The sequence below is a fragment of the Schistocerca nitens genome, chromosome 8 (assembly GCF_023898315.1).
Source record: "Schistocerca nitens isolate TAMUIC-IGC-003100 chromosome 8, iqSchNite1.1, whole genome shotgun sequence".
Lineage (NCBI taxonomy): Eukaryota > Metazoa > Arthropoda > Insecta > Orthoptera > Acrididae > Schistocerca > Schistocerca nitens.
Window position 1 is genome coordinate 544,130,583 of NC_064621.1, and position 72,089 is coordinate 544,202,671.

Genomic DNA, 72,089 nt, shown 5'->3' on the forward strand with positions numbered 1-72,089 from the left:
ATATCTTACCACAAATTTCTAATTTCCAAGAATCCTCAGAAAATCAACAAGAGTTATTTATGTGCTTAGTAGGCTACAGCAAAGCGCTTGACTGTGTTACTCAAAAATGTAGGAAGTACTAGCCTTTATGGGTTTAGCAGAGCACCTTATACGATTGACCAGAAATCTGTACAAAAACTTTGAAGCGACAGTAAAAAATCAGCGAGAATCTACAGAAACCGTTGAGGTAAGGAAAAGACTAAGACAGGAATGTATTCTGTCACCGCTTCCTTCAATTTTTTATGATTCAAACGTTATGGGAAATGTAGGTTTAACAAATATGGAAACTGTAAATATAATTGGGACGGGAGGGAAGGGGGGGGGGGGGCGGGCTATTCAAGCAACAAGTTGTATCTACGGATGACACGTTTCCAACAGGCAGTGAAGAGGATGTTAAAGCTATGCTAAAAGATACGAAAAGAATGAAAAAGTTGGCCTAAGGCTAGATTTAAAGAAAACAAAAATTGTAACACGAATGAAGGTGATGTAGAAATCACTGATGAAGTATATACGAATTAATTTTTAGGTTGTAAGATAGCAGCAAACAGCTCTTGCCTTCTGGATATAAAAATAAACGATTTACTGACAAACTGCCAACATGGATTCAGAAAATACCATTCTTCTGAAACACAACTAACTCTTTGACACACGAAGTAATGAGAGATATCGATACTGGATCTCAAGTCGATTCCATATTTCTAGATTTCCAGAAAGCTTTTGACACCGTTCCTCACAAGCGACTTCTAATCAAATTGCGTGCATATGGAGTACCGTCTCAATTGGGCGACTAGATTTGTGATTTGCTGCTAGAAAGTAGTATTTGACGGAAAGTCATCCAGTAAAACAGAAGTGCTGCCTGGCATTTATCAAGGAAGTATTATAGGCCAACCGCTGCTACTGATCTATATTGATGATGTAGCAGACAATTTGAGCAACACTCTTAGAGTGTTTGCAGATGCTGCTGCAATTTACCGTCGTGTAAAATCATCAGATGATCAAAACCAATTGCAAAATGATTGACATGGTATCTGTGCGGTGCGAAAAGTGGCAATTGACCCCGAATAAAAAAAATTGTAAAGTCACTCCCGCGACGCTGTAAAATTTCGGTTACACGATAAAACACGTAAATCTAAAGACTGTAAGTTCCACTAAATACTTAGGGATTACAATTACGAATGACTTAAACAAGAACTATCACATAGGTAATGTGGTGGGGAGTGCGAACCACAGATTTGTTTTATTGTCAGGGCACTTACACGATGCCACAGGTCTACTAAAGAGACTGCCTACACAATGTCTGTCCGTTATCTTCTGGAGTACTTCTGCGTGGTACGAAATTCTCATCAGATAAGATTGACGGAGGACATCGAAAAAGTTCAAAGAAGGGCTTCTGGTTATGTATTACTTCTAAATAGGGGAGAGAGTGTCGTGGATATGACAGGTGAGTTGGGGTGGTTATTATTAAAATAATGGCGATTTTCGATGTGGCAGTACCTTTTCACGTCGATTCAGTTACCACTCCCACTTCAAATGGAAAGTATTTTATTTCCGCTCACCTACATAGCGAGAAATTATCATCTTAATATAAAAGAAGAGGCATCAGAGCTCACACGGAAAGACCTATGAGCCCTTTTTTCCTCGCGTTTTTCGAGAGATCAACAGTAGAGAAATAGCTTGAAGGTGGTTCGATGAACCCTATGCCAGACACTTTATAGTGAACTGCAGAAGTGTCAGGTAAATAGTGATGCAGAAGTGCGCAACTTGGAAAAGCCTCTACAGTTAAATGAATTAATTTCCCTTTCTTTATGGATGTGAATCGTCGACAAAGAAAAAAAAATGGATCAGGCTGTTAAAGAAGCACCTGACCGATTCCAGTTTAACACTACAGAGGCTATGCCGACATTCAAGCAACTGTTGATAACAGGTCGTTGCACCTGGACACTGTTTTCTGTTATTCTCGTTTCCGGCAGATTGCTTTACCGATGGAACAAATGCTTCACAACCATGGCGACTAAGTGAAAAAGTAATATGTACCACTGCCACAGTAATATTGAGTAACTCTTTCGTTTCCTCAAGAAACCATATTCCCAGAGGACACGCTGCCTTACTTTTTTAATCGTAATCATATTAAAGCAACACGAATGGACATAACATAGATCCCTGAGGTATGCTTTGTCTAAATGCTACGTTCTCTTATGAAGAATAGGGAACATATGCATCGTTTTCCATCTTCCATATGAAAAGCACAAACCTGCTGTGTCGACTATTCTGTAACATTTAACTTTGGCACTGGATGTTATCGTTCAGACAGTCAAAGGCAAGGCACAAAATAATCTCAGTGTTTATTCGTTAATGCTAATACATTATCTGTCGAGGTGGGTACAGCCTCTACCGTTGATACTTATTTTGGAAATCGTCGTACTTTTTATGTAGACAGCAGTGCGTGTTAACTTCAAATGCGAATTGGACCGTACTAAACTATTAGTGCTAAAAATTGCAGGAGGCACTTTAAAATGATAGTATTTAAGGAAAAAACTGCAAATGAACAGATTTATAACAGAACTTCCTTGCGTTGTGGTTAGACCATTTAACCACCATTTCTTTTCTATAGTGAAATGCATTTCGATATTTCTAAGAGAACTGCTGAAATGTTTGAAAAACAGAAGTGAGATACTCGTAGACTAAAATCAGGATTTTGGCTATGACATGGCTTGATAGCTTTCTATTAAGTTAATTACTATAAAAATAATTTTTTTTACTAACTTAACCCCCTTATATCTAAACAGACATGCTCAGTGAGATAATATCCTAATATGTGAAGTACATGAGCTAGAAAGTATTACTAATGTTGGTAACAGATAATAACAGATACAGCAATATACATGGTGATTATAATTAAACTTTCAAAACGCTGTAGAAATAACAGCACTGGTCAGAATGACGTCGGTTTGCTACGGGATATTATCGGAGAAGGGGGAAATATATGGCAGAAGAAAAACAATAGTGTGAATATTGATCAATGGATGGCGCTGTATGCGCAGAATAGGTAAATGAAAATACCTGTCATGCGCACGACTCATTGAATTTGGCACAAAACCGCCGGGTACACGGCTTTTCCTCTTTTCGTGTCGCCATAACAGTCTCAACGCACGATCGCGTTCTGCTTGTAAAGCTATATTACAAGAATTGTGACTGTACACACGTCGCTCTGCAGAAGTTCCGGACACTGACAGGTTTGAAACAAGGTTTTGGCCCGATGACTGTCGTGGATCTGGAGAAAATCATTCAGAAATTCAAAAAGACGGGTTCTTTTTGTGTGTAACCTGGTAGAGGGAGGAAACGAATTGATTCGACGTCAGTGGAAGCAGTGGCCACTGCAACGCAGGAGGAGACGAGTGGTGGTGTGCAAACGTGTAGTGCACGGAGAATTGCCCGAACACTGGAGAGACCCGTGAACACGGTGCGTAAAATCCTACGATACCTCCTCCTTTGATATCCGTTCAAAATTACCCATGTGCACGAGTTGCCTCCTGTTGACCTACCAGCAAGAGAGATCTTTGCTTTAGAATTTGTTGCTCGAATGGAAGTGGACAATGATTGGCGGTGGAATCTGACATGATATGTCAATATACAGAACTGTTCAATATGGGCAACGGAAGATCCACACGCAAATCAACCAGTACGACTTCATCCTGAAATGGTCACTATATGGTGCGGGTTTAAGGCATCATTTATCATAGGGCAGTATTTTTTCGAAAAGACAGGTGCTTCCGGTCCTGTTACCTGTACCGTCACTGGTAAGCGCTATGAGTTTCTTTTGCGCAACCACATCACTGCAGCTCTCCAAAAGCGTGGATTTGTGGATGCGATCATTTTTATACAAGGTGGCGCACCTCCGCACTTTGCAAATCCAGTTAAGCAGCTGCGTCATTTCGGAAATGCTATAATTATCAGCCGCCATTTCCCTACAGCCTGGCCATCCCGATCACCTTACCTTAAGCCGTGTAACTTCTGGCTGTGGGGCTACCTGAAAGAGGTTGTGTTCAGTGTTCCGATTGCAAACCTAGCGGCAGTGAAGGCACGCATTGCACAACACACTCTGTCGTGACCCCGGAAACACGTCGATCAGTTGTGGAACATGCTTTTTCACGATTTCAGCCTGTAGCAGAAAACGGTGAACAGCATATTGAACATGTTTTACACCAGTCACACGTAAATGAATAATCCGATTTGAATTTGATTGATGCTTTGTATGCGATTTTTGGCTTCCGAACAATTAAACAACGAATTTTTCCCGTCCGATGTGACATGACGTTGCCTTGCTGGATGGGCTTACGTAACTAACAGTATCACACCTGTACACCCATGCACACTGAGTATGTAACACCATAGATCGATTGCTCTACTGATTTATTTTGCTTTTGTTTTATTTAATGTTACATCGTTGAGCTTCTGTAAATGTTGTTTGATTGAATCGATAACACAAAATTGTATACTCCTTTCTTTGTAAAAAAAAAACTTTGATGTCATGCTTTGATTCTATCTATGTAGTGTATCTATCATTTAAATTCTGTGTCCCATTTGGAGGGAACAAAACTTACTGTATATAATTGTAATTTCTGTGTGAATAATTTTTTGTAGAAATGTCAATATGTGCAAATGTTCTGTTTTATTTTATGTCTTTGGTTGCTGTTATGTAAACTGATGATCCTCACTGAGGGTTCTTAGTTCTTTAGTATATAAAAGGTGTAGTGGTTCCCCTCGGGAACGGAACTGTGTAGCTCGCGCAAATTGTGGTTGGCCTAGGTAGAAAAGGTGGAACAAGAGTCAGTCGGGGACTACCTACCAAACTGTGCACTGCCATGTAAAAGTTGTATTATCTACTGGTTCCGAGAGAGGCTTTTCCTACCACTTTCCAATGCCTCGGATGGATGGATAAATAGCTGGAACGATTCTGGAATCATCGCCACCAAGAAGGGACCGAGTCCAGCAATTCTGCCTGCAAGTCCACAAACCAACATGCAGTTGCCACTATATTGCGCAATCACTGTAACGGAATACTATAATAATGTACAGTGAAGGGTCAGCTTATTGGATGTTTTAGTGTGCACAAATGTAAGGTAACTTATAACTGAATTTATGTACCTACCTTGATTTTTTCCCTATTGCAAAACCTCTCAGGTTCCTCTCCATTTGAACTATGATTACCGAGTGTCCTAGTTTGTGGAAAAAATGAAAACCTCAAAACATTAAATAATGTTGTTTGATCTTTGGTAAGAAGGGAATATTCGGATTTATTGTGGATTTAGTGAAATTGTGGGAGGTAGTAAATGTAGTTTTGTGAAGTTTCAAAGTCATCTATTTAATCATTTACTTGAAAGTAGAAGACTGTGGTAATAAAGACAATTTGCAGTTTCTTTTAAAGATTAAAAGCTCTTAAAACTGAGGCTTATAAAGTGTTGTTTAATTAATGATCGTAGTGCTGCCTGTAGTAAACTTAAAGAAGGTGAGTCAGTTACTTGCAAATTTGACAACATTGTGTTTCACTGTAGTAAAAGTGGAAAACTGCAATAGTGGAAAGTTAAATATTCATGTTTGCTAAGTATTTGTCTCTCTTGTGTATTGGAAGTGCATATTAATAGCATAACAGGATCCACAGTTTGTCTATTGTGCTAATGCTAGGCAACAAGTAACGGGAAGACCACTATTTATGAAAACAATAATTTCTTTATTCAAAAACAGTGAGAAACAACATGTTAGTGAATTCCAATTAACTTTCATTTTAAATAGTAAAGTATTTAACTGAGAGAGATTTAACCTGTTACCAGCTCATAATTTTGCAGTGAACAACATTTATTATTCTATGTCAATTAGGGAAGTGTTTGAAATATAACACTTAACCTATGTCCAATTTATGATTCTGCAGTGAATTTTAATAGTAATGTTATAAAAACCATTCAGTCTGAATAAGCCCTGGAATTGATAGTGTGTTTAGTTATGTTATATTTTTGCAAATAGTTTGTGCTGTTCTAGCTGTTAGTTCCAACCTTAAAGTTAACATATGCAGGTACCAGAGTTCATTGCACTCGCGTGTGGTACAGTATAGGTTGTGTTTATCCGTTAAAGTTGCGCATACCTACTTTCTTAAACAAGAACGTTAATCTTTTTCTTGCCTAATTAGGTTGGCGACCGTTTTCATTATTCTTTAAACAGTGTAGCTAGGTAAAACATTATTTGTTACTGTTTGAATAATTACGTAATTCCGACTTTCACTCCCGATAAGCCACCTCCGTTAGGTACAACACGGTCAACATAACAAAATTCCTCTCTGAGGGTAACACTGCTCTGTTGCTTTATGCCATAATTGCTTTAAAAAGGTAGTTTTATTTCACAACCTGCCTCCAACTTTAAGGTTATGGTACAGCAGTAGCGGACAGGAGTGTTATAAGTAGTACAGTTTCTTTAGTGTCAAACGTACCCCTTAGCCATTGATGTAAGAGTCATTCGTCATTTCTAGTCGACACTATTAAATTATGATGCTTACAGCGTTTCCCCCCTTCTCCGATAATATTCCAAAGCAATTTGACGTCAATCTGATAATTGGCGTTATTTCTACAGGTCTGAAAGTTTAACTTTAATTCTAATCACTCTGTATATGTGGTACAATAGTTAAGTGATCTCAGTCTAATTATCAAGCTGTTAAGTAATTCTTCGAACAAGCGAGAGGACCAGTTTTCTTGTTCCACTAAGGGACACAATCTTTTCCAGACAGTTTTAAGAGAAAACTCACAGTGTGCTGAAGAATAAGATAATTATTCGGAATGTAACTTTTAACTTCACAAATATCATATATAGATGTTTGTCTAAGTGCTATATAGTTGCAACTTATAATTCGTTACAATGAACTTGACCCAAGTATGTGCGGCTGGTCCCGACGGAGGTTCGAGTCCTCCCTCGGGCATGGGTGTGCGTGTTTGTCCTTAGGATAATTTAGGTTAAGTAGAGTGCAAGCTTAGGGACTGATGACCTTAGCAGTTAAGTCCCATAAGACTTCACCCAAATTTGAACATTTGACCCAAATATTTAGTAAACTACTCTTTATGATTAATTTAACTTGTCCTCAAGTGTTAAATTATTTTACCATTGATTTCATTTTGCTGTTTGTTAAGAATGGTGAAATTTGTATATCAGTTTTCTTGCTCCTATGAAATATTTAATATGGCACTGACGATAATGCATTATCGAGCTTCTGCTCGCAACTTTATCTTTAAACATATCACTCTTGAAGTCTACAGAAATTGTATTCTCGTCACATGTTAAGTGATACATCGACCAAACTAAGCACCAAAATTGTTCCTTCACATCATTGGCTCTATTTAACCTTCGGCTATTGACTAACATCTTTACAGGATATTTAGTTTATGAAATCAACATCATGGTAACTTTTCTTAATTAGTGTTTAAATAATTATGTTGTCCACAGTTTCTGGCATGTGAATGCAATGATTTTCGGTTACAATTTCTTATGGAGCAGTGGATCTTTTCCAGAGGATATTTGTGACCAGTGAAGGATAGTTCAAGGAAAAACGTTTCTTGAATGCAACAGTATCAGTCGCGAGAATGACACCCCTGTTCTTGCATCTTTACGTTTTGAGATACGATAGTAAGCTCAGAAATGCTATTGGTAAGAGCAGTAAGTGACAGGAAGACAAAATGAAAGTAATTAGAGCATGTGGCTGCTTTCTCCTGCGAAAAAGGTAAAATTTCTGAACGTTTTTAACGGCCACCCTAAATGCAGTTCTAAGTCTCCGGAAGTTAGGGAAGGAATGAATCACAGCTTTCTTAATCAATTAGTTGGGATCCTCGATTCAAAGAAATCTTTGTCATTTGGAAGCTAATTGGTAATTACATTCCTGTCGTAGCAGACTGCGCAAACAAAGAGAGAGGAAAAGCTTGGCCGTAATTAATGCAGGGAAACTTTCTTTGGTCCGGACGCTTGGAGCAGTTCCTCTCATAGCAGCGCATCCTTTCTGCACTCCAGTGAATGAGCTTTGAAACTCCCTAATGTTTTCCGCTGTCTACTGATGAGCTACTGTTCTCTGTGAATATCATCTGCACGCTGATTCTGCAGGGCAGTCAATAATGGACCCAAAACAATAGGATGGGTATCTGCAGTGTAAAACGATATATAGAACTCACTCTGTAGTACATAGGAGTAAATACAATGTCTTCCACATATGGCACAAGAGCTCTGTCAGGCATTGCCCCAGGAGTCAACACGGGGAAGACAGGCTGAGATCGTTGCATAGGTCACGGGCCGATGGCCGGAGCATGCCAGGTGGAGTAGGTGTTTCAGCCAAACTAGATGAGTTAGGAGCGACGGTCTTGGAAAGAAGGCAGACAAAAATCATTTAGCTATTTAGCATTTCAGACTTGTTTATCTGTAGCCTATTCTTAAAGAGATTTTCACAGATCTAGAGTAAAACCTTCCAAAATAAATAGGACACTGTCTGATCGATTCACTAACGGTAATTCCTGTCATCAAAAACACCTACTAATATTGTGACAGAGGCACTGGCGGTGAGTGCACTTTTATTGTTCTGAATGCAATGGTTGTGGTCTTTTCTTCTTCTTCTTCTTCTTCTTTTTCTTCTTCTTCTTCTTCTTCTTCTTCTTCTTCTTGCGTGGATTGTGGCTAATTGTGAAAAATGTGAAGCAATTAGTATTTTTATATAAGGTTCTCCTTTCCGTAACGACGCTGGCCAGTGAAAGTGATCGTTGCTGTAATCACAATGTTAGCAGTGGTCAACTGCCCCAGCATATCACCATCATGTCCGCCCTTGGTGCATCGGTACAGCCACAATTTTTTCAAAAATAACTTATTTGTTTTAATTGTGCCAGTTAGCAACATAATACAGACACAGTCAAACCAGGTATCACACAAAAAATATCTTCTGTAGTTGGCACATTAAAAATCTTCCGGTATTTTCTTACACTATCATCACAACCAGCAGTTGATCATCACCTTATTCATCTTGCCCTTCTTCTTGTTGTATTTATCGAGTGCTTATAATTTTTAGCGATTTTCGAACACTTTGCTCATATATGGCAACGTTGTGATGTTCCCGTGTTTCCTTTCAACATACGATAAACAACCGTAGCACATTGCTGCTCGGTGATGTATTGTATATGTTGTAGTACGCGCAAGTCTCCAGATTAAGGTGTTGTTATTTATTTTCGGATACCTGACTCTTTTTGTTCCCTTTGAAAGTAATCACCTTAAAACTTGCTATCGCAAAGCTTGTAGTTCAAAACTGTCACTTTTTAATTCCGATTACCGTGCCGCCTATATATTCTCGTTTAGAGTAGCCTTTACTACCCCACTTTTGAACACGAAACAGTAACTATACAAGTTATTTTCAATGCGTGTGACGCCATTTAGCCCATACATGTGAACAATAGTATCCGGACACCCCCAAAAACATACGTCTTTCATATTAGGTGCATTGTGCTGCCACCTCTTACCAGGTACTCCATATCAGCGACCTCAGTAGCAATTAGACACCGTGAGAGAGCAGAATGGGTTGCTTCGTGGAACTCATTTACATCAAAAGTGGTCAGGTGATTGGGTGTCCCTTGTGTCATACATCTGTACGCTAGATTTCCACACTCCTATACATCCACATGTCCACTGTTTCCGATGTGATAGTGAAGTGGAAACGTGATAGGACACGTACAGCACAAAAGCATACAGGCCGACCTCGTCTGTTGACTGACAGAGACCACCGACAGTTGAAGAGGGTCGTAATGTGTAATATGCAGACAATTATCCAGACGATCACACAGGAATTCCAAACTGCATCAGGATACACTGCAAGTGCTGTGACAGTTAGGCGGGAGGTGAGAAAACATGGATTTTATGGTCGAGCGGCTCTTCATAAGCCACACATCACACCAGTAAATGCCAAACGACGCCTCGCTTGGTGGAAGGAGCGTAAACATTGGACGATTGACCACTGGAAAAACGTTGTGTGGAGTGACGAATCACGATACACAATGTGGTGATCCGATAGTAGGATGTGGGTATGGCGAATGCCGGTGGACGTCATCTGCCAGCGTGTATAGTGCCAACAGTAAAATTCGGAGGCGGCGGTGTTATGGTGTGCTAGTGTTTTTCATGGAAGGGGCTTGCACCTCTTGCTGTTTTGCGTGCCACTATCACAGCACAGTCCTACATTGATGTTTTAAGCACCTTCTTGGTCCCCCTGTTGAAGGGAAATTCGGGGATGGCGATTGCATCTTTCAGCGCGATCGAGCACCTGTTCATAATGCACGCCCTGTGGCGGAGTGGTTACAAGCCAATAACCTCCCTAAAATGGACTAGCCTGCACAGAGTCCTGACCTGAATTCTACAGAACACCTTTGTGATGTTTTGGAATGCTGACTTCCTGGCAGGCCTCACCGACCGATATCGACACCTATGCCTGCGAGAGTGGAAGCTGTCATCTAGGGTAAGTGTAGGCCAACACCATAATGAATTCCAGCGGTACCAATGGAGGGTGCCACGAACTTGTAAGTCATTTTCAGCCCGATGTCCGGATATTTTTGATCGCATAGTGTATCTGTTTATGAAATTGAGTATAAGGAATGTCTATCAACAGTACACGGATTGGTTTCGTCATCAAAGAATCACAACACATAGCTAATTGTCGCATATTCAAAACTATGCCCTTTTAGAGAAATGAACCTACTGCAATATGTGAAATCTTACAAAAGAATGCACTTTCTTAATTCCATCTCACAAGGTTTCTTTAATCCCCACAATTGTTCCATATTTGCAACAGGTAACTCACCTCTGTTCTGTCTTGTTCAATCGTAAGAATATGAAGTGCTCCACGACATAATCCTGACAGAAATTGCTGTGTGGCTAATTGCCTTATCACTTGTATTAGGCTGCTTTGCCTGATGATAATTTTATTATCTTTCCAAAAAGGCAGCTAAGTGTCAACGCAATAGTGGAACGCCTGACGGTGCAGTAATATTAGTCTTTACATTCAAACTGTCGGGATAAGCTTAGTGAAATGTCGGCAAACAAATCAAAATATTGTTTTAACTTGAAATAATATTATGATCCTTAATGATGTTGAAGTAAACCGTGCTGACATGAAATTATGATCTTACTTTGCATAATGGAAAACAATGGACACTGATTCCAACAAAGAGTACTTGAGTTACGAAATTTACTTTTTCTTTCTTCTTAGAAACTGCTTTTAACTAAAAGTGGAGAGTGACGAATAGTAATTAAGAATCTGAACTCAAGACCAATAATTCGCCACGGATACGAAAACGTAGATACTGTTGAACAAAAATTGAATCTTTACACTACAATAATTATATGAGTAGCTTTTGCAGCAAATAAGAACTCTGTCAGTGTAGTCTTTTTTCAAATGTCACATCTTTCTATGAAATGATCTGAAAGTCATCCTCTATTCTTAGTCATACCAGGGATCACCTCAAATAAAATCCATTCTCTGTTCAGCAGGTCCGCCATCTAAGCTCCTCACTGAATCACGATTCAACACAGTCTCTCCGCAGCCGACTCACTCGGTCTTCCGTCCACTCTTACTACAACCCCTGGCACCCAAAGAGTAACACGCCACTCGTGTGTTCGTGCATCTAAAGACCCTCATAATAACAAACAATTGAAACAAAATTGCCATCTGTCATGATTTATAATCCATTTATTATCAGATAAGTTGTATCTACACTCCTGGAAATGGAAAAAAGAACACATTGACACCGGTGTGTCGGACCCACCATACTTGCTCCGGACACTGCGAGAGGGCTATACAAGCAATGATCACACGCACGGCACCGCGGACACACCAGGAACCGCGGTGTTGGCCGTCGAATGGCGCTAGCTGCGCAGCATTTGTGCACCGCCGCCGTCAGTGTCAGCCAGTTTGCCGTGGCATACGGAGCTCCATCGCAGTCTTTAACACTGGTAGCATGCCGCGACAGCGTGGACGTAAACCGTATGTGCAGTTGGCGGACTTTGAGAGAGGGCGTATAGTGGGCATGCGGGAGGCCGGGTGGTCGTACCGCCGAATTGCTCAACACGTGGGGCGTGAGGTCTCCACAGTACATCGATGTTGTCGCCAGTGGTCGGCGGAAGGTGCACGTGCCCGTCGACCTGGGACCGGACCGCAGCGACGCACGGATGCACGCCAAGACCGTAGGATCCTACGCAGTGCCGTAGGGGACCGCACCGCCACTTCCCAGCAAATTAGGGACACTGTTGCTCCTGGGGTATCGGCGAGGACCATTCGCAACCGTCTCCATGAAGCTGGGCTACGGTCCCGCACACCGTTAGGCCGTCTTCCGCTCACGCCCCAACATCGTGCAGCCCGCCTCCAGTGGTGTCGCGACAGGCGTGAATGGAGGGACGAATGGAGACGTGTCGTCTTCAGCGATGAGAGTCGCTTCTGCCTTGGTGCCAATGATGGTCGTATGCGTGTTTGGCGCCGTGCAGGTGAGCGCCACAATCAGGACTGCATACGACCGAGGCACACAGGGCCAACACCCGGTATCATGGTGTGGGGAGCGACCTCCTACACTGGCCGTACACCACTGGTGATCGTCGAGGGGACAATGAATAGTGCACGGTACATCCAAACCGTCATCGAACCCATAGTTCTACCATTCCCAGACCGGCAAGGGAACTTGCTGTTCCAACAGGACAATGCACGTCCGCATGTATCCCGTGCCACCCAACGTGCTCTAGAAGGTGTAAGTCAATTACCCTGGCCAGCAAGATCTCCGGATCTGTCCCCCATTGAGCATGTTTGGGACTGGATGAAGCGTCGTCTCACGCGGTCTGCACGTCCAGCACGAACGCTGGTCCAACTGAGGCGCCAGGTGGAAATGGCATGGCAAGCCGTTCCACAGGACTACATCCAGCATCTCTACGATCGTCTCCATGGGAGAATAGCAGCCTGCATTGCTGCGAAAGGTGGATATACACTGTACTAGTGCCGACATTGTGCATGCTCTGTTGCCTGTGTCTATGTGCCTGTGGTTCTGTCAGTGTGATCATGTGATGTATCTGACCCCAGGAATGTGTCAATAAAGTTTCCACTTCCTGGGACAATGAATTCACGGTGTTCTTATTTCAATTTCCAGGAGTGTAGATTTGCAAGGGCTGCCTTGTCGATAAATGCTAATTTCTGTTGGAGGAAATTCCGCTTTCACCTGCGTGTCCACAAGTAAATCTGTGGATCAATGCATCAACATCCTCAACATAGAATGCACCGATCGAGGTGACGCAGTGGCTTCCACATTGAACTCGCATTCGGGATAACGACAATTCAGTCCCGCGTCAGGCCATCCTGATTTAGGTTTTCCGTGATTTCCCTAAATCGCTTCAGGCAAATGCCGAGATGGTTCCCTTGACAGGGCACGGCCGACTTCCTTCTCCAAACTTCCCTAATCGGATGAGACCAATGACCTCGCTGTTTGCTCTCTTCCCCCAAATCAGTCCATATAATGCCATCGTTGATCTTTCTAAGATACAAGTTGTGGAGATTTCATTGGTCAGTAATTTGTTATTTACGGTTGTGTACCGTTTACGAGGGGGTGCTGAAAGGTCATGCCTCCGAATTTTTTATGTGAAAACTGTTAATGCTATTTAAATAAAGTAAAATTTTGTTAACATTCTGCATCTTTATTTTTCGTGTCTTCATAATTATTCCTCAACCCTGGTGGCCAACAGATTCCTTCTAACGAGAGATCCGTTTGTTGATACCGTCATTGTAGAATGTCTGACTTCGTTGACGGAGCCACAACCTCACCTCTGCTTGCAACGTCTAATCACTATCAAAATGAAGTTTGGAAACAGATGAAAATGGAATGAGGCCAAGTCGGGAGTGTATGGCGGATGTTGGAGGACAGCGAACCAAAGGCGTCGGATTGTTGCAGCTGTCGTAAAGCTTGTGTGTGATCTGGCATTGTCATGCTAAAGGAGATTACAGCAATCAGTTTCTCACGCACCGACATCGATACGTTACACACCGCCATCTTACACGCTATAACGTGTAGCCCCATAGTGGCAGAGGGCTGTAAATTTGTCGATATGAAGATTAAAGTTGTAGAATGTTAATTATGTTTGCTTTGTTGAAAAACTTTCCAGTTTACACATAAAGAAATTACTTTTCAGCACGCCCTCGTACAATATTCTGTGAGGTAATCTATTGTCGTCCACTATTTTTGTATATCCAAAGAAGCTGACTCGCTTCCTCAGGATTCTGTAGGAGAGTTTGGGATTTTTTCGGTAGACTTCTTTGTTACTTGTTAATGCGTAAATGCCATTTTTTGATAATTGGTGTGTCCCTGGATTTTGCGAAGGACTGTTCACTCCATTATTCTCAATTTGTTTTTCTATGCCTCCTACCTTAAATGTGGCAGTCACTCTGCTGCGAAGGTCGCTTGCAGTTTCATAATTGTTCCATAGTTATGATTCTCTCATTAATAGGGACTGACTTCTCATTATAGGTGTCCTTGGAGATTCCATAGACTACGTCCATTTCCCGCCGGCTGGCGTTGCTTGCTTCTTCGGTGCGTTCATTGGTTTTCAGCACTGTGTTTCTAAGCACTGTACTCTGCCGCCAGACCTGTCAGAGATCGCCCTCTGCCCTGCTTTACAGAGAACACAAGCCTCCGATCTCCGCGTTGTGTGATCAGCGTGGGCGCCCAACACCTAGCCACCTACTCTGGGCTTCACCGTCCTCCACGTACTTTCCATGCTCGCGATATGTGAAAGGCACAAGAATATCCGACTACCTTCGTGGTTTCCATGATGCCCGTTCACAGGTGCTGGACCACAACAGTCTGTCCTTTTGTAAAAGTCGCTTATGTCAGTGAATTTCACCATTTACGGTGCGTATCTTCGCTATAATGATTCCCCATTTCTGCCTGCTATGCTTATACAGGGTGAACACTAATAAACCTGATAAACCGCAGAGTTATTTCCTGACTGGAAATGGAGGAAAAAAGGGTCAAATGAGCATGTGTCCGGAAATGCATCGTTGCCACTGTAGATGGGGCTGACAGTTCGCCTAACGACGTTTCGCCTGTGTTCCTTGTGTGTTGCAGGCTGTGTGACTGACACAGATTACTGTAAGCATCAGATTGTCCCGATATTCATGTCAGGAACAAGCCGAGATGGTGTTTGTGTATGGCCAAGGAAATGGAAACAGTCGGAATGCAGCACGGCTATACCAAAACAAGTCCCAACCACATCACACAACATTCCAAGCCCTTTTTGGGAGTTTATGTGATCATGGGTCCTTTCAGGCAGACAAACGTAGTGTAGGGAAACCATGCATAGTGAGTACACCAGATTTGGAAGACTAGGTTCTATACGTTATTGAGACGAACGCCAGTACGAGCTCTAGGCAAGTGGTTCGCCAGCATAGTGTGACCCAAACTATGATGATGTGTATCCTGCACGACAACCGCCACCATCCCTATCACCTGCAACGAGTGCAAGGAAGGATTTTGTCGATGGTTTTCGCACCAGTTCACCACAATTATGGGACTTCTATCATCAGTCTTCTTTACCTACGAAGCAACCTTTACCAGAATTGGCACAACCAATCTGCATAACAGTCATCTTTCAGCTAAAGACAATCCTCGGCGGGATGGTCGAGGCGTCTCGATCAGCGTCGATTCACCATCAACGTTTGGGCAGGGATTCTTGGCTACCACGTAGCTGGACCAGTTATTATTCCACAACGCTTCGAGGGAGGAACGAGCATGCACTCCCTGCGGAAAACTCTGCGTGGACTGCTTGAGAATGTGCCTTTGGCAATGCGAAAGGTTATGTAGTTTTGGCATGATGGAGCACCATCCCATTTCCGCACTGCAGTTCGCCGACAACTTAACAACATTTTTCCTGGACGTTGGATAGGGCGCAGAGGCCCTGTAGCATGGCCTGCTAGATCACCGGATGTAGAACCTACTACATTTTGACGTCTGGGGGCATCTGAAAAGCACTGTGTATGCTGAACCGGTTCCTGATGTGGAGACCATTTCAACAGCTCGTTCACGACGTCTGTGAGGCTATTCGGATAGAAATTACAATGAAATCCAGACTATTAGCCTGTAAGCAGCTAATGGTCTGGATTTCATTGTAATGTCAGTCTTCGAGAGCTGCACGATCACCAGTGGCATCTTTCTTACGGTCGTGTCCGAAGATACCATCTTCATTCGGATATATATCGGGACGTGCGAAAAAGTGTGGCAGTCCATGACGCGACGTGTGAACGCGTGCATTGCATCCCATGGAGGCCACTTTGAACTTCTGTAGTGACGTCGACGCGATGCAGGTCTGTAGTGACGGCTTGGGAAGCAGTCCCGTTCTTACAATGTCTTGGATAGGAACTGTGGTGTTACTCCTGCCGTTACTCTTTGAGCAGCCGTTAGGTATGACTGCAGGTCACGGCTAGTACTGATGGAGGGAACTCTGACGGCACGATGGTACGTCAAGCGTAACCTGCGTCCTCATGTGTTGTCCCTCAACACTACCGTGCTGACATTTTTCAACAGGACTAGGCCAGGCCACTCAAGGTACATATCTCTATGAAATGTCTGCGAGTTGTTGAGGTTCTGCTGTGGGCAACAAGATCCCTAGATTTATTCTGAATAGAACATATGTGGGACGTACCCTGATGTCAACTCTGCTCCAGTGTCTGTATCTACAATATCAAGAACCAGTTACAACAGTTGTGAGCCAATTTTCCACAGGAAAGGATACGACGGCTTCACGAGACCCTTCCCAACCGAATCAATGGATGCAATCAGACCAGATGGGGTGCAGTTTTGTAAAGATGAATACACTCCTACTGCCAAGTTAAATGTAAAATTAACTCAATATGTAAGCACGGAAATAAAGTAACGTACCCTCTCAACCCATGAAGTTTCAAAAATAACTCTAAACACTAAGGGACTTAACATCTGAGGTCATCAGTCCCCTAGACTTAGAACTACTTAAACCTAACCAACGTAAGGACATCACACACATCCATGCCCGAGACAGGATTCGAACCTGCGACCGTAGCAGTCACGCTGTTCCAGACTGAAGCGCCTAGAACCACTCGGTCACAACAGGCGCCGCGTGATGTTTCATTTTGTTTCCTAGTCCTGAGTGCTTCACGTTTGTAACAGGCAGTGTATTTAGGGGCACCCATTTGTGGGATCTCTTATGCTCATAGTGGGACAGTGATCTTTGGCACTTATCTTCTTATTGCTCGAGTTTGTAAGCTGCTTCCTTATTCTTTCTCCGTATAAGATTCTGATTCTCCGCCAAAGGTGCAGGCTACATAGGGAGCAAGCTCAAACACTTTAATTGATGATGGAATTCGACTCTGCTATGTGAATTTTTCACATTGTAGCAGAGTGCAGGACGTTCCATGTCAGCACACACTCCTCTACACAGCGAAGCATTAATTCTAGAAACATACCACAGGGTGGGGCTAAACCATGTCTCTGTAGTATCCTTTCTTCCAGAAGTGCTAGTCCTGCAAGTTTCACATGATAAATTCTGTCAAGTTGGGAGGGCAGGAGATGAGGTACTGACAGAAGTAAAACTGTGAGTATGGGTTGTGAACCGTGCTTGGGCAGCTCATTTGCCTGCGAAAGGCAAATGCCCCGAATTGGAGTCTCAGTCGCGCACATAGTTTCAATCTGCCAGAGAAGTTTCATATCAGCACACAATCTGCTGCAGGGTCAAAAATTCATTCTGTTTTGAGTTGGACTTCGTGAACAATTAATCGTTAGTAAACCTGTGTGTTTTACACTGATGTTCCTCACATGAGCAATAATTGTATTTTCTGTACTTTAACAAATGCTGTGACCAAATAAGATTTTCTCTCTCTGTAGTTATGTAGCTACTGTGGCAAACTGAGACATTATTTTTTGTATGCAGTACAGTTCGTGGTGATGACAGCCACAGCAAGTTAAAATAGAATACTGACATAAGAAAAGGTACCACTGCCTGTTCTCCATTTTTACGAGCTGTGTTATACAATAGGAAGGAGTTTGCACGATCAAGTCATAGCGGGCCAGAATTCGGTGGAGTTGACACCGCACATCCCCAGTTCAAAGATTTAACGGCACATTGTTACAGGACGCAGGTACCTTTGTGCGTTTCCTGGTAACGGCTCCTAAGCAGAGCTTCTGGGAAGGTGTCTGCCGCGCCCTTTGTCAGGCGCTACGCGCGGCGCAGTGATTGGCTGCGCGCCGACCTCGGCCGAGCGCCGGCTCGGCAAACAGCCTGCGGTAAACAGTCCCAGGGGTCGGCTGTCCCGCAGCTAATAGCGTCGGCAGGGCCCGGCCGGAGCACTCAAGGTCCCGGGCGCCTCGCTGGCGACGGGACGGCTTCTGGTCGATGACCCAGCCTCGATGCCTGCGTCTCGCTTCACATTGGCGGCTAATAGCCTCCTAAATGGGCCTTCACACGGTCAGTTTTTATTGACGAAACTACAAGGGGCGTTCAACAAGTAATACAATACTTTCTCTTACTGCCAGTTTCGGTTGAGAAAATACGGAATTTGCGAGGCATCGAGGAATATTCCTGCTTCCGCCCCTGTAGTTTCATAAAGTTCCGATAGGTGACAGCGCTATGCGTATCCGTCCAAACATTTTGAACACAGTAACGTACATCTGTGAGTTGCAGATTATCACGACTCTTTCTCAAATGACGTGAGTGAATTCGGCCACTCTGAGAGTGAACTTCGCAAATGAAATGTGTCACTTGCGCGGCACGCCTTTCAGATCGTGAATCCCAGGCATAGGAACGCGTGATGAATTGAGTTCAAATCACAATCTACATGAAGACTGATGTGCACTTCAATACTGTCTGTCATCATGATTAATTTTATAAAACAAAATGTTATATAATACTGGGGTTTTCTGAATTAAAAATTAACGTGTGATTTTAATTGACCTCCCACTTTAAATAAGAACTGGTGAGACTTTACCAGACTAATTTCCTCCATTTTGAGCTCACGTAATTAATGGACCTCTTCTAAGTCAGTAATCGAACATACCGGTACTAGTTATTTGGTAGTAGGATCTAGGCCAGTAACATTTAATGGCATTTGATTTCAGTTGTTCGTATCACTCTTCTGTAGGATGACCCATGGCTACTTCACACGGGGCCAATATTCACGATGAAGTTTGGATGCATGCAAATGCGAAAACGATGTTTGATATGAAAAGCAGGTTGCTGGAGACTTCGAACTGATGCAAGAAAAAGCAAATAATAGCGGAATAATCACAAGAGAGAGGTACTGTTCTTTTATAGAGAACTTGAAACGAGCCAAAGTAAAGCAGAGAGAAGAGAGACTGAGGAAATATGACCTTATTTAAGTTGACCGAAAAGATAAACTTATTGTACAAGTAATAGGAGAGAACAGCGCTATTTTGTACTAAGTCCATAAGGAAGAACAGTTCGACATACTGCGCGATACTCACTTGAAAACAGGACACGGAAGTCGTACACATATGGAAAAGGAACTGAAGTTTAAGTACAAAAATGGCATAAGAGCGGCTATTACTTTGCGTCTTCGCTTATCCAAATCTTGTGAGACTAAATTGTCTAATCCAAAGATAGATTTAGTTTCCAAATTTGAGATATTTAAAGAATTTAATTTAAGATGCCAGGTACATCTGATAGACATGCAAAGTAGCGCTGACGTGATGTACAAGTTCATACTTAGTTACCAGGATCACTTAACCTAGTTTATATTATTGCGACCTCTGAAAAGCAAAAGGGCAGAAGTTGCTAACCATTCGCTTGACATCTTTACCACTATACATGCTCCAAGTGTGTTGCAGTCAAATAACTGTGTAGAGTTATCAACCTATGTTTTAATTGAGCTAAATAACATGTTGCCTGAACTGAAATTGGTACATGGAAAACCCAGACATAGCCAAAGACCGGGTCCCATCGAACGGCCCACCCAGGATGTACAGAATATGATAGTGACATGGAGGCAGACAAATAACTCAGCACATTGGGCTGAGAGTCTTCGATTCATCCGGTTCATTAAAAAACCATTCTTTTCGTCAAGGAATTCAGCAGTCGCCGTACGAGGCAGTGTTTGGCTGTAAAGCAAAAGTGGGGCTGAGTACTTCAAATCGGCCTAACGAAATTACTGATAACAAAGTGTCACAGGAAGACCTTCAGAACGTCGAGCAAGAAATGGAGGGTGATAAAAATGATAAAAATGTAGAGACTACTCCCAAACAAAAAAACTGCCGCCGTGGAGGTCGTATCAACGGAAAGTCGAGGCCAGTTACCTGACAATAACAAATTGGAAATATCGAGTGTGGTTTGTGGAGAAGAGTGTAGCGCAGCTCACTGTTGTATATCATGCGGCAAAGAGCTTCATGGACTTTGTGGAAGAAGCAATGAAGCACAGGAAACATATGGAGGAAAAATTATTTGCGAACCACGAGATAATGAACAAAAAATCAGGAAGGAGAGGGCAGCAACTCGCTACAATTTGCAAGCACAAGGTACAAAGATGCTTAAAAATTTCGATGCAAAATTCCCACCAGCAAAAGTTGGAGACCATGTTCGCATCCGTATACCAGGTGTTGACAGAGGTCACGCACCCCCCTGCGGGTCCGGGGATTATAATAGGCCCGAGGTATTCCTGCCTGTCGTAAGAGGCGACTAAAAGGAGTCCCTCCCACTCAAGGGGGTAGTTAGCGCCTGCGTCCGGAGACGGACGGTTCCACGACCTCTATTTGCGGTCATTTTGGTTTTTCACTTCTTCTCGTTTCTTCCTTCCTTTGGTTGGTTCCTTTCTTTGCTCTTCTCCATCTCACTGTCTTCCTTACTCTTTCCCTTGCCTTCTTCTCATTGCCGTCTTCTCCTTGCCTTCTCTGGTCTCTGCCTCGGCGTTTGAGACAGTCTGTCCTCTCTCTCCCTCTCTCTCTCCTTTTTCCTCGTTTTCCTTCCTCCCTGAGCGCGCCTGAAGGCCGACCCACGCGTTCGCACGCATAGCCGGTGACGGGATAACGCGTAATTCCCCGCCCTGGGTAGACAAGTAAGGCACGCACGTACCCCCTGGTAAAGGCCAGGCCCAGGGAGGGGTGATTGCCTGAGCTGATACCTTCTGACCGTGCGGATTGGTCCCTCCGTCTGTTTCTCGGGAGGTGTGACCTGAGGTGTAAACATTCACCTAAGGCGGGAGTGCCCTCTGAGAGGGTCCCCACAAGGAAGGAGCGCGCCATCGGAGACGCAGGCAATCATGGGGGATTCCTTCGCAATGTATTTCTCTTCTTCTTCTCTCTCGACTTCTGCCCATAAACGGAAACTTGACCAGCCACCAGTGACAAAAGTACTACCGCCTGCCCCACAGTTCCTCGTAGTTTCTCGATCTGAGGACGGCAAGGATTTTTCCTCTGTCAACCCTTTCGTTATCCAGAAGGGCGTAGATGCCATAGCCGGATCTGTCAAGTCGTGTACCAGGTTGCGTAATGGTACCTTGTTACTAGAAACTGAGAGCGCCTTTCAGGCACAAAAACTGCTTCGGGCCACACTCCTGTACACGTTCCCTGTCCGGGTGGAGGCTCACCGCACTTTGAATTCGTCTCGTGGTGTGGTATATACTCGATCACTCGACGGATTGACTGATGAGGAGATTCAGTCTTTCCTCGCTGAGCAGGGCGTGACGGCTGTCCATAGGGTCATGAAAAAGGTCAACAATGACCTTGTACCGACCCGGACACTTTTTTTGACCTTTGATAGTGTTCAGCTGCCGTCGCGTATCAAAGCGGGCTACGAGGTTATTTCTGTTCGCCCCTATGTCCCGACACCTACGCGCTGCTACCAGTGTCAGCCTTTTAATCACACTCGCCAGTCTTGTTCCAATGCGGCTAAATGTGTCGCTTGTGGCAGAGATGCCCATGAGGGTGACTGTCCACCTCCGTCTCCTCGTTGTGTGAACTTTCAGGGTGACCATGCAGCGTCCTCCCGCGACTGTCCCATCTACAAGGAAGAACGCTGTATCCAAGAAATTCAGGTCAAAGAGAAAGTGTCCACCTCGGCTGCTCGCAAGCTATTTGCTAGTAGGAAGCCCACGCTACTCCCAGCGGGAAAATACAGTACTGTCCTCGCCTCTCCTCGGACTACCAGGGAGGTGGCGACGCAGACATGCGATCTGACCTTCAGCACTACGGTCGTCCGTTCGGCCAGTGCTAAGATCGCGCAGTCGACGTCTCCTCTTCCTCCTGTCACCCCTCCGACACAAGCACCTTCATCAGCTTCTGCCAAGACGAAGACCCAAAAGTCAGATGCACGGGCCTTCAAGAAGGAACCGTCCCGTGCAGACTTCCTACGTACCTCGAACTCCCAGCAGTCGACCAGTACTTCCACTAAAAGACCTTCCAAGAAGGCTCATAGGAAGCACAGTTCTCCTTCTCCGCCACGGTGCATTTCTTCTCCTGCGCCACCCAGCGGTTGCCGCCCCAGGCCGTCATCCGTTTCGCCCGGCCGCACCGCTGGTAGCCGAACATCTGGCCGTCTACCGGCGGAGGAAGCTCCTCCTCCCGGCCATCTTAACGAGATGGCCGATGAACCTATAGAACCAATGGACGGTGACCGTCCGCCTACTGATAGCGGCGGCAGTACTCGCTCGAAGCCAGGCCCTCACCGGCCTTCGAGGTGACCCCTTCTTTCTTCCTTTTCTTCTCACGATGGCACTTATTAACTGGAATGTTCGCAGCATTCGCTCCAACCGAGAGGACTTGCTGCTCCGCTTGCACCGTCCTTGGCACACTACACCTCTGTGCGTTTTGCCCTACCCCCTGTGGTAGGTATTCCGGCTCATGGAGGGGTTATGTTGCTGGTCCGGGATGATATTTACTACGATCCCATCACATTGCACACCGGCCTGCAGGCAGTTGCCATCCGAATTGCTCTCCCCACTTTTACATTTTCTATTTGTACCGTTTACACTCCATCGTCGTCTGCCGTTACCAGGGCAGACATGATGCAAATTATTGCTCAGCTACCTGCACCACTTTGTTAACTGGAGACTTCAATGCCCACCATCCCCTTTGGGGCTCTCCAGCATCCTGACCGAGGGGCTCCCTGTTAGCAGACCTTTTCAACCAGCTCAATCTTGTCTGCCTCAATACTGGCGCCCCTACTTTTCTTTCGGACACATCTCACACCTATTCCTATTTAGACCTCTCTATATGTACTACCCAACTTGCACGCCGATTTGAGTGGTATGCCCTTTCTGATACATATTCGAGCGACCACTTCCCGTGTGTCATCCATCTCCTGCATCATACCCCCTCTCCGTGCTCAGCTAGTTGGAACATCTCCAAAGCAGCCTGGGGGCTCTTCTCTTCCAGGGCGACCTTTCAGGATCAAACCTTCACAAGCTGCGAAAGTCAGGTCGCACACCTCACGGAAGTCATTGTCACTGCTGCTGAATATTCCATCCCTCACACTACTTCTTCTCCACGTCGCGTACCGGTCCCCTGGTGGACCGCAGCATGTAGAGACGCTTTACGTGCTCGTCGACGTGCTTTACGCACCTTTAAACGCCATCCTACAGTGGCGAATTGTATCACTTATAAACGATTACGTGCGCAGTGCCGTCGTATTATTAAAGAAAGCAAGAAAGCCAGCTGGGCTGCTTTCACAAGCACCTTCAACAGTTTTACTCCTTCTGTTGTCTGGGGTAGCCTGCGCCGTCTATCTGTCACTAAGGTCCACTCACCAGTTTCTGGCTTGACGGTCGCGACTGACGTCCTTGTGGCCCCTGAGGATGTCTCCAATGCCTTCGGCCGCTTTTTCGCAGAGGTTTCGAGCTCCGCTCATTACCAATCTGCCTTCCTCCCCAGAAAACAGGCAGAGGAGGCTAGGCCACCTAACTTCCGCTCCTCGAATCGTGAAAGTTATAATGCCCCTTTCACCATGCGGGAACTCGAACATGCACTTGCCCGGTCACGGTCCTCCGCTCCAGGGCCTGATTCTATTCATATTCAGATGCTGAAGAACCTTTCTCCTGCGGGTAAAGGTTTCCTTCTTCGTACTTATAATCGCATCTGGATTGAGGGACATGTTCCCGCATGCTGGCGCGAGTCTATTGTTGTACCGATTCCCAAGCCGGGGAAGGACAAGCACTTGCCTTCCAGTTATCGACCCATCTCGCTTACCAGCTGTGTCTGTAAGGTGATGGAGCGAATGGTTAACTCTCGTTTGGTTTGGCTGCTCGAATCTCGACGCCTACTTACCAATGTACAATGTGGATTTCGTAGGCGCCGCTCTGCTGTTGACCATCTGGTTACCTTGTCGACCTTCATTATGAATAACTTCTTGCGGAAGCGCCCGACCGCGGCTGTGTTCTTTGATTTGGAAAAGGCTTACGACACCTGTTGGAGGACGGGCATTCTCCGCACCATGCATACATGGGGCCTTCGCGGTCGCCTCCCTCTTTTTATTCGTTCCTTTTTAATGGATCGACAGTTCAGGGTACGTGTGGGTTCTGTCCTGTCGGACACCTTTCGCCAGGAGAATGGGGTGCCACAGGGCTCAGTTTTGAGCGTCGCTCTCTTCGCCATAGCGATCAGTCCAATAATGGATTGCCTCCCAGCTGATGTATCAGGCTTCCTTTTCGTGGACGATTTTACCATCTATTGCAGCGCGCAGCGTACATGTTTCCTGGAGCGCTGTCTTCAGCGTTCTCTTGACCATCTTTACTCCTGGAGTGTGGCCGGCCGAAGTGGCCGTGCGGTTAAAGGCGCTGCAGTCTGGAACCGCAAGACCGCTACGGTCGCAGGTTCGAATCCTGCCTCGGGCATGGATGTTTGTGATGTCCTTAGGTTAGTTAGGTTTAACTAGTTCTAAGTTCTAGGGGACTAATGACCTCAGCAGTTGAGTCCCATAGTGCTCAGAGCCATTTGAACCATTTGAACTCCTGGAGTGTCGCCAATGGCTTCCGTTTTTCTGCCGAGAAGACGGTCTGTATTAACTTCTGTCGCTACAAAGAGTTTCTCCCACCGTCCTTACGACTCGGTCCCGTTGCTCTCCCATTCGTGGAGACAACAAAATTTTTAGGTCTTACATTTGACAGGAAACTTAGCTGGTCTCCACATGTGTCTTATTTGGCTGCCCGTTGTACCCGTTCTCTAAATGTCCTCCGTGTTCTCAGTGGTATGTCGTGGGGAGCGGATCGAACCGTCCTACTTCGCCTATATCGGTCGATCGTCCGCTCCAAGCTGGATTATGGGAGCTTCGTATACTCCTCTGCACGGCCGTCAATCTTACGCCGCCTCAACTCCATACAACATCGGGGTTTACGTCTTGCGATCGGAGCATTTTATACTAGTCCCGTCGAGAGTCTTCATGCTGAAACCGGTGAATTGCCACTAACCTACCGGCGCGATATACTGCTTTGTCGGTATGCCTGTCGGCTACTGTCAATGCCCGACCACCCGTCTTATCGTTCCTTTTTTGACGACTCTCTCTATCGTCAATACGGGTTGTACGTCTCTGCCCTGCTACCCCCTGGAGTTCGCTTTCGTCGCCTCCTTCAACACCTTGATTTTTCACTCCCTGCAACCCTTAGAGTGGGCGAGAGCCACACGTCACCTTGGCTCCAGGCTCAGGTTCGCGTTCACCTTGACCTCAGCTCGCTCCCAAAGGAGGTTACCCCCGGTTCGGTATACCACTCCCGTTTTGTCGAACTTCGTTCGAAGTTCATTAATATTACCTTCATTTATACAGATGGCTCTAAGACCAATGACGGGGTCGGTTGTTCTTTTATTGTCGGGGCACAAAGTTTCAAATACCGGCTCCATGGCCATTGTTCGGTCTTCACAGCTGAGCTCTTTGCCCTCTACCAGGTTGTTCTTTATATCTGCCGCCACCGACATTCTGCTTATGTCATCTGCTCCGATTCTCTGAGCGCCATCCAGAGCCTCAGTGATCCGTATCCGGTTCACCCTTTCGTGCACCGGATCCGACGCTCTCTTCAGCAGCTGGTGGACGACGGTTCTCCGGTTAGCTTTATGTGGGTTCCTGGCCATGTCGGTATCCCTGGGAACGAAGCTGCAGATGCCGCGGCCAAGGCTGCGGTCCTCCAGCCTCGGACAGCTTCTTGTTGTGTCCCTTCATCAGATTGTAGCAGGGTCATTGAAACCTCTCCCCGCGGCTTGGATGTCCTCCTCACGCCCCTCTCGGCGAGAGGTGGTAGTTTCGGCCCGGTTACGAATTGGACAGTGCCGGTTCAGCCATCGCCATCTGCTGACGGCTGCGCCGGCGCCGTTCTGCCCATGTGGGCAATTGCTGACGGTCCGCCACATTTTAACGTCCTGTCCGGATTTTACTACACTGCGTCTTGATCTTGGCCTGCCATGTACTCTCGATGCCATTTTAGCGGATGACCCAGGAGCAGCTGCTCGCGTTCTTCCTTTTATCAACTTGACCAACCTGTCTAAGGACATTTGATTATGCTGTTTTTTTAATCCTATGCCTGTCGATCTTTTATCGTGTTTTCCCTTTTAGTTGCTGTTTTAAACTTGTGCCTCGCGGTGCATTCCTAACGTAATCTGGGCGCTAATGACCGTTGACGTTGTGCGCCCTAAAACCACAAAAAAAAAGAGGTCACGCAGACCTTAGAAGCGTTCTTGCAGTTGTCATGAACGTCGAAGGCACTTTCCATACGCTGGGAACAGAACATGTTCTCAAGTAGCTATATTCCAGGAACGAGTTCTCTGTTGTGCACGAGAAACTGCTCACGCTGGAGTCCGTGACCAAAGAAGAAAAATCATTATGAACCATATCGTCCTTACAATCACTGACTAGTAGCCAAGGATACAATCGACGCAATTGCTCTACTAAATACGTCACAAATCGCTGCAAATAAGAAACTGTTGTGTAATTTCAAATTTTATCAAGTTTAACTTGTAACAAGAGAATACCCATTGTATTAAAAAAGATTAATAAAGTGAGTCGGTTGTATAAAGTTTATATTTTTTGTATGTGAGATTGATAAAGTAAATAGATGGCAGTCAGCTTGAAACTATGCATATTCGTCCACTCTTTATTTACCTTCCGATTCTGGCTGATCTGTCTACGCCATTTTGCAAACAGGCCGCCCACATCCAGATGTCAAGAGGAGATCAGACACTGGCTGGTCTATTTACAGCGAAGTTGGCCATTTCCTGAGTTCTAAAATTTTAAATTGTTCAATCAAATCTCCTTTAATTATTTCTTCGGTACTTGGTCGATCGGTCCGAGCTACTTGGCGAACTGGACGGCCGAATCCCGAAATCAGGAAAAGATCTGACTTTGGGTGGCCAATTGAAAGCTACACGGCCACTTCGTGACTTGGTCTGCTTGTTCCCTCCTTGGCCGATTTCGGGCTTTGGCCACAGGACATACAACCATTATCCTCCCATAAGTCTGTCAGAATTGTTTAGTGTTGAAAAATTGCATCCAAAGTATGGTTTGCACAAAGGCGAATTGAAGACATTAACAGCGCACACTACCGCCGTGTGGATGGTTCATGAAGCTTAGTCAATATGAGACTGGAGAATACAATCAGACAGTCAGTACTTGATGTTACACGTTCAGTATGTATTGGCAACACTGAGAATGTTTCGACGGCCATCTACACCCCTCATCAGTATTTCTAATGTTGAGCATACGTCAGTACAAGCCCTCAGACGGTCGATATATTGACGATGTGACAAAATTATTATTGAACGTGTGGGACGCCGTACCGACACATACAAGGATGGACAAAAATATGGAAACATTGCAAGAAATTCATACCTGAATCTAAATGCAGATGTTACGCAAGCCCTGCAAGTTGCACTGTTGTATTTCTTCACGATCGGCACGTATGCAACGTCCTAAATACGTTGCAAGTGTCAGTTGTGGTGAGAAAAGTGTTCAGTGTTGTTGTAAGTGCATTAGGTCGGAGCTCAGTGTATTAGAACTTCGGGAAATTGTTGGTGCTCTTATGGTGGGTGCTTCCGTAACCAAGCGAGTTGAAGTGTTTGCTGCCTCTAGAGGCACCATATCGAAGATTTATACTGCACACAGGGAATGTGGAAAGATATCACCCGCAAAGTCACAATGCGGACGAAAGCGCGTCTTGAGCAATTGTAACGGACTGTGATTCAAGAGGATTGCGACGAAAACCAAGAGGACGATAGATGCGAAAGGCACTGCAGGTTTGTATGTCGCACTAGTCAACATTGCAAGCACGAACGGAGCTGCATAATCAGGGAATGGCAGTGTGAACGAAGTCCTTTCGTCGACTGAGTCTTTTTGCACATTATTTCCAACTTCTGGCCGTGTTTACGTCCCAGTTGTATAACATTACGAGATTTTGGTGATGATCTGGGAAGTCATATTGTTGTGTTACGTGCGGCCCATGGTTTCTATGCAAGGCCGCATTACTGCCGACGGTTGCATCACTATTTTGATTGATCTTATCCATCTCTTGGTTCAGTGTTTGTTCCCGAATGGTTGATGCTGTATTCCAAAACGACAGAGCTATCGTCGTCCGCCACTGGTTTTGACTGCACGAAGATGAATTTTCGGAACTCCTTTGGCCACCACAGTTAAAAGATCTCAATATTACTGAGCCTCTGTGGTCTATTTTGGAGAGAAGCGTCCGTGATCGCTGTCCACTTGTATCATCGTTATCTGACCTTGCCACTATTTTGCTGGAATAATGGTATAAGATTTCACTGAAAACCATACCGAACCTGTATCTATCTATTCAGAGACGACTGGAAACTGTTTAGAATGCCTACGGATTTCCTACACCGTATTAGTCATGGCAATGATGTGTTGCGTTTGTGGCGTTACAATATTTTTGTTAACCGCTATACGTATGACATACACCGATGATGTAAAACATAATGGCCGCTGGTCGAAGCAAGACTAAATGCAGCCTTTTGGCCTTATGAGCGCGTAATGTTTCGAGGAATGTGTGAATGCTAAGCTTCAATAATACCGGCAAACCGCAGGGACTGATTCCTGACTGGAAACGGAGGAAAAAAGGTCCTATGAACATGTGTCTGTAAATGGACGGCGTACGTATAACGACAACAAAAATGGTTGAAATGGGTCTGAGCACTATGAGACTTAACATCTAAGGTCATCAGTCCCCTAGAATTATAACTACTTAAACCTAACTAACCTAAGGACGTCACGCACATCCATGCCTGAGGCAGGATTCGAACCTGCGACCTGAAGGCTGAAGCGCCTAGAACCGCTCAGCCACTACGGCCGGCGCAACGACAACAAATATTCGTCGGCGATATCATCCAGTGTAGTGGAGATTCTTGATTCGTCACTGAATGCAATACTTCGCTTCCCAGTCATGGAAACATCCCAAAAACACAGCCATTTGTGTTGTGGTGCTAACGATGGTTTACGCATGTGACGGGAGTTACCTAGTCTGGCTGCTGATAGTCTACTGCCAGTGATACGGGATGACACAGAATGGTGCAGTGAGTCCATTACTTGTTCTCGAATGACAGAGGCGGATGGGAAGGGGTTGAGATGTGCCTGTGGCACAATATGGCGATCCTGGCTTGTGGTGGTCACACGTTGCCCACCAGAATCTTGACGATGACTATGCGTATCCTCATGTTCCCATGCAGTACGTCATCTCGCCATGACACATCCAAATGCCCTAAAGGTCTGGATAATACACGATTCGACCAGTCATCAAACAGATCCCCACAATGAGGCCCCTCTCAAACTCTCTCAAGCGCTGATAATGCTTTCTCATACGCATAGGCGGGATCTCTGTGTCGTTGATGAGTCAATATCTGACGGCGTGTACCACCCTTATGTTCAATAACAGCACTAAACGCGAACAACAGAAGTGCATTCCGAAGGATGCTCTAAACGTCACAGAAAATTGCAGCTCTAATCATTTACATATGCACCACTGCTGTATACGGGGTTACATTGACATCTAACCATTTCTTCTGGGGACTTCACATTTTTTGTTACATAGTATATAACTAAACACGTGACTCAGCCTTAGTTCACTGAACTGAGCGATTATACATGGCATAAACCCATTTCGGCCATATGATACAGCGCAAATTACTTTCATCTGGACTTACCGCACCATACGCCGATTTTATACAGCATTTCACGACTTCGGGAGTACTCGGTGGTATCCGTCAAAAGGAAACAACTAAACAATTTCAAAGTAAAATTAAGGACAATTAAAGAACACACATTTCCTATTGACAGAAACTGAAAAGAAACAACTTGCATGCATGAATCCAAAAACACCACACCTAAGAGCACACCCAAAAATACACAAAGATGGAAATCCGAAACGTCCCGTGGTAAACTCTTTAAATAGCCCAGCATACAAGCTGTCACAAAAAAACGAATAACATACTGATGAAAAATTACACATATGAAGCAACATATTCCATAAAAAACAGCATGATACTAGCTGAAGAACTAAGAACCAAAAAGCTCCCCCGAGATGCACAGTTTGTATCACTTGAAATCACTAACCTTTACTCAAACATACCCATACAAGAAGCTCTAACAGTAATACAGAAGAACCTTATGCAACACAAGAAACTTTCATACACAGAGAATGTCGAATTTGTGGAACTCCTTCAGTTAACCCGAAGTTCCAACTACTTTACCTTTAAATGCAATATTTATAAACAACCACATAGCCTAGCAATGGGATCATGTATATCTAGTACCACTGCTGACGTATACATAAATCACTTAGAACAAAAATTATTTAACAGCCAAGAACCTTTCCTAAAGAAAATAGAACTTTATGGGAGATATATACACTACTGGCCATAACGTGCTACAGAGGCGAAATTTAACCGACAGGAAAAAGATGCTGTGATATGCAAATGATTAGCTTTTCAGATCATCCAAATAAGGTTGGCGTCGGTGGCGACACCTACAACATGCTGACATGAGGAAAGTTACCAACCGAATTCTCATACACAAACAGCAGTTGACCGGCGTTGCCTGGTGAAACGTTGTTGTGATGCCTCGTGTAAGGAGGAGAAATGCGTACCATCACGTTTTCGGCTTTGATAAAGGTTTGCGGTTTATCGTATCGCGACATTGCTGTTTGCGTTGGTCGAGATCCAATGACTGCTAGCAGAATTTGGAATCGGTGGGTTCAGGACGGTAATACGGAACGCCGTGCTGGATCCCAACGGTCTCGTATCACTAGCAGTCGACATGACAGGCATCTTACCCGCACGGCTATAACTGATCGTGCAGCCACGTCTCGTTCCCTGAGTCAACAGATGGGGACGTTTGCAAGACAACAACCATCTGTACGAACAGTTCGACGACGTTTGCAGCAGCATGGATTATCAGCTCAGAGACCATGGCTGCGGTTACCCTTGACGCTGCATCACAGACAGGAGCGCCTGCGATCGTGTACTCAACGACGAACTAGGTGCACAAATCGCAAAACTTCATTTCTTCGGATGAATCCAGGTTCTGTTTTCAGCATCATGATGGTCGCACCCGTGTTTGGCGACATCACGGTGAACGCGCATTGGAAGCGTGTATCCGTCATCGCCATACTGGCGTATCACCCGGCTTGATGGTATGGGATGTCTCTACCCTTCATGCAATCCCTGCGAAACCCTACATTTCAGCAGGATAATGCATGACCACATGTTGCAGGTCCTGTACCGGCCTTTCTGGATACAGAAAATGTTCGACTACTGATCTGGTCAGCACATTCTCCAGATCTCTGACCAATTGAAAACGTCTGGTCAATGGTGGCCGAGCAACTGGCTCATCACAATACTTCAGTCACTACTCTTGATGAACTGTGGTATCGTGTTGAAGCTGCATGGGTAGCTGTACCTGTACACGCCATCCAAGCTCTGACTCAATGCCCAGGCCTATCAAGGCAGTTATTATGGCCAGAAGTGGTTGTTCTGGGTACTGATTTCTTAGGATCCATGAACGCAAATTGCGTGAAAATTGAATCACATTTCAGTTCTAGTATAATATATTTGTCCAATGAATACCCGTTTATCATCTGCATTTCTTCTTGGTGTAGCAATTTTAATGGCCAGTTGTGTAGATGACACACTACTGTTCGTGAAAGGGGTTACGAAAGACATTACATACATTCTAAATTATTTCAATAATCTACATGACAAAATTTACAGTGGAACATGAGCAAAATAAAATCATCAACTTTCTGGACCTAAATATTACAAGACACAACAGTACATGCACTTCAAAATTTATAGGGAAAACACAATGACCGACACCACAATCGCTGCAACTCACGTCACCCAAATATCCATCAACAGGCAGCATACAGGTCAATGCTACATAGGGCAACAAAAATACCATTGAACCAAGAAAACATGCAACAAGAAATAAACACAGTCAAAAATACTTCATTTGCCCTTGTTTACAGTGTTTCCATGGTTGACAAAATCCCAGACACAGTGAAGAAAAACCCAGGTGCAAACTGCACCACAGAAGAAAAAGAGAAAAAGAAATGTATCTCTAGCATCCCATACATAGACAATGTATCACAGAAGATAGCAAATATTTTGAAAGATCACAAAGTAAAAATTGAGTTTTCTACATCTAATAAATTACAACAAAAACTAATACATAATATAAAGTGTAATCATGATCCAGATTCAGACTCTGGAATATACAAGGTAACACGGCAGGATTGCTTCATGCTCTACTTAGGACAAACAGTCCGAAATTTCAACACCAGGTACACAGAGCACATTAAAGCCTACACACACAACTAACACACTACGTCAGCAATGGCAACACACATACATAATACTGGAGACCCATTTGGAAAAATAGAGCAAAATGTCAAAGTACTCCACTGACTAAATAAGGGACATCGAATGGATTTGCTAGAAGAACTGGAGATGTATTCACATTACAGAAACTATGAAGATACGGTAACATATTAAACGAAAAACTTGAAAGTGAATTAGTGAATTTCTTCAGATGTTTCGATAGTATACTTAAATAAAAATAGTGAAACATAGAAATAAGCACAATTGTAAAATTGATATAAGTAATTTATCAGACAAACTATTGAGATAAATAGCATCTGTACAAAAGCGTGTCATAATCCGTGGAAGCCCTATAATATTATCTCTGTAGACTACTTGTAAGAAGATCTTTGAAACTGTTTGTTAATATAAGATGTTTTCGATGTGTAAAGTGTACAACAAGTCGTGTATGATGTTTAGTGTGTGTGGCTCTCTGCACAAATGGACCATTAGAAAACTGTAAGAATAAATTCTTCTAAATTTCGCCTACAACTTCACCAAAAGAATCGATAACCAACTAAAAACTCGCGTGTTTCTTATATATTGCAGTAAAAATCAACGAAATGAAGCAGACTCTCACACATTGACAACATCAATAGAAATATCTTAATACACACAAAAAACGCATTTGAAAGTGGGAATCATTTCCCGAAACGCGTCGTGTGAAAAGTAAATAAAGAAAAATTGTGACTGATAGCAGAAGATTTATTTATAAACAAACCTACTAAATAAATCCTCATTAGAACTAAAGCTGGTTCATACTGTGTGGAAAAAGTAAAAGTTACTGTCTGAAAGTTTTAAGATTTGTGCAAATGTCACAAATAATACTGTCCTCCGCTTTAAGATTTTTATTTAAAATGGAGACCAACATTAAACAAGAAAGGTAGTTTCCATAGCAATTATTCGTCCGACAGAACTTCCAAAGGATTGTTTTTCTCATTCAGAGTGATTTTACTTTTTGCTCTCATAGAAAAGAAGCTTAATAACATGGTACCGCGTATTCGAAAGAAAGACAACTTGAAACAATAACGCAGCAAACAAGACCAATACGCCACAGTCAGCAGCAGACAGATCGCTGCTACTGACATCTCCGTTATTTATGAACAATTGAAGGCAGTACTCAAAGTGACCTCCCTTGGTTAAATGAACGGTAAGATTCACGAGTTACTTTCAAAAAACTTTCGCTCAGGCGAGGGCCGGATTAAATCCCTTCGTGGGCCCGATGAGGCTCACGAGCCCTGTTGTACGAACTTGGTTTGCTCTACAGTAACGATGATGTACCAGGAGTGTCATAAACAATCTCGTATGAGACGATTCCTCGGCAGAAATCCTGCTTGCCTGCCCCGATACTCATGCAAGCCGTTTTCTGCGACGCAGACCCTCTGCGAAACGCCCAGAAGTCGGAGAGCAGTTTTCCGCACCAAGGGTCCTCCCGGCGCCGTCCTTTGTGTCACGGCTGGCTGCCCAGCAAACACGACGGGACATGAGAGGCGGCGCATGGAAAGGAGCAGCGGGGACGCCTTTCAAAGCAAGCGGCGACTCCTCATCCTCAGAGTGGATCGCCGCTTCTCGAGAGATTACGGGAGCTGGTGCACTCTCCCTGCTCACCGCTACAACTGCCAGGGGTAGAGGAGAGGGGAACAGAAAAGTAGGAGGAGAACGTAGCGGAGGAGAAGAAAAAGGGGAATGTGAGAAGGAGAATATGAAAGGAGAATCTGAGGAGAAGTAGGATAGTGGGAGGTGGAGGAGGAGAATATAAGGAGGAGAAGGAAAATATAAAAAGGAGAACCTGAGGAGGAGGATGAGAATGAGAATATACTAAGGAAGATGTGATAAGGAGAATCCAATAAGGAGAAAGAGACTATGGTAAGGAGAATATAAGGGAGTGTGAAGAGAAGAGAATGGGAGATAGAAAATGTTAGCAGGAGACGGAGAATGTGATAAAAAAGAGAAGAATGTGAAAAGGAGGATGATTTGAGAAGGAGAATATCACAAGCAGAATTTGTGTGTCTGAAGAAGAGGAAGAATGAGAAGTAGAGTTGAAAATTGTTAGCGTATCACAGAGATGTCTCTTAAATCACTGAACTTTTGTTTTTGTTATGTTCTTACATAAGTAGCTTAAATCAAGTGTCTCTCCAGTAGCAACAATAGTTCTGTACAGAGAGTCCAGTAAAACACATTTAAGTCAGCAGTTACGTGATATTTCTGCATTGTAATGACAGTGTGACGTCTACCATGAATGTTCGGCAGTTAAAAGTATGTGAAATACCCTACATATAAGGACAGAGAATTCGGTACGTTTTGCGGATAGCAAAAACTGTGAGCAAGCTCTCTGTCGCATTTAATGAAAATAAAATGCTCTCGACAAGTCTGTCTACGTAGCTACTGCAACCTATTTATACCTCAACTTGCTTGCTGTAGTCAAATCTTGGCCTTCCTGTGCAATTTTACCCCCACACCTCCCTCCATTGCAAATTTGTATTCACTGATGCGTCAGGATGTTTTGTATCAACATATACCTTCTTACAGCCAAGTAGTGCTCCCAGAAAGCTCTTTTGTCCCAAATTCTGTTCATTACCTCTTGCTGAAATTTATATTGGATGTTAACATAGTTCACCTTTTCAGATAAGCTTTTATTTCTAACGGCAGTTCTTTTAATATCCTATTTATTTCCAATATTGTCACTTATTTTTAAGTCCAGATAGCAAAATCTCTGTACTAGTTCCAGCGTCCATTCGCGCTAACCTAATTCCCTCAGGATCTTTCGATTTTATTGGACTACACTTCAGGACTATTGTTTTAATTTTGTTGATGTTCATTATATAACCTCTACTCATCGCACCATCCATTCTGCTCATCTAATATTCCAAGTCTTTTGACATTTCTGCCAAAACGGCAATAACATAGGCAAACCATAAAGAGTTCTTGTTCTCACTAGAACGTCACTCCTGTCACATGTTTCTCTTTAGAATCGTTCATTATCTGCTCAGTGTACAGATCGAATAACGTATGGGGTAGACTACAACCGTTGCTCAATCTCCTATTTCTTACTACCTCTTTCCGATCACCCTCGATTCATTTCTGTACAAATTTAAGGTAACCTATCGCTGTAGTTCGACATTGTCATAAGGTTTGTACAAATCTGCAAATGTAGATTAATTGTTCTTAAATCTATCTCACACGATAAACTGCGTGATCAGTATTGCCATACGTGTTCACGAATTTCTCTGCAATCCAAATCGGTGTTCTTTCAGTTCATCTTCTAACAGTTATTTCATTTTCGTGTAGATAAATCGTTTCAGTTGTTCAGAAATAATTGCAACCCGTTGCCTTTTGTGATACTTCAGTTTTTATTAATTTACCAAGACCTGGTTTGAATCGCTTAGCCGTTCGTCATCAGATGGTGCACACTTTCAATGAATTTGCGGAGCGTTGTAGGATTCGTGTAGCTGCATCAAGATACAAAAGCAAAACAAGAAAACACTATATGTGGCGAGAATTATTTGGACGTAAGACTGCCTCAAAAGCCTTAGCATCCAAGGGGCTACTCCTGGTGCACACCTTACTCTGGAAAATATGAAGTATGTTCTGCAGTTTCGTTAAATGTACGGAACTGCACGAAGTTTTGTACAGGAAGCAACTACCACGTGCTTTACAGAATGTAAATAATCCAAAGAGCGTGACTACAGCCAATGTCCATAGCATCTGTGTTGAAGCAGAGATTTTCTTCGGTCACCGCTCGCATTTCCGAAAAGGCACATTCATGACAGTACATTCATTATTATAAAAATAACGTGCATTCATTACTGCAAAATTAGCACTCTATTTATAAAACCTATCAAAGTGAAGTTCAAGATATTTCGTCTATAATTTTGGTACTGAAATTACGTTTGACACGTTTATTTCCTTGGTAATTGATTATGAACTAAACAACAGAGCTTAGAATGTGGGAGGCACCTACTGATAATGTTGAGTTCTTTTCATATTTGGGACATTACGGAAGGTAGTGCAAGTGCAGACGGGGGTGGAGGTGGGGGAGGGGGTATGGTGGTGATGTGTGTGAGTGTGTGTGTGTGTGTGTGTGTGTGTGTGTGTTTGAGCGTGTGCTTGTGTTTGCTCGTGTGCGTGTGCGTGTGCGTGTGCGCGCGCTTCCAAACAAGACAGACAGTGGTGAGTAGATGTGCCACCGAGGAAGGGTGGTTGTAAGGGTGCAGGAATTGTATATGTGTGTGTTAGTCTTTGGTATTTAGTTTCAGAGTAGTTGCTTTTTGTCACGTTAAAGATTCTTTAGAATTCTGATAAAACTGACTTAGTTGCTAAACAATTTTATTCGTTTAAGCTGATATAGGACAATATATTGTTAGGGGTGAAAATCTGTAATTGTTGCATAAGGTTCATATTTGTTTCCTTGTCTACAGTGCACAGAAAATGGAGGTTAATTTTTGTGTCTTTAATTGAATGGCTGTTTTGTGCTAGGCAGGCAGAAAAACTGGATTTATTTAGATGTTTTAAGCGAAATGCATCACTGGATTTCTTGTACCGAATTTCAAATTTTATTTGTTTTTGCTCCATGTAGCAGGAGGAGCAGAGGTTACAATTTAATTTGTCTATACCAAGTTTGTGAAAAGGTGGGCTGGCTGTTTTGGTTTCGTGAACTACGAGGGACGTTCAATGGGTAATGCAATACATTTTTTCTCTGCCAGTTTCGGTTGAAGAACTGTGGAATTTGTTGTGGCATATCGGGGGATACTCGCTGCAGCCCTTGTAGTTTCAGTAGTTTCATGAAGTTCCGACAGGTGGTGGCGCTATGCGTAGCCTTCAAAATGGCGCCTGTAACGGAGATGCGTTACAAGCAGAGAGCTGTCACTGACTTTCTTTTGGTGAAAAACTAGGGCATCGCAGTTATTCGCAGGCGCTTGCAGAATATCTGTGGAAACCTGGAAGTGAACAAAAGCGCGATGAGTCGTTGGGCGAGACCTCTGTCGTCGTCGCAACAAGGTCGCACAAACTTTCCAGTCTCCCGCGTGCCGGCCGGCTGCACACAGCTGAGAATTCTGCAGTGTGTTCGGCGCCAGAAAAATGCGAACGAACTTCTCCTTCTACATCATAACTCAAGGCCTCACACACGTCTGCGTATCCGAGAGGAGCTCACAAAACTTCATTGTACTGTTGTTCCTCATCCACCACCCTACACACCGAATATCGCACTTTCCGGTTTCCATCTGTTTGTCTCAATGACGGATGCACTGCACGGGAAGCAGCACATGGATGGTGTGGTCACACAGACCCTCTCAGTAAGGTGCCATCACGCTGAATGGAGATTATGTTGAAAAAAGGGGTTTCGTAGCCAAAAGAGTGGGGAATAATATGATGTACTGGAATCCTGAATTAAGCCAACATGCTTTCAGAAAAAAAAGTGCAGCATAACTTATTGAAAGCCCCTGCTATTTGATTGTTTGTGTAGAAACTTACTTTCACTTTGTGTGCTATAAACAGCTTTGCGAGTTGATAAGAGATGTACCAAGAAAATCCATAGAGACATATTTAGTTTCTTCTGCTACTGGAGATTTTGTTTGTTCATGCTGCTTGATTGGCTTAACGGAACTGGAAAAAGAGAAATTATGTTTTCTAGAGTAATGTGTGCACCAGGAACAAACCCATGGGTGGTAACAACTTGAAGTAATGGTTTTAAGTCGGTCTTATGATGTAAATAATTCTCGCCACATTCAGTGCTTATTTGTTTCGTTTCTCTATATTGATACTGCTGCACGAGCATCACGATGATCCAAATATTCTTCGAAGATGCGTGCAGTCTGATGATGAGCCACTATACGATTAGAAACGGGTCATGGTAATGAAGTAAAAATTGGATCATCACAAAAGGCGACTGGTTGCAGTTATTTCTGAAAGCCTTTAATCATTAAAGTCACATCGTTCCACATCCATAATAGATAAAAGTTTTAAGCTGTTCTAGTGTATTGGAACTCTGCTACCATCTGTCATTTTGATTATTTCATCATTTTTTTGCACTCTGAGTCAATCGCACCTGTCTCTTTTATCTGGCACACCAAAAGAAAAAAAATTGATATTTTTGGTTCAAATGGCTTGGAGCATTATGTGACTTAACATTTGATGTCATCAGTCCACTAGAACTTAAAACTACTTAAACCTAACTAATCTAAGGGCATCACACACATCCATGGCCGAGGCAGGATTCGATCCTGCGACCGTAGCAGTCGCGCGGTTCAGGACTGAAGCGCCTCGAACCACTCGGCCACCGCGGGTGGCTATTGTTGGTTCCCCCAGGTATATTTGAGAGCATCTTGTTTAGACTTCGATATTTCAGACGGTCGTCTCGATTGTGATGCAGCGGTCTTCCACACCTCTTGCGATTCCCGGCTCTACACGTCGCTATCTGTGATTCACAGTTGACTGACTGCTTTGGAAACCACTGTGCCACGATGTCACATGATGGTGCTTTGTTGCCACACCATCTCAGCACGGAGTACTGCAGCGTTGCCCGCCTTTCAAACGTGGAAAACGAAATATCGCACGACGCTATACTATATCAAGGGGTTGCACCACCTCCTTATTTTTTATTCCTCAGCTAGCGGAATACTACGGTACTGTGGGGAGGGGATTCCAGTGGACAGATGAAAAGGACGCCCAGTGAAATTCGTGCCCAAACTAAAGCCTGTGTATTACGGTATATTGATAATTTTTACTTATGGACCGTCTGACAGCAACTGAATAAAACACAATTTTAGTGCCATACGCGTTTCGCCTTTATTTTCTGCAAGGCATCATCGTGGCCTGGAATATGTATATATGTTAGCTATTTTATTTACATTTTTTGTCACTGTAACTATAGGTTATAAACAGTTCTGATGGTTGGTATTTCCTATTAAGTAGTAATGTTTTGAACTGTACTTACAGGTTGCGTGGACAGTTTCTTACATATTACGCTCCTGTTGCATTTTTGGTGTTGTTCTTCTTCTTATGAACGCCAGGAAAAAAAATTATTTATATAACACCAAAATACAGACAGACACACACACACACACACACAGCACAAAAAATATATATCACACCAAAACACACACACACACACACACAGGACAAAAAATTTAAAAAAAATTTAAAAAAATAAAATAAAATTAAATTAAATTAAATTAATATCACACCAAAAAACACTCTCACACACACACACACACACACACACACACACACACATACACATACACAAACGCATACACAAATGACAGATACTCATAAGTTTGGCAAAAATATTCGATCTTTGGCAAAAACATTTGACAGTCGGCAACAGAAACCAAAAAATTGCATTAAAACAATCGTTCAGTGCATAGTGCTGTGGAATGTGGAAAAAACCGCAAATTGGCGTTCATAAGAAGAAGAACAACACCAAAAATGCAACAGGAGCGTAATATGTAAGAAATTGTCCACGCAACCTGTAAGTACAGTTCAAAACATTACTACTTAATAGGAAATACCAACCACCAGAACTGTTTATAACCTATAGGCACAGTGACAAAAATGTAAATAAAATAGCTAACATATGTACATATTCCAGGCCACTGATGATGCCTTGCAGAAAATAAAGGTGAAACGCGTATGGCACTAAAATTGTGTTTTATTCAGTTGCTGTCAGACGGTCCATAAGTAAAAATTATCAATATACCGTAATATTACACGCAACTGAGGAAGACAGGACTACAAAAGTTGAAGATGTAAGGTCTGTGTAATTTGCGGCCGATATATCTGGAAACTACCTAGTCACTAACAAGGGGCAGCGCCTACCTGTCATAACCGATTCCGTCCATATTTCTGGCGTATGCAGGGCTTCGCCAGAAATGAATATGACTGAACTGGGAACTCCATATGGCCAGGCGTTTAGCAAAAGAAATAGCAATTCTGGCGCGAGTAGAGTGAGGCATGAGACATTTATGGTAGAGTAGTAAACGGGCACCAGTTGGCGCACCGGAAAGAGTACAGACAGGTAATCCGAGGGTCATTGGATCGATTCCGGAAATTTTTATTATTTTTTTTTATTTTCAGTTTTTACTTAATTATATTTCAATGAAACCGAAACAATGTTCGATGTACTGTATTTATTAATATTTTCGTAAAAGGCATGAAAATGATAGGCAAAGGCGCCGGCCGAAGTGGCCGTGCGGTTAAAGGCGCTGCAGTCTGGAACCGCAAGACCGCTACGGTCGCAGGTTCGAATCCTGCCTCGGGCATGGATGTTTGTGATGTCCTTAGGTTAGTTAGGTTTAACTAGTTCTAAGTTCTAGGGGACTAATGACCTCAGCAGTTGAGTCCCATAGTGCTCAGAGCCATTTGAACCATTTTGATAGGCAAAGGAAAATTTGGGATTTCAAATAGATTTCCAGGAAGGAGCTGTGCGGCATAGACGAGAACTCCGTGTATAACATTATATTATTTTATTATTTTGTAGTTGATGCTACACGTCCTGGGGTGATATTCCTCTTAAAAAGGGGGACAACAGCAATTTTCTCTGTATCTTGCGTTTTTCTGTAGAAACGCATTATTTTCGTTGCGTTCTCAAAATGTTCCCGAAGAAACGTGTTAATCAGTCGCGAGCTAGCAAAGCGACTGAGCTCCTTAAGCGGTGCTAGCGTTATGCCCGGCGGCCGATGGGTTGATTTTACCTACAGGAGGAACCTACTCTGCTGTTTTTTGCTCGAAGATCAGACTAAAAGTAAGGGAATACGAAGTCCTGTACACACTAGTTACAATCCTTTCTTGGTGACGCTGTAAACGCTATCCTTTCTTAGAAATTTATTTACGATCCCAAATTTTTCCTTTTACCTCCCTTTTTAATGCTTTTTAAAAATTCATTAATGAATACAATATATTGAGCATTGTTTCGGTTTGTTTGCAGTGTTAGCTACGTAAAAATTGAAAAATACAAGAAATTTCCAAGTAAGGACTCGACCGCATCAACCTCGGATTACAGTTCCGTACTCTTTCCGCTGCGCCAATCGCTGCCTCGAAACAACAGAACGTAAATTACTCACGACTCGCACAACGCGCGAAAGAAATGCTATTTTATTTGTGAACGTTTGGCCATCTGGAGCTCCCTATGCTGTCACTTTCATTTCTGGCCAAGCCCTGCATAACAGTAAATTTGAACAAAATCAGCGGGGAGGAGTAGGCGCGGCACTGTCGCAATGGGAAAGTTGACACAGGTAACATTGAAGGGTAAACGGACATGACGCACAAAATAGAATAGGACAGGCAGTTTGATGTTTTAGAAGAATCACAGGCAAACAGTGAAAAAAGAAAGAAACCAGACAGACATTCATGACGATCAGCTCAGATGGGCGACATGCAGAAATTTAGTTCTGCTATAATTGGCTGCTGTCCGCAGCGATGTTCTGTCCCGCCTGTCCAAGCCGCGTCGATGTCGCCATGCAAATGACTAGCAATGAAAACATCCCTCTGCCGGAATAAGAGGGCCACTGCGCTACCAATGGTCGACATCACGTTCTCATATATGCTCTCTTACATTTTCATATTTCACAAATTGCAGTTGTTTCAACTTTTAAATTCTGCTTTTCAACTGCTCCCCCCTCCCAATGAATCTCACCCTCTGGTCTCTTGCCCTTGCATTCTCCTGAAATCTAGTGGAAATTTTGGAAATTGGTTTTAAGTCCCTATGGGACCAAAGTTCTGAGGTCACCTGGTCCCTACGCTTACACACTTCTTAATGTAACTCAAACTAACTTAGGCTAAGGACAACACACAAACCCATGCCTGAGGAAGGACTCGAACCTCCGACGGGGGGAGCATCGCGAACCGTGACAAGGGGCCTACACCGCGCGGCTACCCCACGCGGCTCTGGTAGCACCAAGTGTATGAGAAACAGATTAGGCTTCTATCATTCTGTAAATCGTTTCATTTAGATGGTTGGTTGAAAATGATTGGGTTACCTAAACGTAGATTGCACGAAACTTCCTGGCAGATTAAAACTGGGTGCCAGGAAGTTTCACGTCAGCGCACACGCCGATGCAGAGTGAAACATTCATTCTGGAAACATCCTTCAGGCTGTGAACCATGTCTCCGCTATATACCATCTTCCGGAAGTACTAGTCCATCAACGTTATGCGGGTGGGCTTCTATGAAGTTTGGAAGGTTGGAAATGAGGTACTGGCGGAAGTAAAGCTGTGAACAGGGGTTGTGATCCCTGCTTGGGTAGCTCAGAACAAACACGCGAAAAGCAAATGTCTCTCATCCGAGTTCCAGTCTGGTAAACAGTTTAATTTGCCACAGTGCCTCACATCAGCATACACTCTGCCGTAGAGTAAAAAATTCATTACGTACACTGTAGTACAGAGGAAGAATAGAGTCTTTAAGGTATGGTTCCAGAAGATAACAGTAGAGACAAGAGAAGAGTATGGGGCAAGAAAGAAAGAAACAAAAAGTGGTGGCGGGGGAAAGAAGAAAGTGGATGGAACAGAGGGCCAGAATGATGGAGGAGGATAGTGAAGGTTCAAGAAAGATGTTATATGCGATGATTAAAAGTAAGAGGAAGAACGGTACGGCAGATTATGCTCAAATGGTGAACAAAAGTGGACAAGATGTAGAGAATAAGGAGAAACTCAAGAATATGTAGAAGGAGTATTTTGAAGCCCGACTGGAGACCTGGATGAGCAGGAATAAGCCGAGGACAAAAAAGAGGAAAACCCGGCGAGAATCACTGTTGAGATTATACTTGGACTCGTCCGTGAACATAACCTGGGACCACTGTTCAAATGACCAAGTACTGTGTTATTGACACCAGGCATTACGAGCACTCCTGTGACAAGGGGTAAGTGGAATGCACATTGCAGGTCTCCGGGAGAATAAACCATGTCTGTTCAGTCGTCTGTAGATTGTGTGTCTGGAGATAACTGTTCCAGTGACTGCGGTAAGGTCTCGAGCGAGGCTATCTGCAGTATTGCGTGGCCGTCTGCGGGCACTGATGGTGAGATATCGGTCTTCTTGTGGTGTTTTCCACCGTGGACGTCCCGTACTGTAGCGCCTGGACATGTCTCCTGTCTGCTGGAATCGTTGCCATAATCCTGAGATCTCATTGTATGGCACACGGAGGGTCCGTGCTACGACCTGCTGTGTTTGACCAGCCTCCAACGCCCTAGTATTCTACCTCTCGTAACGTTATCAATATGTGTTCTTTGAGCCATTTTCAACAAACAGTCACCATTAGCATGTCTGAAAACGTCTGCAGACTTACTCGCTGCACCGTACTCTGACATGCACCAACACAGCTCTGCGTATGTGGACTGCAGCCAGCGCCACCGTACGACGAGCGCAGGTCAAATGCAACGCATGGTCATACCCCGAGGTGATTTAAACCCGCAAACCGCCCACAAGAGCGTTGTTTCACCATGTATCAGCGTTATCCTTAATTTACGAGCATGAGTGAACTTTGCCACGTAGGAGAGATTCAGTTTTTTAATTCAGAGTTTATAATTTGATTTTCGTGTTTTCCATTGCCCTTTGCTAATATGGTCATAAGGAAAAATTGTGAATGAGACGGACAGAATATAAAACAAATTACGATCACTTTCGAATGTAAATGTTTTGACATTACAGTTCTTGTTTGAAAATCTCCAGTCCTCTTCAGGAGTAGTAAAAAAAAACCGTGAGAGCCTTCAGCTCTTCTACCAGCTAGACTAGTTGCGGAGTTTGGAAAGGAGGATTGGTGGACACTTCCTACACCGTTCCCGGGCGCAAATTCCACTGGGGGCAATTTACAGGACTCCGATTTCATTGTGTATGAGGACCAAATAAAATGTTAATTACGTAGCGTATTTTTCGAGGTGAAAACTTAAACTTCATGACAGTGCTTCGTAATATTCTCTGACGCCCTCTACCAGTAGACGACGTACAGTTATTTGCCAGACGACTACCCCCTCACCCACCACCCTCCGGCCCCCTCGTACAGCGTAGTTGTCCCCCGTACGCTGGGGCGGATACGAGCGCCAGCCTGCTGTTTCGCCGACCATATATGTCGACGTTTCGCCCTACGCTGAAAACTGCGCCGCCCATAGCGTGGCGGCGGTCATTCCTCGCTATGTTATACCGCGAGGCTAGGGGCCGCATAAATTGAAGAGCGGAAGTGGCTCAGAGAAACGACCCTATCCGACAGTTGAGCTCTTAACGACCGACCATTCAAGAGGACTACAAATGAGGCAGTGAGGCAGTACGTTTTCATGGCCCGTAGGAACAAAAGTTTGCCGCTGTTCCTGTTAAATGAGTCTAGGGAGAGTTATTTCGAAGTAACGAGAAATAGAAGTAATCGCTCAGGAAGCGAAAAGCTGCGTCGTATAGACGTAAGATAATTAAACATTTAATTATACAGTTCAAACAAAAAAGGCATCTGTTTTAACTACGAAAGAGCTTGCCTGGTAGTCCATTTCATATTCTCTATCAACCGTTAGACTTCGCTGTTTGAATTAAATAGGTCTAGCTGAAGGTGTCGGAGGAAGAAAAGGGCTAACCCTCAGTTTAATAAGCATTAATCTGATCACATAATCTATTGTGCTTTTTTTTACAGCGACCGCCTAAGTACACCCCGCCATTATCAAGCCACAAACTGCAAGGGACAGGCGATGTACAAGCAAATTTAAAACCTCGGTTCTTCGAATAATTCAGGAAAGGTAACACACACACGCACACACAAACACACACACACACACACACACACACACACACACACACACACACACACTGAACACTAGTGCCACCAAAGATGACCAAAGTCAGAGGTATCGATAGTGAAAGACTACGAACTAGCAGGTGAGGTAACATTGACTCCGACCCTCTGTTTTTTTGACAAGGGAGAGAGCAGGACTCCAAGTAGAGTTTAAAGAAAAACCTCCATCCCTGTGTACAAGGTTGCTCGGTATGTTAATCTCAACAGCTTCCTTAATAGCACTGTCACGATAGCCGGACGTGCATGCCAATATGTCGGTTCAAATGGCTCTGAGCACTATGCGACTTAACTTCTGAGGTCATCAGTCGCCTAGATCTTAGAACTAATTAAACCTAACTAACCTAAGGACATCACACACGTCCATGCCCGAGGCAGGATTCGAACCTGCGTCCGTAGCGGTCGCTCGGTTCCAGACTGTAGCGCCTAGAACTGCACGGCCACTCCGGCCGGCGCCAATACGTCTGTACTGTTATATAACACAGGGTGGCCAGTATCCAAACCGTGAAGGACCGATGTACTGAAAAGCGGCACACACGATTACAACAGCCAAGTAGATCTGCTATTGCCGAATATTGCTTGGATACGGGTCACCCTATCTTATATAACAATACCGACATATTGGCATGCAAGTCCGGCTATTGGGACTGTGTTATTCAGGAAGCTGTTGAGATTAAATTAGCGAGCAACTTTGCAAACAGCGCTGGAGGTTTTTGCTTAAACTCTGCTTGGAATCCTGCTCTCTCCCTTGTCAAAAAACAGAGGGACAGAGTCAATAGTCAATAGTCAATGTTACCTCACCTGCTAGTTCGTAGTCTTTCACTATCGATACCTCTGACTTTGGTCATCTTTGGTGGCACTAGTGTTCAGAGTGTGTGTGTGTGCGTGTGCGTGTGCGTGTGTGTGTGTGTGTGTGTGTGTGTGTGTGTGTGTGTGCGTGTGTGTGTTACCTTTCCTGAATTACTCGGAGAACCGAGGTTTTAAATTTGGTTGCACATCGCCAGTCCGTTGCAGTTTGTGGCTTGATAATGGCGGGGTGTACTCCCGCCGAAATATCGGCCGTCGATGTAAATATTACCCGGCTGAATTCCCGTAATGGTCGCGGCGGAGGTACCAATCCTCCCTCGGGCATGGGTGTGTGTGTTGTCCTTAGGATAATGTAGGTTAAGCAGTGTGTAAGCTTAGGGACTGATGACATTAGCAGTTAAGTCCCATAAGATTTAAAAAAAAAAAATCCCGTAAGTTGTTTGAGAATTGTATACCTCAGGAGAAACTCAGGTCTCGTGATTTCGATTGCACCATATGCTGATGACAATTGGTTCAACCAAAAACAAAGTCTACTAGATAAATTCATTTATCATATTTTTTATGGTGTTACCTTGCAATTTACTCATAAACAAAATTCACATACGCACTATCTCGAAATGCGCCCTAGTGGCTTAGCAGTGCCACCCCTTCAATACGGAAAACTACTCTTATTTTACTCATTCCAATATACTTTTTTTTCATTCTGTGAAGAGCATAATTTTACATTTCTGAAATTTTACTTTGTCTTGCCGATCTTTCGAGCACTTTTAAATTTCATGTTTGGATATGTCTGCAATTTTATCAGTCAATATGTCATTATAGTCAACTTTACGATCTAAAAAAAGTCTCACATCACTAACAATACTGTCTCCAATGCCATTAATACCCAACAGGACCGGACACAGGGTGCCAAACCTCATGTTCGTCGGCTGTGTGGTCCGCGTGCGGACCAAGGCCCAGCCTGTCACTCGGCTTTGCGCGGTCCTTCTCGGAACTATTCGGAACAGCTCGACATTGCATCCTATACTGTAGTGTGGCATTTTTCGGAACGCACAACTCTCTAGTTCGGCGGAGTAGCGGTGTCATTACTCTTTACCTTTCGCTATTCATTCCTGGTATGAAGGATCATCACAGATCCAGTGGCTGTTTGCACAAAAGGAGGCAGTCTAGCGATATATCATCATAAGTCTTTCATAATAAATGGGAATGACAGAAGAGATGGATGAGACTCCTCAATACATATTGCGCAGTTGAATAAACGACGGGTACTGCAAATTTACTATGAAACAACAGTACAATACCATGCAGAAAGAATGTAAGATCTAGTCGACAGTGAAAGAGCAAATACTTACAGCTAACAAGAGACGGAATTTATTGTTTATTGTTTCGTGCAGCAAGAAGCAATTTGTGCTAAATTTGCGGCACATGAACAAACTGGTGGTACGAATAGTAAAATTTCTGTGGTCGCACGCACTATATCACTGTCATTTGCAACAATTTTTGATGGACTTGAAGGAAGAGTGCTGCAACGTAAGTTTGTTAAGTCAAGGGGCATGCATGGAACAATTTTTCGATTTAAAACTCGCTATTGTTGAATTCTTGAAGGAAAAAGGAGTGCAGGAACGAAATTTTAGAAATTAGAACACCCGGAATGGATTTCTCACCTCTCATTTTAAGTGGACTTGTCTGCGCTCTGCTCAAAATAAAACCCTGCGAGATGAGAAACAACTTCTTTCTGATTTGATGAGGATCCACTTAAAAAGAAAATCACGTTGTGCGAGCGGGATATTCCAACATATGTAGTCTCATTCCCTAAGAACACTGGTGTTAAAAAAACGTGACCTTTGAAGAATTCATTCTGTCCTTGAAAGTACTGGAACGTTAATTTCCTAAACGTTCTGAGGACTCTGGCAAACAATCCCACGTCTGTTTTCTAAACTACACTCCTGGAAATTGAAATAAGAACACCGTGAATTCATTGTCCCAGGAAGGGGAAACTTTATTGACACATTCCTGGGGTCAGATACATCACATGATCACACTGACAGAACCACAGGCACATAGACACAGGCAACAGAGCATGCACAATGTCGGCACTAGTACAGTGTATATCCACCTTTCGCAGCAATGCAGGCTGCTATTCTCCCATGGAGACGATCGTAGAGATGCTGGATGTAGTCCTGTGGAACGGCTTGCCATGCCATTTCCACCTGGCGCCTCAGTTGGACCAGCGTTCGTGCTGGACGTGCAGACCGCGTGAGACGACGCTTCATCCAGTCCCAAACATGCTCAATGGGGAACAGATCCTGAGATCTTGCTGGCCAGGGTAGTTGACTTACACCTTCTAGAGCACGTTGGGTGGCACGGGATACATGCGGACGTGCATTGTCCTGTTGGAACAGCAAGTTCCCTTGCCGGTCTAGGAATGGTAGAACGATGGGTTCGATGACGGTTTGGATGTACCGTGCACTATTCAGTGTCCCCTCGACGATCACCAGTGGTGTACGGCCAGTGTAGGAGATCGCTCCCCACACCATGATGCCGGGTGTTGGCCCTGTGTGCCTCGGTCGTATGCAGTCCTGATTGTGGCGCTCACCTGCACGGCGCCAAACACGCATACGACCATCATTGGCACCAAGGCAGAAGCGACTCTCATCGCTGAAGACGACACGTCTCCATTCGTCCCTCCATTCACGCCTGTCGCGACACCACTGGAGGCGGGCTGCACGATGTTGGGGCGTGAGCGGAAGACGGCCTAACGGTGTGCGGGACCGTAGCCCAGCTTCATGGAGACGGTTGCGAATGGTCCTCGCCGATACCCCAGGAGCAACAGTGTCCCTAATTTGCTGGGAAGTGGCGGTGCGGTCCCCTACGGCACTGCGTAGGATCCTACGGTCTTGGCGTGCATCCGTGCGTCGCTGCGGTCCGGTCCCAGGTCGACGGGCACGTGCACCTTCCGCCGACCACTGGCGACAACATCGATGTACTGTGGAGACCTCACGCCCCACGTGTTGAGCAATTCGGCGGTACGTCCACCCGGCCTCCCGCATGCCCACTATACGCCCTCGCTCAAAGTCCGTCAACTGCACATACGGTTCACGTCCACGCTGTCGCGGCATGCTACCAGTGTTAAAGACTGCGATGGAGCTCCGTATGCCACGGCAAACTGGCTGACACTGACGGCGGCGGTGCACAAATGCTGCGCAGCTAGCGCCATTCGACGGCCAACACCGCGGGTCCTGGTGTGTCCGCTGTGCCGTGCGTGTGATCATTGCTTGTACAGCCCTCTCGCAGTGTCCGGAGCAAGTATGGTGGGTCTGACACACCGGTGTCAATGTGTTCTTTTTTCCATTTCCAGTAGTGTATATGCAATTTCCGTTGAAATTTCCCATAATCATTCTCAGATGTAGAAAAATCCCGTTTTAAAGACAAATCACTTTAACGCTAAAACTGTACTGGACGTCTACATTGCTACACTCAGTAGAGTCTCTATAATGAAGCTGAGGTTGAAAAGGTGATAGAATATTTCGACTAGCAAATGTGTGTGAAAGACTTTTCTTCTATTATGAAACTAAGTAAGTCTTGATTACGTGGCAATCTGAGTGCGAAAATGTTTGCGTTTGTCCATATGCCGACGGTTTGCATCAGATCAAATTATATTATTCCTCCAGTGCGCCAAAAGTAATTAAATAATACTGATAATTTGTTTTGTTTGTGATCTATATTGTTGAGAAATGTGAAGTAGAAAACAAAGTCATATGCAGTGCAACTGCATTACTGGTTAAATGTGGCACATTCGCAGTTCCCATCTTCCACCTCCTCACTCACAGACAGTATCGCATGGTGGTGGGGGAAGTGTGCAGTAAGGCTGAGCGCTATTGCACTCCTACGAGGGCACAGTTCACGAGCCAAATTCTTGGCTGCTCCTCGCATACAGGATGGACAACTGTTCTGACCCACTTCCCTAGGGCATTCCTTGAAGCTGTATCTACTTCTGTGATGACTCTACATCCACGGTATCACACTGTACAGTCCCTACAGAAAAGTCTGAAACAGTCACAAATTTCACTTGATACACATGGCAAGCTCACACTTTCACTTTTGATGCAGACTCTGCATCCAACATGAGAAAAGTTGTATTACAATGTCTTCCATGTGATTCAATGGAAATGCAGATACAGATATAATATGACACAGCTAGTACCCATATGGAAGTCTATGAACGAATTGGAGAGGCTTTGTTACAGTCGATCATTAATCTGGATGAGACACAGGTCAAATCATACCATCCGCATCTGAAAGTCCAATAAAACTAATGGCGTCATTATGGATGACCACGACAACAGAAATTCTTTAGAACGACTGTGATGGCGGTAGCCTAATGTGTACCATTCCTCAACAGCAGACGTCAAGGTGCTGTATTACTTTTCATTTTAGCAGCACCACCTGCGACCAGCATTGAGAAAGAAACGGAGACACTTACTATTGGAACCACCCATTACCTTACAGGTCAATGCTCGTTATAGTTTATGCCTTCGATAGATGGGACTCGGAAATACTGCATCGTTTACTATACATCCTGGACTCAAGGTCATAAGACTCTCACTTGGTTCCTCAAACGAAGGAAGGACTTCGTGGCATTCACTTCAGACAAACGCACTATCAACACAAATTGCGCTGCCAAAAGCATCCTGTGACTTCTACAACGTTGTTATGGGTTATACACAGAGCTGTTGACTACTTTGAACGACAGCAAAACACTGAAGCACGTATTTACAGTGCCTAACAAAGAAATTAAGTACCCAGAAGACAGTGTTGGATGCAAACGTAACTTCGTACACGTACACACCATTGTCTGGACGTACGTATTGCAGTTCTCTGTGACAGGTAGAATGGCCCCGAGAATCAATTAGTGTTTTTTCGTATTTAGCGTCGTTACGAAGTCTGTTGGGTACATATGAGCAGTGGACAGCGTGACATTTTGAGTGAATACTGTGGTGTCACCGCCAGACACCACACTTGCTAGGTGGTAGCCTTTAAATCGGCCGCGGTCCGGTAGTATACGTCGGACCCGCGTGTCGCCACTGTCAGTGATTGCAGACCGAGCGACGCCACACGGCAGGTCTAGAGAAACTTCCTAGCACTCGCCCAGTTGTACAGACGACTTTGCTAGTGATGCTACACTGACAATTACGCTCTCATTTGCCGAGACGATAGTTAGCATAGCCTTCAGCTACGTCATTTGCTACGACCTAGCAAGGCGCCATTACCAGTTTATATTGAGATTGTTATTAATGTATCAACAAGAGCGATGTTCTCCAATTATGGATTTAAGTTAAGTATTCAAGCAACTACGTTCTTTTCTTGATAGAATAATTACTTTACCTTGTTCCAGACCTCACGCCAGTCTGCGTGAGATTAAACGCGTGCCTTTCGGTTTCACCTCCTAGTGGCTTGGCTGTCTTGCCAAGTCACTATAAATACTATGATGGAAACAGACATGCCACTTTCTCAAATGAGACAATGTTTTCAGTACCTGAAGAGTGTGAAACAGGCATCGTCGTGGGTATCCATTTAGCCAGGTAGTCGAATTGTGCAGCATCCAGGTTTGTAGGGCGTTTGGAAGTCAGACGGTGGCCCGATGTTGAGTTACGTGGGAACATGAGATCAGGTATATTCATCGTCATGTTTCTGGTCGTCCACGTCTGACCACCACAAGGAGGAAAGCCGTATTAGGCACCAAGCACAAAGTCACTCTTTCATATCTGCGCGTACCATCAGAAAAAAAAGTAATGGACTTTCTCCAACGCACTGTTATCTAGCACCGTTGGTCGGTGACTAGTGACAACCAGACTAGGGAAAATCCCTCGTACACTGCCAATAACGCATTAACTCAAATTGCTACGTTTGGAATATTGCTGTAACCAGAAGGCCTGGGCTGCTGACTAATGGTGTCACGGGTTCTCATTATCGCATATGACCATCATCATCGGTGAGTATGGCGGTGGTTAGGGTAGAGGTCGCACAACTGTGTTAACACTTAGCGTCATGGTGTGGGCAGTCATCTGGTACGACTTCAGATCACCATTGGTAGCAACTGAGGTAACCATGGCAGAGCAGCGGTACATAATGGACATTCTGGGCGCTCATGTGTTATCTCTGGTGCGGCAAATTCGTGGTTCCATCTTTCAACAGAACAATGCTCGTCCACACATGAGGTGTGCATCTACAAACTGTATGCGCGATTCTGTGTTCCTGTGGCCAGCAAGTTACCTAGATTTGCCCCCGAACATGTGTGAGACCCGGTCAGATATCACTTCCGTCTCAATACCAGTATCTGGGACACTGACGACCAGTTACAACAGTATTGTGGGCCAGCTTGCCTCAGGAGAGAATACAACGGCTTTATGTAACCCACCCCAACCTGATCAGTACATGTGTTCAGACCAGTGGAGGTACAATGTCATACTGATAAGTGGGGCCATACTGCCCAGTTTTTTGTAAATTTAACTACATTTTGTAATGAATAAAATAACATCATATACGGTCTCAGTCCTTGTTCCTTCCTTCTCTTCTGTGTGCTTCATTTTTTTTGGTTTTTTTTTTTTGTTTGGCAGTACATTTCATATGAGTTGTTAGTGAATACGTAGTTGCTGCTATTAAGGTACCAACTCCCGTATCTGCAATTTTCCATAGCAGCTGAGTACCTTGGGTTGCTGGGATATGTATTTATTCCAATATTGTATTAGCCTCCTTCCTCGTTTTCTCTATCCATCTCTTCCTCTTCCCTTTCTCTGCCCAGTTCCTCCTGACCTCTCTCTGTCTCTTCCTCTTTCCTCCACTGCCAATCTCTTCTTCCTTCCTGTCACGGTATATCTCCTCCTCTTTCCTTTCTCTGCCTGCCTCCTCCAACTTCCTTATACCTGTATCCACCACGTCCTTCTCCCTCTCTGCCTGTCCATCTCCTCCTCTCCCTTTCTCTCTCCACGTTATCACCCCCACCGCAATAGGAGGCTGGTGGCTCTTCCCCCCCAGTTTTTTTCTTTTTTTTTCAGATTGAAACCAATATGCAAACCAAATGTGACTGAAATTGTTACAGGTGTTTAGAATGAGCTATTTACCTGTGGCGTTGGCCAAGTAAGCACATGTCAGACATATTTCATACATATTTAACAAATGTCGCACGTATTTGTACACTTATTATGCCTGTATCTCTAGCGAATTTCGCTCTGCAGTTTCATTGTCACGCAGCTCAATGTTTAGCAGGCTGTATTGCGTGAACTATGTATTGTACATTGATATAACTTTGTAGGTATATCCATTGGTATATGTGGGTTGTGGATAGAGTTAGTGGTAAAGAAGTAATAAGTTAAGACGTTATGCACAGTGCGACAGTTTTTCATCTCATCTCATTGTTTGACGTCATATCTCCTGACCTAAGTATCGTACAATGATATAATTTTGCGGGTGCATTCACTGGTACATGTGAAAGTTGACTGCAAAATGTGTCGCGAGTACATTTAAAGAGAATAAGTAGGAGCCTCTCCACGCCCATATCGGCATGATGGTCAACTCGAAAAGGTCTTCTGCCATTCTGCATAAGGGTTAGTTTTCACTGAAGTGAGGTCTCACAGGATGTGGGTACTGCGATGTTTGCGTACGTCTGGTTTAGCTTAACCATTAATACGCGCTCATCTCGAGGCAGAATGGGTCGAAATTTGCACGAAGAGTAGCGGTTTGAAGGGCAGAGGGAAAAAAAGTGCCAAGGCAATAGCCTAAGGAAAAAAATCTCTGCAATAGTTGGATCGGGTGTAAGAGCAGTAGCAGTTTTCTTAGTGCCAGCGACAGGTCATGCAAGGGTAGGCTTTGTTAGTAGTGGGTATCATGCAGGTCGATACCTTTGTCGTTTTGCGGTGGTGTTTTACTACAAGGCTGCCGCTGGGTGCCGGTGTTGATGTCTCGGTCAGCGTCAGCATACCTGTAACAGTTAGGTTCATCATCGTTTTGTGTCCGATAGGCCATATATCGGATGCATAGTGTAATATGATGTTGGCGATATGTTTGTACGTTAGTGTGCGAGCTTGTCAGTTTCCCTGCTGCACCCCGTTGGTTGGTCGGCTTTAATAGCAGCTGGTATATCCAGTCAGCGTTGCTGATATGCAGCGGCTTGCCGACGTTGTCGCTTGTGGGTGTATGTGAGCTTGCCATAGGTGGTTATGCCCTGTAAGTAGGCTGTTTAGGTTTTTATGTTGGTAACGCCACTTAGCGCTCTGTATGAAAATCACTGACGGTGATGTGTGAAGTCTGTGGTTGGTTTGCATTGTTGGAATATTTGCTATTGTAGTGTTAGGCAGCTGGATGTGAACAGCGCGTGGCGTTGCACAGTTGGAGGTGAGCCGCCACCAGTGGTGGATGTGGGGAGAGAGATGGCGGAGTTTTGAGACCGGACGATCTGGACAGAGACAGTAAACTTGTAAGACTGGATGTCATGAACTGCTATATATTATGACTTTTGAACACTATTAAGGTAAATACATTGTTTGTTCTCTATAAAAATCTTTCATTTGCTAAGTATGCCTATCAGTAGCAAGTGCCTTCAGTAGTTAGAATCTTTTATTTAGTTCGCAGTATTGGCGTTCGCTGTATTGCAGTAGTTCGAGTAACGAAGATTTTTGTGAGGTAAGTGATTCATGAAAGGTATAGGTTATTGTTAGTCAGGGCCATTCTTTTGTTGGGATTATTGAAAATCAGATTGCGTTGCGCTAAAGATATTGTGTGTCAGTTTAGTGTTGATCAGAATAAGTAAAGACCGAAATGTCTGCGGACGTTCAGTTCTGCTCTGCTGTTTGAAAATCAAACAACGTAAGAGGTTTATCAGCACAGTAATTCATTAATTTTCCAAATGGGACGTTTCAGCCCTAGCTAGTAGCGTCTTTGGCTGCTTATGTTTCCACCCATGGTTGTGATCATAGTTTCCCAGAGTAAGGATGAAAGGATTGTTCGAGTGTGTCGAGTTTCTGTATGGTCGCATGGCGTGTTTTATGAATGCCTCCTTGTACATTTAGCAGTAAAGAACTGATAATTTAAAAAGTCATGGTTCATGCGGCAGTATTACTGTGTGAACAGTGAAAATGTAGGCAGAGATAAACTTTTACCCTTCCATCATTTTCTTGAGGTTGTCAGTAGGAAAATTTTCGTAAAATTGTGAGAGTACATGTAAAGTTTGTTTTAAGTGACTAAGTGGTCTCTTTCTCGATTACTGGATCAATAAAGTATTGTATTGTATTGTATTCTATGTTAACCGGGGACCTAGAAACGACGGAGAGGCTCCGTCCCCGCTGCAGCTGCAGTCGTCCACGACCCCACGACGACTACCGCAGTCCACTTCACCCCTCCGCCGCCCCACACCGAACCCAGGGTTATTGTGCGGTTCGCCCCCGGTGGACCCCCCAGGGAACGTCTCACACCAGATTAGTGTAACCCCCATGTATGCGTGGTACAGTAATAGTGGTGTACGCGTACGTGGAAAACTTGTTTGCGCAGTAACCGCTGACATAGTGTAAGTGAGGCGGAATATTGGGAACCAGCCGCATTGGCCGAGGCAGATGGAAAACCACCTAAAAACCATCCACAGACTGGCCGGTTCACCGGACCTCGACACAAATCCGCCAGGCCGATTCGTGCCGGGGACCAGGCGACCCTTGCCGCCGGGAAAGCCGTGCGTTAGACCGCACGGCCAACCGGGCGGGCCAATAAAGTATTAGTATTCTCGCGATGTGGGCTACGCTGCTTTTTCACCCTAAGCTCCATCCGTTTGATAGGTGGGCGGTTCTCATTCCCACAGCGATTCTTTCCAGACAGTAAGTGATATGTGTAACAACTTTGGTTGAAATCTATCCAGTGGTCTAGGAGGACACGTGGAACATACATACATACGTTTCTACAATATTTAGCGGTTTGCAACGCTGTTAGGTATTGGGCATGACACTGAGGTGTGAAGGGCTGTAGCATATCCTGAGAACAGGTGGCTGCAATGTGCGCAGGAGCAGTCCACGCATCTCACATTGTCCTGCGTCACGCGCAATCCGGGAAGCCAGTAGCCTGGCTTCACGCACACACCTTCGGCGGCGGCGGGCGTGGACAATGCCAGACAGCGACGCTACGCGTTCGTGCGTGAATGCGTGCCCGCCTACGGCCTGGCGAGCCTGTAGATTTCCCAGGGGTTGCAATCTCCCCCAAAACCTGTCGCACGCGTCGCCTACCACACTCGGTTCGTGCCCTCTTCCCCCGGTGTGGCCCCAGATGTCTGCACTTCGTCCGACAACACAATGCCAGATTAACTTAGGACATCAGATTACAGGAAAAAGACGGTAATGCTGAAAATAATGTAACATTACTTATTGAGTGAATTCAGTACAGCGGACAGAATAAAATAAGAATTTAATATTTGCTTCTTCGTCTTCTATGAGTTGCTATACCATTCATCCCATTGCGGCGAAACTTTGGTAAGTTGTTGTTGTGAACGCCCGTCAAGATTTCCAAGGGGGCAAGAACCATGCACATTCCATAGGGGTGGATACGGGGGTGGGAAGTCGTGACATGTAAAAATATTCGAGAACGATCTACATTTGTATCGAATCCATCGTTTGACTGACTGATGACAGTCTACATATGTTTGCACACTAGGAATGGGTGTATGTGAGGAAGGGGTAGGATTGGGGATTGCATTGCGAAGATAGCGATTTAGCAGCAACGTGTGTCCGGGGCGACAGGAGCAATTTCTTCCAAAATAGGTACGCATGTCACTGGGAATATATTCTGTGACAGTAAGATACTCATAGCATTCCTACGGCCGAGTGCAGGGATGAACAGCGGTGGCACAAAAGCGTAATTCCGAAGTACCTGGCGAAATTTCAGTCAAATTTGTTTTATACATGACTTATTATTTGTTCACGTCAATGTGTGTGCTTTGTAAAAGTGTACCTACTTAAAAATAAAAAGAGGCATTTCTACATATATCGTGCACACTGTTTGGGAGATGAAACTCACCGTTCGTATGATTCAGACCGCTGTCGTTTTCGAAGCAAAAGAAGTTCGAAGGAAATTCTTTGTTGATGCAATTCGCAAGGCGTTTCCCCGGCAACAGAGAGGAGGAGGCGATTGAGATACAACTCTCTGGTCTTACAGTGCCGCTAATCTACAGGTTATTTTGGGAAGTTTAAAGTGACACTTAACGGCGGGGACAGTGATTAACTACACTGCGCCGTAGGTACCGCGCTGATACGGTGTTGACGAGTTCTGCGGAGCGGCTGTATGTGTTCTGTTTGGTGGCAGCTCTTCATGATAGGTGAGTGTTTGGTCCGGAAAGTTAAACATAGTTGAACATTAATCCGTACTCCCCCTACTTCTGAAACATCACCCATTTCGAACTAAATCTAGTATATAAAAATGAATATTTGTTTGTTCTCTTTCTGTGCGCTCTGACGCCAATCATCCCCTGCGAGGAAACTAGTGAACTGGGTAATTTCCAAGAACGCTTGCAAGTGATGTATATCGAAGGCGCGACTTTCGCAGAGCAAGATATCGATTTTGTTTACAGCGATCGGAACTACTCCGCCAAAATACGAACGATGTGGATTTCTGTTATAGCATTAGCAACGACAAAAACAATACATGAAAGTTGTCCAATGACGACATTAAATATAACTTCACTTACTTTAATCCTCATCGATATCTACGTTATGGACAATTCCGCGTTATGTGTTGCTGCCCGTGGAAGTTCTTTTTTTTCCATAGCCGAGGTACACTCTAGCAATATCTCTTAAGAAAATTGGCAAAGTCTGATAGGGAAGTTTTATACCACGTAAGCACCAGCTGTGGACGTAGATGTACTGAAAAATATAGAGTTCATCTCGGTCTCCGGGTCGTCCTTTTCTGTAGATGGGTGATGTCAAGGATTTCCATAATCGCTTAATGTTCTTTGTGTATTCAGACGGATCATCAGAAGACACAAATTCGACAGAATGATTTACAAACTCGTGGTGAAATCGCTCTTCCTTCAAATTGTTGTTCGATTTTCATACATCTGTAATGACTTTGGTGAAGTCCTTAATAAGAGGCTCTAAAGTTTGTTTAGTCCCAGAATACACTTTCACAATGAAACATTTTCTTAAGTCCCTTTCTATGCCCCCGAATACTCAAATCTGTTCAGTTTCGTTCTTCAGAAGTCTTACTTTCCCGTATTTTGGAGTTGTTATGTGAGAATCACCTATTTCAAAAAATGGTTCAAATGGCTCTGAGCACTATGGGACTTAACATCTGAGGGTATCAGTCCCCTAGAGCTTAGAACTACTTAAACCTAACTAACCTAAGGACATCGCACATCCATTCCCGAGGCAAGATTAGAACCTCCGACCGTAGCAGTTGCGCGGTTCCGGACTGAAGCGCCTGGAACCGCTCGGCCACAGCGGCAGCGTCCAGCGTCATCTGTTTCCACAATCTTGTTGACACCACCCGCTGGATGACTGTCATTAGTCACAATTACGTAACACACTTCTCGACAGAAACCGTAATAGTCACAAACAGTATTAATCAACAGTCCAGTTTCCGACGCCATGTTTTCCAGTATCTAGTCTTTCATCCAGCAAGTAACCGATATGATGCTCTGCTGCATTGTCAGTTTAGAATTATCGGACCTTGTGTTTTTCCTTAAACTTGTTCTTTTCCGACATATGATGCAGTACAACTATAATGGGAGCTCACAATCGCTACGTTTTTAACAAAATTTGACGCATTTCTCCCCATAACAATCCACATAATTTCTAGTGTTGTGATTCGGCAGTAATTTTCAGCGGTACTCAACCCAGGAATCTAATCACACCACATGAGAGTAACACTACTGGAAACTATTGCTGCTTCATTCACCTCTACGGGACTACTGAAAATAAATATTCTGTACCACTTATTATGTGCCAATGCTGTCACTCGGAGAGAAATTCTTTATCGCAGATTTCGTGTCATCGCTGAAAAGAAAATCGAAATCTGGTTCCGCAACAGCCGCGCGTTCATCTTCTTCTTTCAAATAGGCCAGCTAAGGACCATGATTTTCTCTCCTTTGTACAAAAGGGCGCCGGTCTTTTTACGGGGTGATCTGTCCTGAAACCTCTTTTCTTTTAGTATTCTTCTGAAAAGTGCTCGGTTTCTAATGTCACTTTCAGTTATGTTGACTTTCTGGATGTCTTTCTTGCCTTCCGTCAGCCATGGTGTCAAGGTCCTTGTGATATGTCCGTAGAAAGCAAGACGTCTCTTCCTGGCTACATCTGTGATTTTCTCAGTGTGATTGTATAGCTCCTGGTTCCATTGTCTTCTGCACTCACCGTTTGTTTTGATCGTTCCCAGAATTTTTCTCGGGATCTCCCTCTCCTGAATCTCTAGTTTATCTGTCAAGCCTTTCCTGTTTAGATTCAAGCATTCTGAGACATATAGCGCTTCAGGGAGGATAACTGTTTGGAAGGGTTTTAGTGTGGAATTGCGAGAAAGGCATTTCTTATTACAGATGTTCTTGGTTAATTGATATTCTAATTGTAACTTATCAAACAGAGTTGTTAGTGCTGTTCCTTCTGATAGATTAGGTTCCAAACATTCTCATAGACACTTGAATCTGTCAACTTTCTCAATCTGACTTTGTTCCTACTGTAGTTCACTGGGAATATCACTGATGTTGGTGAGTAATTTTGTCTTTTCTAGTGACAATTGAAGTCCTACCTTGGCAGCCTGGAGTTTGAGCATATTGAGCCTCTTTACTGCTTCTTCCACTGAGCTTGCTATAAGTGCCAGATCATCTGCGAAAGCTAAACAGTCTACTACTAGTCCCTTCCGTTTGTGTCCTAGGTAAATACCGCTCGGTAAATTTGTATTTCCATTTCTTTTCGCCACCCTCTGATCACCTTGTCCAGTGCACATTTGAAGAGAAGAAGTGAGAGTCCATCTCCCTGTAACTCCTATCTTTATCTCAAAGCTTTCTGAAAATGTTCCCCTGAACTTCACTCGTGATCTAGTATTACTCAGGGTCTTTTGGATAAGGCTGTTGGTTTTCTGGTCTAGGCCCGTTTCCTGCAAAATTCTCGTAAGAGTTTGACTGTCGATTGAATCGTATGCTTTATTGAAGTCGCGCGTTCGATATATATGTAGCTTGTAAGTGTTGCTGGGAGTTACCATGAACTGTTGTACCCAAGCTCGCGAAAGCTTCTGAGCGGCTAAGAACCACCCACGTCCCATAGGGCTGAGTGTGGGGGCGAAAAGCTGCTCAGGGCAACAGTCAGACAGACATCAATTTCAGCATGCGGTCTTCTGTTAGCTTGCTGAAAGTTGACGCCGCGGAGACCTTGAAGACAAAACACTGCCACCGGCTTTAAGTCGTCAAACCTTCATACCTGATCTCAAAATTAGCAGCTACGTGAACCAGAGGTAATTGTGACATGTACCGAATGGCATATCACTTTGTCAGACGCAGTCCCACTTCCTGTGTAGTTACTTGTTTTTCTTCGAGGTTCCTGACTCAAAGTACGAGGCGTTACTGTACGATCCTGCACGGCTGGGTGAACAAAGTCCTTACTTTCGGTTCCTAGACGTCAGGGGCCTTTAAAATACTGCGTGGCATTGTCTATGGTCCTCCTGAACTGTTTGACAGTACTTGCACTCGTTTCTGCTTCAATAAAATTCCATGTCATTTCAGGCATCTGTTTCAATTTTTACCTGCCTGCATACATTATTCCGTGGCCTAGTTCATTTAATGTAAACCAACGGCTGGGTCACTCTGTACTTACTGCGAATGCGTTGAAATGCAAATCGTCTGATTGTCCGATCTATGACTGACGCTTGTTCAATGGTGTGGCAATTTCAATGATCAATAGTGTACATTGTTGAAACTTCCTGGCAGATTCAAACTGTACGTCGGGCTGTAACTCGAAGCTGGGACCTGGTTTCGAGTGCCGGTCAGACATACAGTTTTTATGTGCCCGAGAGTTCCACATCAGCGTCCGCCCCCGGTAGCTGAGTGGTCAGCGTGACAGACTGTCAATCCTAAAGACCCGGGTTCGATTCCCGGCTGGATCGGAGATTTTCTCCGCTCAGGGACTGGGTGTTGTGTTGTCCTAATCATCATCATTTCATCCCCCATCGCCGCGCAGGTCGCCGAAGTGGCGTCAAATCGAAAGACCTGCACACGGCGAACGGTCTACCCGACGGGAGGCCCTAGCCACACGACATTTCATTTCATTTCCACATCAGCGCGCAGTCCGCTGTACAGTGAAAATTCATTCTCGATGTGTGTATTGTTAATTGTGAGAGGCAGTAGACTAGAGGAAATAAAGCCAAACGCAAAAGTGAATCAATTATTGATATCTCTGCTCATTTCTAAGCAGAGATCAAAATGGTTCAAATGGCTCTGAGCACTATGGGACTCAACTTCTGAGGTCATTAGTCCCCTAGAACTTAGAGCTAGTTAAACCTAACTAACCTAAGGACATCACAAACATCCATGTCCGAGGCAGGATTGGAACCTGCGACCGTAGCGGTCCTGCGGTTCCAGACTGCAGCGCCTTTAACCGCACGGCCACTTCAGCCGGCTCTAAGCAGGGCATTTAAGTGCACCACTGCCCAAGATTTTATCGCAAAAATGACTATTCATGGACTGTGAATGTCAAGCAAACACTCCTATCCATGGAAGCGGCTCTATCGTAAACTAGCTTTACTTTTATTTTATTTCATATGCAAGTAACATTTTAACGAAATCCCATGTCTAGGCCTTATATTTGGAAATGGAAATGGACAGTAGGCAAGAATTTGAATATATAGGAAAGTAATCATTATCCTCTGCTGCGAGGTGCCGGGGCTAGTAGTGTATTTATCACTAAATTCTACTAGAATCCACATGTGTAAATCATGCCCTAAGCCCCCCCTATTCTAACTCCGACTTTTGCTGTTGCACAAGGATAAAACAAATACGCGAACTGACTCTAATCAACCCTGCTAGTGGAGTAGAAGAGAGTTTGGCACCTGCAATAATTTAATTTGATAAATAAGTTAAATAAACAAAGGTTTCATTAGCATAGTGAGGAATGATAGGGTTGCTCTATTGATTAACAGAAAGAAAGTTCTGTCCAAAATAACAATATGATTTATTAAGATTAAACGCAGAATAGTAAAAGAGACACAGGAAATATAAAACATCAAATTGGCTAAAATTGGAGATTCATACAAACACAGTAAAGGTGAAGTTGTCCCTAACTTAGATCGTGAGGTTTAAGACGAAGTGGTATGTGGAGCCAATTCCTTTCCACTCAAATCTCAAGAGAGACACACAGCTAACCCAATAGTAATTGCTGCTACTCGAAACTGAACAAAGTTAGAAAAGGATGAACAGGCGCGCTCTGCTGAGCTTTGATTATCACCTAGGAAAATCCCTATCTGCCGGTGCTGCGGACGTACATTACCCACAGTCTTCTTATCTCCCAGAACACGATCTGGCGTACCGCAGGCGAGGGCTGGTTGCTCCGACGTCCTCGACCGAAAGGCGACTGCCGACTACCCAGAGCACCCGTACAGGCCGAACACCGAACATTCCCGCCCCCACGACAGTGGCCGTGGTTACGTTCCAATCAGCAACTCGAAAACCGGCGGAAATTCCACTCCATTGCCGGAGCACTACCATTCCACCAATGGAGATTCTTGGCGCCAATTTCTGTGCTGATTTTGCAGAAAGTGCGGGAATTTTCCCGCCACAACTGCGTGGGTACACAAGTCATTCCCACGCCTCGCTGGTAGCCCGCCAGAAAGTGTTTTCGCAAAGTTTCTCTGAAGTAACGGAACCTCTAGCCCAGCCGCTACTTCACACCCCAGCGGGCGTGTCTCTTGACAATGTCGGCGTCTGAAAAGCATTCACTCGACTGCCTCACACACGTCGGCTTAACTCTCTCCAGTTCCACAGAGCCCGCCTGTCACCGGCCCACCCGGGTGACGAGAGACGCTGCGTGGGAAGTACGCGTGTTAAGGAAAAGCAACCCTCCACCGCATGCAACTAGAGAGGAGAATCGTAAGATAGAAATATGAGAGGGGGCTCATGCCACCTCTCATTGCCCCTACGCCATTTTAGATTGTAATTGGTGAGCGGTTGGCTCACTTAGGAGCAAGGTAGTGAGTCAATCGCCCAAGAACAATCTTACAAAGTGACTCCACATACCGCACTCTATAAAAAAGATCATTGCAACTGAAAAATGCAACTCATAGAGGGAGGATTATTTATGATGTAGCCAACTTCACCTTCTTAATATGGAACACTAACACTCACATCACACATCCATACCCAGGGAGCCCCTTCCCAAACACCGAATCACGCAGACATTCACTCTCTAAATATGGCCCGGGCATCTGAGCCAAATATGGAGCAGTTTATTCTTTACAATCAGAGTTGGAGTGCTCCGCAATTAAATGCCCAAGATGTTACAACAATTTTAATCATTAAACTAACCTGAACTCACTCACACATGATACTATATAAGTTAACAATCTCTTTGTGAGCTTTCAGAATCTAATTACAACCTCCGATTCATTCTGTCTCCCTGCAGCAAGAATAACCTTTACAAAATGTTCCCTGAACTGATGGTCCATTCACAATGACAGTGGTGGTATCTGCTTCAGTTTATGGGGACTTCAGGCACACTGTTTGCATACACACAACAATAAACACAAAATACAAAAAAAACATGGTGTGGAGAACAATACAGTAATCTGTAATAAGAATTACAGTGTAAAACACAAACGCATACAAGGTATGACATACATTACCAAAACAACATAAGAGAAAGAAATTTAAGAAAAAAAACAAGGTTCATGGGGCATCAAATTGTGCGTGCACATTGCACAAAGTTCACGACTGTGCTGAGAATGAGGCACTAAATCACATTGTTAGAAATATCCGTGGCACTTCACTGATTCCACTGTACTGACATCACATAAGGCTAAACGTCGGTTGTAGTTGCTACGTTGTGGCAACAGCAATAGGGAGTTCTGGAGTGTCTGCAGTACGCTGTTGAGATTGTAGTCAGACCCACGCATATGATCACGGCCGTATGGTAGGAAGACACAGTGATAGGCTCTCCTCACGTCGATTAATTGTCTCTGAGGTCTACTCGTTGGGATACATCACTAGTCTAGGTCTCTTCTCTCGCTGGACAGAACTTTATGTTTCCCAATATTGCAGTTCGACGAGGGATGATGGCACGTGGAGTGACTCCACAAGTGTGTGAGGTCATCCATACAGGATCGAACTAGGAGCGACTATTGTTAAAAACTGCTCTCTAATAGAGAGGAGAAGTAAGACATGAGACCATACATTTGTTAGTGTGGCACGATACTGCTTTGTGTATGCAGATCGGCCAATGCTAGTGAGTTGTAAAAACCCAAACAGGTGAGTATAGAGCGTCCCTTTCTGTCCTGAGGCACATGAGGCGCAGGTTCTGACACGATATGTGATCTTCTTCGTGTACTCACGACAACGTGGTCTGCCGCAGGGAATCCCTCCAAGCGGCTGCCGCGTCCGGAGAGCTAGCAGGCTGTCGCGTGTCAGGGTCAACGGCCAGCCCCACTTTCGCTTGTGGCGGGGCAAGGGTCCCGTGTAATCCCTCAGGTAGGCAGCCGGGTGACTGTCAGCGTGTAGGACGGGACGCTCGCCCTCTAGCAGGTAGCCGAAGACCTCTTGTTTTTGCGCTGGCTGGCCTCTGCATTGCCACGTTCCTCGTCATCTGTACAATTCTTACAAAAGTCTTATGCCTAACTTTTTCCCATGACCTTCTATGTTATAATAAATTTACATAATGAAACATTGATGGTCTGTCATTTCAGACACTCTTATTTTACTTTTATAGTTATTAATCTATGGCAATCATTATAACATCTAATCTAGACATGGAAATAATTTATTTTGATATATGTGTAGAGACCGATCTCAGTATGTACATGGTGTGTGATAACTGATGCTTTGTAATGGATGAACAACTAAATGTGCGGGCCCGCACTAATATTACTATTAATTATATAGATCGACAGTAGACATGCTTCAAGAATTAACTACCATATCCCAACGATCTACATTCTACGTCTTTTAATTAAATTATGTTGTTATGCAGGTCTAAGTTTTACTGTGCTATAAAGAACATGCAACTACGCTACTTTCGCTCGCCCGTCGTCCCTCCATCTCGGGTCTGTGGTTTGGTGACCTGAAAAATAGCAACTCAACAGGCGCGCGCCACACTTGTGGTAGAAAACCCCCACAATATTAATCTAGTTATTGTTAAATCCTACAGTTTAACTTATCCTAGTATCGTACTTTCCCTTTTATTTATTTATTTATTTATTTTATTTTATTTATTTATTTATTTATTTATTTTTTTTTTTTATTTACCTTATACAATACCCTTACATAGTTCCTGTTACGCTGAGATGTCTTGCTGCTCGCCGCTATTGACGACAGTGATGTGCGCGCCGTACGACATGACCTCCGAGTTTTCATTACGCCTCACTGAAACTCCAGAGACTGGGTTAGCCATGGCTATACACGACAATAAATTTATAGTTGCAACTTCCTTCTCTATGTGAAGCGGTTTTCGCGATCGAAGTACACCTTTCCAGAAGCAATGTAATATGACCAAGCCAGGACTGGTTCCTGTTGAGGATTCAGTCGCCCAACACACGCCAGCTACACAGTATGTCACGAATATCCAAGTACAATTCCTTGGTGATTCATCTGTGACAAAAACGAGCAGCACGCTAAATCCCCAACCAGCACATTAGCATGGTAGGCTTTTATGCCCTCATTTCTCTCGTCTAGGGCACCATTAGAGTCAAATGCTCACAGGTTCACCCCGACTTGCAAGACAACGATACCGGCGCAGCTCTGCAAAAACTATACTGCCCATATTCACCCTCGAAATCACGCAATATACCACAATCGTGCAGTGCACTGACGCGTGCCTGCAAGCATTGGTATGAACGTCTCACGAACTGGTTGTGGCCGCTATGGAGCGTATCACGACCTCTCAGAACGCTTCTAAGAGCACGTTCTTGTATGCGCCCGTTTGTGCGACGTCTCGTCACTCATCCTTATCCCTTAACATGGACACCAGATAGGAAAGGACAAAAACATTGCTCATGAAAAGGTAGTGTCTCCTACTCCATCGACATTGGAGATCGCAAACATAAACAAAAAGAGGATAGCAGCAGTAAATTCTTATGCAAGACAACGCAGCGTGTTAATACTTTAGCAATCTTAATCTATTAATGTAACGATTATTGTTCCCCGAACAAAGGTTCATATATTTGCCTATTCTACTATGTACATTTCTTACACTACTACTATTCTACGAACTCCTTTATGTGAGATATGTGGTGGAGTCCTATGGACTTCTTTCCTTTCAGCGTCTCCAATTCATAAGCATTGTGGTGAGCTGCTCTCCTTATACGGTACGGGCCGTTGTAAACAGAATAGAATTTTTGGCATTTCATTTTTTGTTTGTTCGAAAGTCGGAAAGACTTAACGAGCACCTTTTGTCCAACTTGGAAGTGTCGTAGACGAGCTCCCCTGTCGGCACGTCTCTTCCTGACCTCTGCTGCAGCCCGTATCCTCTTGAGAGCCAAATCCACTATGGCTTGGTGCTGCGTTCGCGCCCTTGGTGGGAAGTTTACGACCTTGGTTATCAAGTCCTTAGGAATCCAGTTTTTTAGTACTGTAATGGGTGCCAATTTTGTTATCCCATGGGGTGCCTCATTGATCACCTCCTGGAAGTCTTTAAGGAAAACGTCCCATGTCGTGTGCTGTTTGTTACAGTACAACCGGCACAAGTTTCCGAGTTCTTTAATAACCCGTTCTGCAGCATTCGAGCTCGGATGGTGTGAAGATATAAAAATGGGATCAATTTTACATCGACGCAACGTCTCCTTCCATGTTTTTGACTTAAACTGTGGCCCGTTATCAGAAATGATTCTACTCACATGACCAACCTGTGGTAGGAAATCCCGGATGAGGGCTCGTGATACAGTTCGTCCTGTCGCCCTCTTCAGTGGCGTAAAGGTAACGTATTTGGACGTTAGTTCAACAAACACTAATACGTAAGTATATCCTCTTCTTGTTCTTGGCAAAGGTCCCATCAAATCTGTTGCTGCTAATTGTCTTAATTTGGTCGGTACGATTGGGTATAATGGTGCCTGCATGCTCACAGTGGTGTGCTTCGCCTTTTGGCAGTCTTTACACACCGACAGTACCCTCCGAATTCGACGCTCCATGTTTCGAAAGTAACACATGGTCCTTAGCTTGAGATTGCACTTGCGTGGTCCGAAGTGTCCATAGCTAAGGTGAGTATGCCATATAACCTTGTTTATTAGGTGTTCAGGGATGCATACCCCCCATTCAGTGTCATTGGTATAATTTCGGTGGAAAATTATGCCTTTACGCAAGAGGTAGAACTGCCTGATGGTGGTGTGTCTTCTGTCTATCCATTTCTGCTTCAATAACACTAGGGCAGGGTCCTTGTCTTGCTCCTTCTTGATGTCCTGCATACTACAGGTAATAAAATTCTCAAAGGCTACTTTCTGCATATAGTAAAGGCAGTAGTGATTTTCCTCTAGATCTTCTTCCATGTTGTGCTCAAATCCGATCGGTGACCGTGATAAGGCGTCTGCAATAATGTTCTGACTGCCGGGGATATATTCTATCGAAAAGTTGTACTGCTGTAGATATGATGCCCACCTAATGAGCCGCCTGTGATTAAGCTTTGCAGTCATCAAGAACTCGAGTGCCTTGTGGTCTGTGTAGACTTTCGTCTGGCGACCAAACAGAAGGTATCTGAATTTTTCAAACGCCCATACAATAGCCAGCGCCTCTAACTCGGTTACTGAATAATTCCTCTCACTCTTGGCTAGTACTCTGCTAGCAAACGCAATTGTCTTCCACACCCTGTTTCCTTCATGTACATAGTCTTGGAACACCATGACACCCAGACCGGAGTATGAACTGTCCGTTACTATGCAAAGCTCTTCAGCTAAATTAGGGTGTGATAGGATGGGTGCTTGTAATAATGCGAATTTTAATGTTTTCCATTCGGATTCGGCCGCCTCATCCCATTCCCAAGGAATCTTCTTTCCTGTAAGTTGATGCAACCGAGGACTGCTCTGAGTTTTGACATGTATAAAGCGGTTGTAAAAATTTATGATCCCCAAGAACCCCCTTAACTGCTTCTTTGTCGTAGGAATGGGAAACTTTTCAATCGCTTCGATCTTTTCGGGATTTGGCGCAATGCCCTCACCCGTGATGATATGTCCTAGAAATTTCACAGAGGACGTCCCAAAATTCGATTTTTCGATATTGATAGTCACACCGTATTCCTTGAATGTCGCTAGGAGTTCACCGAGGACCGCATTGTGCTCTCCCCAAGATTTCTCCGCGATCAGCAAATCGTCCACATAGCTGGTGACATGACGTTTCAAATTATCGCTTAGTATGCCGTCCAGCCCCCGAATGAATGCGGCAGATGAAACGTTCAAACCAAATGGTAGACGACGAAACCGGTAACATCTTCCAAATGCTAAAAAGGCTGTGTACTGTCTGCAATTTGGATGGAGCTCGATCTGCCAGAAACTCGATTTTAGATCAACTGATGAGAAGATTGATATTCCATGGAAGTTTTGTAAGAGTTCCTCTAATCGTTCCGGTCTGTCTGTTTCGGGTTCTATTATGGTATTAATTTGTCGCGAGTCCAAGACTAAACGAATACTACCATCTGCCTTCTCGACTACTCTTAACGGGTTATTATAGGCTGAAGCCGTAGGTTCTATTATTCCTTCACTCAGCATTCGCGTAATTTCAGCTGCTACTTTCTGTCGATATGCCAAGGGGATTGGATAGGGTGGCACACGAAACTGGTTGTGCGGACGTACACGAAATTCATATTGGAAGTTCTTTATTGATCCTGTCTTGGGAAGGAAGACCTCCGCATGTTCTACTAGTAATTTATGAAGTTCTTTGCGGTGTTCGCCCCTTATATTCTTTATTGCTTCCACTTTTTCTCCTATTTTCTCCTTTATTTCTCCCATTATTCCGACTTCCTTCTCATCCGTGTCCTCTCCCCTATCCGCAACGTCGTCCTGTTCTTCCTTTCTGTCTTTCAGACACGCATAGTTTATCCGAACACAGTTAGACGGTAGTTGAGCTGGGATCAGCTGATCGTCGAACTTAATGTGGACGGGATTCCCTTTCCTCAAAACCACTTCACCTCGTCCTAGATCAACTATCGCTTCATGTTCATTTAGGAAGTCCGTTCCTATTATCATGTCGATCGCCAGATTTGGCACGATCCAGAAGTTAGACTCTATTTTGTGTCCTTGGCAGGAGAATTCCAGTCTTGTTTGTTGGGTGACCTCCGTACATTTACCCGCTAATGCCCCTTTTATTTTGGTTTTCTTAACCGATAGGACAGGCCAGTCCATCTCCTGAGAGCACCTCTTGTATGCTGCCTCAGATATTGCTGTTATGTAGCTTCCACTATCTATTATCGCATTCAGACTCTTTTCAGCTATTGCTACTGTGATAAGAGGCTGCCGATCATGTCGAGGAGTTGCTTTATGTTCCTCGAGCAGGATTTCTGATAAATCTTCGTAATGTATCATCCGTAGTTGGCCAGGTCCGAGATTACGTGCGAAATTCCGGCGGCCTGTGTTCGCACTAGTCTGGCGTCAATCCCTAGTTAGGCTCCCCCTCCTCTGACGTGCATTAGGATTTGCGGGTCTGGTTTCAATCTCCTGGTTCCACCGTTGTCCTTGGTTTCGCTCTCTCCAATTACGGTCGCTTTGCCGTTCGTTATTCCTTCTATCCCAGATTCCTTGTCTAGATTGACCCTGCTCCCTGACGTTCTGGTTTCCGTGTCTTTGGTTTCCATAACCTTGAATAGCGTAACCTTGACTTCCGTAACCCTGGTTTCCTAACTGACCAGTGCGATTATGCAATCTGCTGTCGTCTTCTGTTCCTGGCCGGTGGTATTTGTTACTTTGCCCCTTCTTCCTGTCCTTTGCGTCTTGTTTATCAAAGACTACTTCGAGTTCGCGCAATAGAATCTTGAATGCTTCTATGTCAGCTCCACACTTGCCGACAAGTGTCTGTTGGTACCTAACTGGCAATTTGGAAAAGCAAAATTTAATGATTTCTCCGTTACTATATGGACTATCTAAAAATTGATTCTTCTTGAGTAAATCATCAAGAAATTTGGTTGCGCTCCTATGCCCGGACACTTCCAGTTCAGGACAAAATATTATTTCCTCTTTAATCCTATCTTGCGTTTCCTTTGACCAGTAGGTCCGCAGGAATGCACCAACAAATTCCTGATAAGTCCGACACGTCACTGCCACACCCCGCATCTTTTCCGCGGCTTGGCCTTCGATGTGTCCACACATGAATTCTAATTTTGCCTGGGTTGGCCATGATGCCGGTAATGAATTTGTAAACTGCATCACCCAGCTCTTCGGATGCATCGACCCTCCATTTTCTTTGAACTTCTGGAATTTCAGTATCGACAGGAAGTGATTGTGATCAAAATCCTGTCTGATCCTCGCACTGGTGTTGTCACTCGTTTCCGATACTTGCACGTCTGCTGAGTGTCCTGTTCTATCTTGCTGATAACTGTGATGTGCAACCTCTGTATCACAGTGGAAGTGGCACTCAGAATTCACTCTCCTAAGTGGGCTATAATTATTGGAGCTATTACTTGCTGTTTCTGCGTGTGCATTGTTAGTTCCGCACTCTGTCACTGGGCTAGAGCACGGCGGGCTTTTCCTCGGAGACACAATTCTGTGTACTCCATCATGGGTATCCGAACGCGCAGTGCTCGTGTGCCCGTTTTGCTCTAGTTTTGCTATCCGACTCTCTACTTCTTCCATTCGTTTCGTGGAGTTCGCAACCGCGATATTACCTTGAGTTTTTAAGAATGCTAGGGATTTTGAGTGGGATTGTGTTGTACGTCGCAAGCGCCCTGCGAGTTTAGAAGTTGCTTCCGCGACTTTCATTGCCCCTGTTGCTGCAGTTTTGGCAAGGCCTGCTACTTTTTGTGCTACCGTTGACATTTGTTTTGCTTCTCCACATTCTTTCTTTATTGTTAATAATTCCCCACGAATTTCCCCTATATGCGAAATTATTGCCTCCGTGTCCTTCTTACGCTGTTCGTCAGCTTCTTCCTTCTCCTTCTTACGTTGTTTCTCCTCTTCTTCCTTCTCCCTCTTACGCTGTTCGTCAGCTTCTTCCTTCTCCTTCTTACGTTGTTTCTCCTCTTCTTCCTTCTCCCTCTTACGCTGTTCGTCAGCTTCTTCCTGCTTCTTACGCTGTTCGTCAGCTTCTTCTTTCATTGATCGTAGGAAGCTCAGTATTGGGTTTACGTCATCTTCTTGATCCTCTTCAAACATGGGCGATGTAACTCTGGACACCTGGGCGCTAGAGCTCTGACGTGACCGAGCTGGCCTCTGTCTGCACTCGTTCGTTTGACTATAAACTT